At 43.6% G+C, this 72,089-nt stretch overlaps 1 protein-coding gene across 1 annotated transcript; it reads right to left on the reverse strand.

Annotated features, from left to right (window-relative positions):
• Positions 1-8,837: 8,837 nt before the first annotated feature.
• tmem38a (transmembrane protein 38A) lies at positions 8,838-59,089 on the reverse strand. The gene is made up of 6 exons (XM_041203809.1): positions 58,633-59,089; positions 27,297-27,453; positions 19,613-19,797; positions 19,182-19,269; positions 18,447-18,564; positions 8,838-10,073 (listed from the first exon to the last, which is right to left on the reverse strand). The coding sequence occupies exons 1-6, from the start codon at positions 58,754-58,756 to the stop codon at positions 9,843-9,845; spliced, it is 903 nt and encodes a 300-aa protein (XP_041059743.1). The 5' UTR covers positions 58,757-59,089; the 3' UTR covers positions 8,838-9,842.
• Between the last annotated feature and the right edge of the window lie 13,000 nt (positions 59,090-72,089).

Below are 72,089 nucleotides of genomic sequence, written 5' to 3' on the forward strand. Positions count from 1 at the left end.
TTCCTGTCCATTAATCAATCCACTATCCACGCTAATATATTACCTCCAACTCCATGAGCCCTTATCTTGAATATTAACCATTTGTGTGGCACCTTATTGACTACCTTTTACAAATCTAAGGATACTACGTCTACTTTATTTAGCTCCCCTTTATCTAGCTAGGAGTTGTCTCCATGCTTGCTTCTACACAGAGCTCTGACCAACATTAGACTGACCCCTAACAAAAACAAAAATAAAAATCCTGGAAAAACTCAGCAGGTCTGACAGCATCTGCGGAGAGGAATACAGTTAATGTTTCAAGTCCGTATGACTCTTCAACAGAACTAACGAAAAACAGAAGAGAGGTGAAATGTAAACCGGTTTCAGGAGGGGTGGGACAAGTAGAGCTGGATAGAGGGCCAGTGATAGGTGGAGATCGCCAAATGATGTCATAGACAAAAGGACAAAGAGGTGTTGACGATGGTGATATTAGCTAAGAAATGTGCTAATAGGTGACATTAAGGGTAGAAAGCAGAACAAGCAAGGTACAGATAGCCCTAGTGGGGGTGGGGTGGGGGGAAGGGATGGAAATAGGCTAAAAGGTAGAGATAAAACAATGGAGGGAAATACATTTAAAAATAATGGAAATAGGTGGGAAAAGAAAAATCTATATAAATTATTGGAAAAAAGGGGGATCGGAAAGGGGGTGGGGATGGAGGAGAGAGTTCATGATCTAAAGTTGTTGAACTCGATATTCAGTCCGGAAGGCTGTAAAGTGCCTAGTCGGAAGATGAGGTGCTGTTCCTCCAGTTTGCGTTGAGCTTCACTGGAACATTGAAGCATGCAGGACGGACATGTGAGCATGAGAGCAGGATGGAGTGTTGAAATGCCAAACGACAGGGAGGTCTGGGTCATGCTTGCAGACAGACCAAAGGTGTTCTGCAAAGCGGTCACCCAGTCTGCGTTTGGTCTCTCCAATGTAGAGGAAACCGCATTGGGAGCAGCGAATGCAGTAAACTAAATTGAGGGAAGTGCAAGCGAAATGCTGCTTCACGTGAAAGGAGTGTTTGGGTCCTTGGACGGTGAGGAGAGGGGATGTAAAGGGGCAGGTGTTGCACCTTCTGCGATTGCATGGGAAGATGCCGTGGGAGCGGGGTAGAGGTGTAGGGGGTGATGGAGGAGTGGACCAGGGTGTCCCGGAGGGAAGGGTCCCTGCGGAATGCCGGCAGGGGGTGAAAGGAATATATGTTTGGTGGTGGCATCATACTGGAGTTGGCGGAAATGGTGGAGGATGATCCTTTGAATGCGGAGGCTGGTGGGGTGATAAGTGAGGACAAGGGGGACCCTATCATGGTTCTGGGAGGGAGAAGAAGGTGTGAGGGCAGATGCGTGGGAGATGGGCCCGACATGGTTGAGGGCCCTGTCAACCACTGTGGGTGGAAAACCTCGGTTAAGGAAGAAGGAAGATATGTCAGAGGAACTGTTTTTGAAAGTGGCATCATCAGAACAGATGCGACAGAGGCAAAGGAACTGAGAGAATGGGATGGAGTCTTTACAGGAAGCAGGGTGTGAGGAGCTGTAGTCAAGGGAGCTGTGGGAGCCGGTAGGCTTGTAATGAATATTGGTGGACAGTCTATCACCAGAAATTGAGACAGAGAGGTCAAGGAAGGGAAGGGAAGTGTCAGAGATGGACCACGTGAAAATGATGGAGGGGTGGAAATTGGGAGCAAAATTAATAAATTTTTCCAGGTCAAGATGAGAGCATGAAGCAGCATCGAAGCAGTCATCGATGTACCGGAGAAAGAATTGTGGGAGGGGGCCAAGGTAGGACTGGAACAAGGAATGTTCGACATAACCCATAAAGAGACAGGCATAACTGGGGCCCATGCGGGTGCCCCTGGCCACACCTTTTATTTGGAGGAAGTGAGAGAAGTTTAAGGAGAAATTGTTCAGTGTGAGAACAAGTTCAGCCAAACGGAGGAGAGTAGTGGTGGATGGGGATTGTTTGGGCCTCTGTTCGAGGAAGAAGCAGAGAGCCCTCAGACCATCCCGGTGGGGGATGGAGGTGTAGAGAGATTGGACGTCGATGTGAAGAGGAGGCGGTTGGGGCCAGGGAACTGGAAATTGTTGATATGATGTAGGGTGTCAGAGGAATCGTGGCTGTAGGTGGGAAGGGATTGAACAAGGGGAGAGAAAATGGAGTCAAGATAGCAAGAAATGTGTTCCGTGGGGCAGGAACAGGCTGACACCATCAGTCTGTCGGGTCGGTCCTGTTTGTGGATTTTGGGTAGGAGGTAGGAGCGGGCCATCTGAGGTTAGGAGGCTATGAGGTTGGAAGCTGTGGAAGAAAGATCTCCAGAGGATGTGAGGTCAGTAACAGTCCTGGAAACAGTGGTTTGATGTTCAATGGTGGGGTCATGGCCCAGGGGAGGTAGGAGGAAGTGTCTGCGAGTTGACGCTCAGCATCTGCGACGTAGCGGTCAGTGCTCCAGACGACAACAGCACCACCCTTGTCAGCAGGTTTGATGACAATGTCAGGGTTGGACCTGAGAGAACGGAGTGCAACAAGTTCAGAGAGAGACAGGTTAGAGTCGGTGAGAAGAGCAGAGAAATTGTGACGACTGATGTCATGCCAACAGTTCTTAATGAAAAGCTCAAGAGAAAGTAATAATCCAGAGGGAGGGGTGCAGGTGGAGGGAGAATATTGGATCTGGTAAAATGATCCATTGAACGGGGAGAGGACTCCTGCCCAAAGATGTGAGCATGGAAGAAGAGTTCAGCATCGTGCCGAGCCTGAAATTCATGGAGATGAGGGCATAAGGGAATGAAACTGAGTCCTTTGCTGAGCACTGAACATTCAGAATCAAAGAGGGGGAGGTCAGGGGGGATGGTGAATACATGGCCGGGGCTGGGATTGGAAGACAGGATGGTGACAGACGGACGGGAAGGGGTGGAGGGTCCTGGCTGGGCATTGGTGTCGCTTTGGTGCTGCTTCATGCTCTCATCTGGACCTGGAAAAATTTATTAATCTTGCTCCCAATTTCCACCCCTCCATCATTTTCACACGGTCCATCTCTGACACTTCCCTTCCCTTCCTTGACCTCACTGTCTCAATTTCTGGTGATAGACTATCCACCAATATTCAATACAAGCCTACCGACTCGCACAGCTACCTTGACTACAGCTCCTCACACCCTGCTTCCTGTAAGGACTCCATCCCATTCTCTCAGTTCCTTTGCCTCCGTCGCATCTGTTCTGATGATGCCACTTTCAAAAACAGTTCCTCTGACATGTCTTGCTTCTTCCAACGGAGGTTTTCCACCCACGGTGGTTGACAGGGCCCTCAACCGTGTCCGGCCCATCTCCTGCGCATCCGCCCTCACACCTTCTTCTCCCTCCCAGAACCATGATAGGGTCCCCTTTGTCCTCACTTATCACCCCACCAGCCTCCGCATTCAAAGGATCATCCTCGACCATTTCCGCCAACTCCAGCATGATGCCAGCACCAAACACATCTCCCCTTCACCCCCCCCGGCGGCATTCCGCAGGGCTCGTTCCCTCCGGGACACTCTGGTCCACTCCTCCATCACCCCCTACACCTCAGCCCTCTCCCACAGCACCTACCCATGCAACTGCAGAAGGTTCAACACCTGCCCCTTTACTTCCCCTCTCCTCACCATCCAAGGACCCAAACACTCCTTTCAGGTGAAGCAGCATTTTGCTTGCACTTCCCTCAATTTTGTCTACTGAATTCGCTGTTCCCAATGCAGTTTCCTCTACATTGGAGAGACCAAACGCAGACTGGGTGACTGCTTTGCGGAACACCTTCGGTCTGTCTGCAAGCATGACCCAGACCTCCCTGTCGCTTGCCATTTCAACATTCCACCCTGTTCTCCTGCTCACATGTCCATCCTTGGCGTGCTTCAATGTTCCAGTGAAGCTCAATGCAAACTGGAGGAACAGCACCTCATCTTCCGACTAGGCACTTTACAGCCTTCCGGACTGACTATTGAGTTCAACAACTTTAGATCATGAACTCTCTCCTCCATCCCCACCCCCTTTCCGATCCCCCTTTTTTTCAATAATTTATATAGATTTTTCTTTTCCCACCTATTTCCATTATTTTTAAATGTATTTCCATCCATTGTTTTATCTCTATCTTTTAGCCTATTTCCATCCCTTCACCCACCCCACCCACCCCCACTAGGACTTGCTCGTCCTGCTTTCTACCCTTAACTATTAGCACATTTCTTAGCTAATATCACCACTGTCAACACTTCTTTGTCCTTTTGTCTATGACATCTTTTGGCAATCTCCACCTATCATTGGCCCTCTATCCAGCTCTACTTGTCCCACCACCACCACCAACCCCACCACCCCCACCCCAAACCAGTTTATATTTCACCTCTCTTCTATTTTTCCTTATTTCTGTTGAAGAGTCATACGGACTCGAAACGTTAATTGCATTCCTCTCCGCAGTTGCTGTCAGACCTGCTGAGTTTTTCCAGGTTTTTTTATTTTTGTTTTTGTTTTGGATTTCCAGCTTCCACAGTTTTTTGCTTTTATCTTAGACTGAACCCTAGGTGTGGGATAAGTGTTCTTTTACATCACTGTGCGGGCAGCACTGTACTCAGTCCCACGTTAACCCTATATGTGCCAGACCCTTATACGACAGAAAACAACCTCAACAGGTTCAGGAGTAAATGTTCCATTCCTGACACAGAATGGCTGGAACCAGAATGTTGCAAGCACGCCACTCACTGACTTATTCCAAGCCTTACCTCACATTATTTTGTGAGGTAAAAAGATTGAAATAACTTATATAAGCCCCCAGTCTAGCTTGTGCCTGCAGGTGGGAACTCACCCAAGGTACAGCTAGAAAGTCTTGAGAGATTGCATCTCTTAAAGAGCTGCCATACAAATTTAAAGGATTAAACCCACAAAAAAAAATATCTTGTTATGGGTGAAAATGTATTTTAAATACTTGCCACCCCAAGGGGAATAAAGAAGTGGTAGGCAAAAACAAAGGGAAGCATATCACTGCATCTGTTGGCAGGGTGCAGCAGAGCACCAACCCGAGATGGCTGATAACACTGTGATTTTATGAGGTGGATGAGTGGAGAATTGTCCTGATAGATACACTAAAGGACGCTTCTCAGAGGACAGCAGTGAACCATGAGGAGGTTTATAGTCAGGCTCAAAACTGTTTTTGCAAGCACTGGGCCCAAATGTGCAAGAATTGATGGCTCACAGGAAGAAATCTGCAATGTTACTCAGCACTATCATGTACCAGGCCAATGACCCCATAAGATGTTGTTGTAGAATCATATAGCAAACAAAGAGGCTATTTGGCCAATCATGCCCTTGGTGACTTTTTAGAAGAGCTATCCAATTAGTCCTATTTCCATGCTCTTTCCCCATAGCCATGCGTTTTTTTTCATTTCAAGTATTTTTTCAATTCCCCTTTAAAAGTTACCATTCCGTTTCCACCACACTTTTCGGCAATGCCAGTGGAAATGGCTTCTCCTTATTACTCTATTAAAAACCCTTCTTAATTTGAACCCCTCTATTAAATCTCCTCTCAGACTTCTTCATCTTGAGGAGCAGTGTCAGGTGAAACAGAGTACACAGGTAAGGAGAAGTATATTGTAGCAGAGGAAGAACAGGAACTTGCTGGTGAGAAGGCCATATTACATAACTCCCATCAATGATCCCTCTCTACTCTGAAAAATACAGCATTGCAGTGCATTTAAGTCATTGTGCCCTGCTATCTCTGCATTAGCCACATTCCCAATCCTGAGCCTCCGTGACGCAGGCATTTCATGAACATCACTTGTCCAGTGGTTGAACCAAGAGGCCATAACAATCAGTAACAGAAGGATAGATATTTCAGCATAGAATCAAGGTTGACATGCCATGTGCACAACTGGAAGCAGATTTCAATTAGATATGAAACGAAGGCCCCTCCTCCCTCTGAGGTGCAGGTAAAAGATCCCACAACTATTAATAAAACAGCAAGGCCCTGTGTTCAGGCCAATAATTTCCCCTCAAACATCACATTGCTGTTACTGGGATTTTGCTAAATGTATCCAATTGCTTGTAAAGCACTTTGGGATGGCCTGAAGTTGTGAAAGGCACTATATAAATGCAAGTCTTCCTTTTTCTTAAGTAAAGAACTACGAGTCACATTCATTCACCTTCTCAGTCAGAAAATGGTGCAGAGGAGGGAACAGTTGAAAAATTGATTGGAGTGGGGAAAACCTAAAAGGAAAATATAGGTCTCAACCTTCTGGTTGATGGAAATGCTGGGTCTGGGGTAATGGGTTGTCAGGTCAGGGGTGGTGGATAGTCAGGTTAGGGATGGGCAATTGGTTCGGGAGGGTGGGTTGTCGGGTTGGTGGATTGAGCAGTCAGGTTGGAGGGGTAGGTAGTCGGGTTGGGGAGATAGGCAGTCCAGTCGAGGGGGTGGCTAGTTGGGTTGGGGGTGATTGGGAGTGTGGGGGCTAAGTGTGGGGAGTGGTGGGTTTGGTTACGCTGTTTCTCTCTGAGTTACATCAGGGATTAAACAGGGTAACAATTTTAGGGTAAGTATCCGGGTAAGTAGTGCATTTGGAGCCCAAGTCTGTGACCTGAGATCAGTGTCGGAGACATTCTTAGAGGGTCTCAGGCAGCACAAATCAGCCCATCCGAAGTTTAAACATCCTGGGCAATTACAGTGCATGTGCATGCATCAGGACTTCCAATGGGTCCTGAAGTGCAACAGCGGTGGACACCTCAATATTTACCGCTATTGGCATTGAAAGTTCTGGCCCATGATGTCTCAAAGCACCAAAGTAGAAGAATTTATCAAGAAGGAAGTGTACAATTAAACACATGTTCTGCAGTTTTGTTGGATTTCTTGGCGGGGCAAGAAGAAACAAGGCTACAACTTTCCTCAGCAAGTGCAGTGAAGAAACAGGCTTGCTTCATAAGCTGAATGGCCATTTTTTGTTCCATTCTTTCTTAGGGTGATATTTAGTCTGCTAGCTGAGTGGTTACAGTAAGCTGCCATATTGTAGATGAGAAACTCATATTGTGAATTCATGTCCCTCCAGGATAAAATGTATGTATTGACTTCAATAAATGTTGTGATTTGTGGGCTGACAAAAAAGTTACCACGAAAGATATCATATTGCTGTAAAAACCCAACTGGTTCACTGCTGTTCTTCAGAGGGGGAACCTGGTCTGGGCTACACATGACTCCAGTCCCACACTTAATGGTTGATTCTAAATGTCATCAGAGCTCTCAGGGGTGGGCAATAATGACTGGCTTAATAATGTTGCCCATGTTACGAGAAATAAAAAAATACTTTATTAACTCACAGAGCCAAATTTTTGTGGATGAGGCAGATTTTTGTTCGAGTCAGGAAACTTCCCAACCCAGCAACCCATCTCTTTTAAAAGGGCCCCCGCCCAGCATACTTTTGTTCCAGGAGCAGGATGGAGTTGGGCCAGCCCCCTATGGAGGCAGACTCAAGGTGACAATGGAGGCGGTCAGATTATTGAACCTTAAAAATAGTCTAAGTTCCTGTTTTATTCCATTGATTGAGAGGCAATCTGCTTTGTAATGGAAAGGGAAATGTAGCTGCAGCTTAAAAATAAGGCCATCTGATTTCTCAATGTCAATGGACTTCATTGTTGACATTTCCCAGAATGTACACCTCTGTGTACTGGGCATCACCCCAGTTTTAATGATAAATGTCAGACCCACAAAACCATACCCCCTCCCCCAACCTACATTCCTCCTCCATGCCCTGATACTCCATGACCCCCATGTATCCTCCATAGCCACTCATCCAGTATCCATTGCGGGAAGACCTCAAGATATCTTTGAAATGGACATAAAAAAATAAACTTTTAACAATCTAATAGAGCTGAGACACATTCTACAGAAAAAAACCTCTCATCCCAAACAAAAATGTAAATCCCCTCAAGTGGGAAATTTGTTATAAAACAAACACTTATCCAATCACAATTTAAAGGCAGTTAATCCTTTAATACCCTCTTCAAACTGTAAATCAAAATGTGAACAAAGCCTCCCTCCCGCTACCAGCCCCCCACCACCCCTCCTTTGAGATAAGCGGTTCTGGACATTTTAAACTCAGCCAAGCATTCATAGTAACCCCAGTTATAAAAATAAATTCTGGGAAATGTCAACAATGAAGTCCATTGTCATTGAGAAATCAGGTGGCCTTATTTTTAAGCTGCAGCTACATTTCCCTTTCCATTACAAAGCAGATTGCCTCTCAATCAATGGAATAAAACAGGAACTTAGACTATTTTTAAGGTTCAATAACAGCCATTTTTTCAAAATTCAGTCTTAACTAGATGGGAGAGTTTCCCAGCAGATTTTAAAAAGTTTTGAATGCATTATAGCACTTTCTCCACTGGAAAAAAAGCACTGTAAAGCATGTCAACACTTACACAATGATAGTCAATGTAATAGTCAATATACCTTTGCAGGACAGAGCCCTATAATCTCTGCAGTAAAAACACGTATAACTTGCAACTCCTCTGTGGTGCTCTGAACCACATCTCCTACCACAACGGGCCCGATTCCATGAAAATAGCAGGGTGTCTGAAACGCCCAGCTCCACAATAGAATAGGCAAGGGCACAATTGCTGAGATCAGGCTTACCACTTGCACCCTTATCCCAGGGCCTTAAAAACAAGGGTGGGAATTTCAGAGGCGTGTCCCACCTGCCATTTTTAAATCCTCCTTCCATTCCAAAACAGATGGAGGCATGAAAATCCTGGCCGTAATGTTTGATAAGCAGTAATCATTGTTGTGGAAAACATAGCAGATGAAGGGCATTCAATACATTTCAATAGACATAAAGTCTCTTAATCTTTATTATATTACATCATTTTCATTTGGAAGACCACAAATATAACAGAGTTCCTTACATTGTATTTTTTGGCAACAATGGAATACTTCCTACATTCACCTGATAAAGGTTGTAGTGTGCGTGTGTAAAGAATGAGGAGACCATAACAGAAGGAGAATGAGTTTCTCTTTTAAAAAGGCACATTGACCTACTTTTACCCTGAATTTTCCTGATGTGGCATTTCTAGCAAATATCTGTGGTACAAATACAGCTATAGCATTTTATACCATAGATATTCATGGACTAAGGGTTAACGAATGCACAAATGGCATTCCTCTGTCTACTGTGCCGCAGCTCCACTGTCAAAACTGGAATCACTTTTAGTGACTGTGTTTCCACTGTGAATCCAGAATGAAAACGATGCAGGTGCTCTAATTATCAGCAGAGAACATTCCATTTCAGCACTAGCTAATAATTATAGCACTTCCATTTTTTTGGCTGTTCAGTCCAAGATCTATGAGGTAACAATGCTGGGAAATAGAATTTACGTTCACTTTTGCAGTGACAAAATAATGCTCTCTCTGATCTAGTACAGTGTTGGCTAGATGTGAATAAGGCATTTCCCCTTACATACTTCCAACAGTACATCCCAACAATTTTAAAAAAGAATCTGGATGACTATTTCCATATACTTCACATTCTATACCTGAATGACCTCTCAGAGACACTGATTAATCATTACCATATTAATGCTGTCTGTCTTTTCTAGATGGAACTTGAGACTAGGAAACACATCTCTGGGAAGGATAGGCTAACTACTGTTTGTTCACATTTTTCTTTCCATTTAATGAGACAGACAAGCTCAAACGCAAACCCTAGTAGACTGTATGAGTACAATTATGTCGATTTTCCTCATAGTAACAGTTTCCAGATCACATTAAGTCCCAGAAATTGCACTTTCAGCACGCATTGATAACTGTGGTGGGAGTGTTTCACTTATTCAGTCTTTTTGCATTTCTTCTTCCTTGTCCCTTCATTAAGTTCCTCCTTTGTCTTGGCTGTGTATGGAGACAGATTGCAAGGGGTGCTGCTCTGCATATTGTCACGAGAACAGACACGATCATGATCATCGTAGATACTGCAGGCATTCCCAAAGACAATGGGGCAAATAAAGGCTTCAATTGGAGCGAAAGGTGACCCATGGGAATGTGTCGCTGTCATGAATATCTACAATGGCAGAATGTAAAATGTCAATAGCTAGTGATATTCATTTACTTGTAACATAATTTTTCTGACATTATTTTAATCATTTGTAATTATAATTAAATGAAGAACAGGAATAGATAATTTAGGCTCTCAAGCATGTTTCATTATTCAGTTAGATCATGGTTGATCTATACCTCAATTCCATTTACCTGCCTTTGATCCTTATCTCTTAGTTAAGAAAAATCTTTTGGTTGACCCAGCATCCACAGCCCTATCAGGATAGAATTCCAGATTTTCAATGCCTTTTGTGTTCTAAATGGCTTAGAATGCACCCCCTTATCCTGGATTCCTAAACCAGAATTGTCATTCTTGAAGCTGAAGTGGATTACCTTATACTTCCCCATATTGAACTCCATCTGCTATGTCTATGGGCAGAAACATCCCAGATTTGCACTAAGTGCGGTAGCAGGTAAGAAAAAGGATGTTTCACACACTGGCCACAATGGTGGGTTTTTTGGCTGTATCGACCCACTCCCAGCCTCATTAATAATGCATTCCCGGGAAGCACAGTGGATTGCTGGCGGGGCGGCCTCTGATTCACCCGCTGTGCCTTCAGGCCTTCAGTAACCCAGTCACCATATTTAAAGGGCACCCTGCACAGAGCTAGCATTCTCTAAGTGATCTGAAGCTGCTGCAAAGTCATAGCTGCCAAAGGGAGGAAACATGCTGCCCCCAAATTTACCGACACCGCCCTCAGACCTACAGGATGGAGTGGAGGTCTGCCGCAAAGTCCTCTACTCCTGCCCTGGGAGAAGACCAGCAAGCAAGGTGACAAATCCAGCATGGGAAGCAATGGCAGAGGTGGTCAGCACCAAACCCCTGCAAAAGAGGACAGCCATCTCGTGCCAAAAGAGGATGAATGATCTCCATTTCGGCAGGGCAATTCACTCTTATCACTCTCAAATCACACACACACAAACCCATCACACATCCACAGGGATCTCACTCACTGTCAGTTCAAGGGAAATTATCATTCACTCTCTCACACACACCTTCATCTGCCCTGCGGATTGTGTCCTCATCATGTTCATGGCACCACTCACCTCCCACACATGCCAGTCATCCTTTTCATCTGGCTTGGCAGGCGTTCTGCTTACACTCTCTCCATCATGCAGGACAAGCTGGCACACAACAAACAGGAGAAATTGCAGACTGGTGGAGGAATGCCTGACATCAAGGTCCTCACAGACTTTGAAAGAGAGTCATTCAGCTGCCCGATCTGGACCATTCCTGTGCTTACAGTAAGGTCGGCAGTGCTTAACCAAATGAGGATCCAGCAGTGCAACATCCATCAGACAACCATGTTGTGAGTCACTTCCCCTGTTCCACAATCCCCTGCCATGCACGAATTATCTCTCCTTGTTTTCACAGGCACATCTGGGAGGCAGCTGAGGGGGCCCATGAGCCTGGTCCTCGACTCAAGCCTCGAAGACCCCTCGGGAGAAGAACCTGATGACGCCCCGATTGAAGAACATCACAGCGTTCACCCACACCCTCCACCCACATCCTCACCCACACCTTCCACCAGCACAGACACACACCTGGGTGGGACCAAGTTCTAGAGTATCCTTGGGGTCACAATCTGGTGGGCATATCACCCTGTCTGATCCAAAGCAGGCAGCAGCAAGGACTTCCCAGGTTTCCAGCACTCAAAGGACTGCTGGAGGCCAGAAATCTGCTGAATCCAAGTCAGATGAGGAGCCTCTGGACACGGTCATACTTCAGTTGCTGGAGCTGCAAAGGCAAACTCGGGAACATCAGGGAGGGATGTCCACTGCACTCCTCAGATTGCAAGGCACAATTGTCCGCCTTCAGTCTGAGGTGATAGCGCTGGCATGCCACCGCACTGAGGTCAAAACTTGTAGGATGGCGGCCACCATGGGGACCTTGGTCCAGGACACTTGTCCTGCACTGTTGCGCTGGCTGAACTCCATCACTGATGCCATAGTTGGCCTCCAGCAGTGTCAACATGAGAGGGCTGCAGGGCAGCTCCATCTGCCCCTTCTGGTCAAGGAGTCAACCTGGGGCACCCATAGGGAGGAGCATCAGCTGGTGCACACCCCAGGCCATCCACCCAGGTGACTGCGGGAGTGTCCGACTCATCCAAATCCCCTCCTGTGACCCAAGCAGGCCGGGGCCCTCTAGGTCTCGGCCCTCCAGAGGACGCCCATCAAGGTCATCACAGACAGGGCATAGCAGTCAGCAGGCTGCCTTCACCCCCGCTGTGGATGTTGGGGAGCACCAAGACAAAATGGCAAGGTTAGGAAGGTTAAGAAGATGTAGTTGCATAGTCTGGGCACGGGTATTAATCACTTGTACATAATATTCACTATTGTAAATAAACTCCCAAGACTGTCTCCTTACCTATGGCTCTTTGTTATGATAAGCAGTGTTTGTGTCACTCAGATGTGAAACCTTGGTTCCTGCACAAGATAAAGGCAGGTGTCTAAGTCCAGGGCCTCTTTTCCATGTAGTTCCACTTCAGACTAAAGTGGTGGTCTGGCTTGACACTTACTTGACACATTAGTGATGCCTGAACCTCGATGGTGCTTGGCATTGCTGCTAGAATGTCGTGGGCAGGCATCAGAGAGTTCCATCATTCTCTCTGAGCGCTCTCAGCATCTTTGAGGTGGGGCTGGCCCCCCCATCTCCTCAGCACCTATGACTGGTGACGCCGTGCTCCTGAAGGGGTCAGGTGCTGAAGGCTGACAAAGAATTAGGTGAATTTAAAGTTTTACAGCTGCATCTCCATGATATGACCCTGATCACAAAAGTGCAAGTGAGCTGCCCTCAGCCAGACAGGAGTCAGACATTCACAGATGCAATGTAAAGATTTATGGAGTGTCCTCACTGCATGTCATCTTCATCCTCCTGGAATCTAGCGACTATTAGGGCCTCTGCTGCATCTCCATGACATGTGCCTGAGTACTGAGGGTATGTGCCCTGCCATCAGCCACACAGGAGTCAAACGTTCACAGATGCAAGGTGAGGATGTCAGGACTGTCCTCACTGCATCTAGTCATCATCTTCCACAAATCTTGCGGCTATGAAGGCTTTCCAATCTTCTGTCTGCCTCAAGAAGCCTTCTGGTTTATTATCATCATCATCATCATCATCATCATCCATTGCCTGGGGAATTGGAGCCAGGAAGGCATTCTGTTGGGCCTGCAGAGGAAAGAGGAGAGAGGATGAAGGCCTTCCAAACGGACCTGCCTCATCTGACCAGTGCGATGGCCTCATTGTGGGCATCCTCACCTTTGAGGGCCTCATTATCCTCATCCCCTCAATGTCCTCCTCATCAGAGGATACGTGCAGCTCCCCCATCTCCTCAGCCAGGTCATCCCCCCATTGAAGCACCAAGTTGTGGAATGCGCAGCAAGCGACAATGATGCACGACACCCTCTGGGGTCTGTATTGCAGTCCTCCACTAAACCTGTCAAGGCATCAGAACCTCATTTTCAAGATGCCTATCATTTGGTCCACCAAAGTCCAGGTCGCGGCATGAGCCTTGGTCTGTTGTTCTGCAGCAGTCTGCAGTTGCCTCACCGGCATCATCCGCCATGTCCTCCACAGGTAGCCCTTGTCCCCAAGGAGCCAACCCTGCAGCTTCTCTGGACCCTGGAAGATGTCAGGGATCTGAGACCTGCTAAGGATGTAGGAATCGTGGATGGTCCCTGGGAATCGTGCACAGACCTGTAGGATACGTTTGTGGTGGTCGCACACCAGCTGAACGTTCAGAGAGTGGAAGCCCTGCGGCTGACATAGTTGACTGCTTTTTGCCATGGAAATCTAAACACCACATGAGTGGAGTCGATGGCATCCTGCAGAGATCTGCGCAAATCCCAGCGCTCTTGTTTCCTGGCTTTCCTGATTCTGGCGAAATGCACAAAATTCTGTGCTTTCACGAAGATGGCATCCATGACTTCCTGGATACACTTGTGCTTGGAGGCTTGCAAAATCCCACACAGGTCACCAGTGGAGCCCTGGAAGGAGCCACTGACGTAAGAATTGAGAGCCACAGTCACATTCATGGCCACAGACGGTGGATGCCCTCCATGTCCTCGTGGCGCAAGATCCTACAGCAGGTGGCATATGTGATTAACCAGTCTTTGCCAACACTGCTTCTCAGTCATCTGCACGAATGACAGGCGCTGTCTAGCTAGGTGCCTCCAAGTGACAGCTCGTTGTGGATCTTCAACCGCATGCACAGGAGGCCCTGCCGCACCTTCATCTTGATGGAGGTGCTCATTCCTTTGTCGAGCCAGGTCCCTCCTCCACTCCTTCTTCTTCTCTGGTCTCTGTAAGCCATGAGGCAAACCGCTAAATCATCAAGCTTCATGATCCTGATGTTCTCCTCCTGCAGGATCAAAGAGAGAAACACTTGGGTTAGCATATACATCCTAAGAACCTCTTTTGGTTAAGTCTAAAGGCCCCTTCACGCATGCAGGAGAGTGCTGGACACCACTTGGAAGGCCATAGAAACATAGAAAATAGGAGCAGGAGTAGGCCATTTGGCCCTTCGAGCCTGCTCTGCCATTCATTATGACAATGGCTGATCATCCAACTCAATACCCTGCTCCTGCTTTCTCCCCATAGCCTTTGATCCCTTTCACCCCAAGAACTATATCTAACTCCTTCTTGAAAGCATATAATGTTTTGGCCTCAACTACTTTCTGTGGTAGTGAATTCCACAGGCTCACCACTCTCTAGGTGAAGAAATTTCTCCTCATCTCAGTCCTAAATGGTCTACCCCGTATCCTCAGACAGTGACCCCTGGTTCTGGACCCACCATCGGGAACACCTTTCCTGCATCTACCCTGTCTAGTCCTGTTAGAATTTTATAGGTTTCTATGAGATCCCCCCTCATTCTTCTGAACTCCAGTGAATATAATCCTAACCAACTCAATCTCTCCTCAAATGTCAGTTCCGCCATCCCAGGAATCAGTCTGGTAAACATTCGCTGCACTCCCTCTATAGCAAGAACATTCTTCCTCAGATAAGGCCAAAACTGCACACAATATTCCAGGTGTAGTGCGCTCATTGGCTATCCAAAACCCCACCCACTTCTGATTGGTGGCAGCTTCGGCTATGGACTGAATGCTGTGCTCTCAACTCAGGTGCAGGCATTTTCCTAACCTGCACTGCAAGGCTACGTTATTAGCTTGAGCCATAATGGATACTGGTCCAAACCTTCATAAACACATTGCAAAGGGCTGTGAGTGCCGCCACCAGTGATTGCGCAATGGCCACCTTTTACAAGGGGATTGTACAACTTGCCCAGTCAACCAATTGTTCTGCTGCTCCCTGAAATGCACATTAATTTACATTTCCTGCCTAAGGGGTGAAAATTTCTTGAGCATTTGGTGGGATTTTCATGCTTTTGCGTTGTTTGAATGGGCAAAAAGCTTCAGAGGCCCAACTCCAAGCATGTCAATGGAGCTACAGCTGAACAGTCTCAGCTGCGGAAGAATGCTCATTTTTGACAAGCTTTTCCAAGTGCGGGGCTGCTTCCATCACCTCCCCTCCCCCCGCCGCCCAGGCATGTGCTTCCGTGTTTCCTTCAGTCTGTCTGTGCTGCCTTGCTCCCCACGCCTCCAGCATGTGCTTGAGTATTTCCTTCTCTGCTGCCTTGCACCCCAAGTGAATGCGCGGTGCCTCTTTCTTGATATCTTACCTCCAAGTTCCCCTTGAAGTTCAGGTCGCCAAGTGCACATCTTTTAAAGGCAGTCATGAAGCATGCCATGGGTGGTAAATTTGACGTGGGGTGATGATTCCAATTTATAAATAGATGTAAATAAATTAAAATGACCTTCCCGACATGCGGTGGCGGGAAACGTGGCCTGTTATTGACAGGTGGAGCAGACAATCGCAAACTGGTTTCGCGACAGCATAAAATCGATTTTTGACCTTCTTGCCATAAGTCCCTCTGCCCGCCATGACGCCCAATGCTAATGGGACTGGAAAATTCCAGCCTCATCTTTTTCTAACTTCCTGCTCCCATCTACAGCATTTACTGTGCCCTCTTAGCGTCATCTGCAAACTTGGATGTACAACTCTTTATTTCTGTGTAATATATATATATATAATATATATGGTGAAAAGCTCAGTTTAATTTAGTTGTCTCTGGATATATTTTAACATGTGTTATTTCTAACATTGACTTATAAACTGTTTGAAAGAGTTCTTTTATTTTAAAATGAGGAATCAGTTGCAGTTTCATAGGAGGCATAAAGAACCCGAAGGGCTGCATTTAATGAGAATACCCTTTTACATCAACAATCCAAGTCTTACGTAAAAACCACCTCTTCTCTAAATTATATTCAAAAATGTGTTATCCCCATCAGATAAGCAACAAGATACACAATCACCAAATTAATGGCATAGCCGTAGCATTATGAATTAGTGTTACAGTAGCATTAAGGATAGTTAAATCAATCAGTAGAACAGTGGAATGTGTCAGTATAACTGGTAGAATCAGCATGGTAGTAAGGATTAATATCTCTAAAAATCTTAATGGTATGGGGATTAGAATGTCTGCAGTGCAGTGGTGATATGGACAGATTATCTGAACATGATCACTTTGCTGTTTGTGTGACCTTGCTATGCTCAATGGCTACTGTGCTTCCTACATTTAAAGACTACATTTCAATAAGAATTTAATTGGTTGTAAAGCCCTTTGGAACATCCTGAGGTCATAAAAGGTATTATATAAATGCAAGTTTTTATTTTTTTGGTCAGTCAGTGATAGCATGGGTTGGTACTACTGACAGTCTTTTGTCTTTGGTATTCTAAGTGCTTTGTTCCATTGGTATCTTTTGCATTGCGTTTAGTCTGAATTTTTGCTGTCCAAAGCCTTAATGGTTGCTCACTCTAAAGGACAGCATTAAGTATGACCAGGCCCTGTATTCATACAATTCAAGATGGATTGGAACATCCCTGCAACCTCTATCCCTCCCTTTGCTTCATATTATTACTGGGAGTGCATCCACTAGTAATAAAGTGAAAAAACCATAGATAGGTGAGGTGAGAGTGATTGCCCTTGACATCAAGAAAGCAACTTGACTAAGTGTGGACTAAGGAACACGAGTAAAATTGAAGTCAATGGAAAACACTGTCCACTTGCTGCAGTCATACCGAGGAAGGTGATGGTTGTTGCAGCTCCCAGATACCACTGCTAGAATTCCTCAGGACAGTGTAATAGGCCCAAACACCTTTAGCTGCTCCATTAATCACCTTCCCTCCATCATAAAGCCTGAAGTGGGGATATTCACTAGCAATTACACAATACTCAGTCCCATTTGTAACTCCTCAGATAATGAAGCAAGACCTGGACAACATTCAAGTTTAGGTTAATAAGTGGCAACTAACATTCGCGCTACACAAGTGCCAAGCAATGACCATTTCCAACAAAAGGGAATCTCAACATCTCCTGTTGATACTCAAAGGTATGACCATTGATGGATCCCCCAACATCACTGCTGGGTTACCATTGACCAGAAACTTAAATGGACCAGGTACATAAATACTGTTGCGACGAGAGGCTGTGAACTGTGCAGTGAGTAACTCACCTCCTGACTCCCAAAGCCTGTCCACATCTACAAGGCACAAGTCAGAAGTGTGACGGAACACTCTCCACTTGCCTGGCTGAGTGTAGCTCCAGTAACACTCAAGAAGCTCAACACCATCCAGGACAAAGCAGTCCACTTATCTGGCACCCCATCTACCATTTTAAACATTCAATCTCTCCACCACTGACATACAGTGGGTGCAATGTGTACCATCTACGAGATGCATTGCAGCAAATCAACAAGACTTCTTCAACAGCACTTCCGAAGCTGCAACCTCTACCACCTATCAGGACAAGGGCAGCAGGTTACTGGGAGTACCACCACCTGCAAATTCACCTCCAAGTCACACACCTTCCTGATTTTGAAATATATCGCCATTCCTATGCTGTTGTTGGGCAAAGTCCTGGAATTCCCTACCTACTAGCACTTTAGATAAACCTACACCACACAGCCTATAGCAGTTAAGAAGGCAGTTCACCAGCAACTTGTCAGGGGCAATTCGGAGTGGGTAATAAATGTTGGCTTTGACAGCAGCTTTCACATCCCATGAATGAATTTTTAAAAAATCATGTCCTAATAGACAACGTTTAAAAACAACAAAATAAAGACTAGAAGTTTTGAATAACAATCAACATTGACTTTCAGTATTTCAACCTATCATGGACTTTTAGGTTGGAAGGGCATTCCCCACTTACCAAGGCAAGGCTTGGCACGACGCATTCCTGAATCCTATTTTTATTTTAGTGAATTGAAAAGATGTATTTACCTTTGTAACAACCATGAAGATAGTGAACAGGAAGACGATGTTGTGTTTGGATATGGGAAGCCAGCGAGCCTGCTGTAGGGTGAAGATAACTGCTCCAACCAAACTAGCTTTTGTCGGGCTGCGAGAAGTCATAATAAAATTGTACAGTTAGCTTCACCATCTGTGCAATATTTACAGTTTCATTTTAGTGAATATTTTGAGAGATTTTTTGCGCTCTTAATTTCTGTGTCTAAATCATTTTAATAGCTGAAAACGACAATAGATTGTCTGCTCTCAGGTTCCACCAGAAGGTTTGTGACTTCAAATCATCAGCAATGCTGTTCATGACTCTTCTGTGCCCTTGTGGGGAGAACCTGGTCTCTGCTTAGTGTCCTTTTCACCACCAACACCCCATCCCCCAAAACCCCTCCACCACTGCTCCCATCCCTCCCACCTTTCCACATCAGCATGGCTGAGACCTGAAGAACAAGACTGAATCTGCATATGTCACTGTCATCAAAGATTCAAACATTAATTCCTCCACCCTAGAAATAACTGGGGGAAGGCAGAAGGGAAAGTAGTTTTGAGTGGCAGAATGAAGCAGGCTTCTATGAATTGGCAGCCCATTTTATATTCCTTTTCATATTCTTTCCCAAAATTGGGCAGGTTGCAAAACAGGCTGTCAATTCCCTTTGGCTCATTTGCACTACTGCCCAGGATGAATTTTATCCCCTGTGTGCTGCTATTTTCACTTACAAGGTCATGTTGAGAAACTCATTTGTTTCTGGCTTCCAGACTCCACGAATTAGCTGTTCAAAGTTGGAGATCAATGCAACTCCAGCACCTGTGGGAAACAAAATAACAATGACCACCACCAATTAGTGGTCCAAGAAGATCTGGGTTTTTTTCCTGCATTGACTGTATAGCTAGCTTTATCTCTATACAGATTGCAATTTTCCATATCACAAAGTTTTACATTCTTTGAAACCAATACCAAAACCCATTTCAGGTTCAACTGCAAAAAAATAAATTTTGCTTGAGGAGAAGGCAGCTGGAAGGTAGGTAGCTCTCACAAGATTTCCAATTACTCGCACAGTAAGGGCAGGACTGGTTAACACAAAATGAACATTTAGCACTGTAATACCAAGTGTAACAAATCAAAAATTAATAGCTTAAAGGTCACTTACCTTTGGCCCATCCAACCAAAGCCATGATGATCCATCCATGGTGGTAGGCGTGGTGTGCATGGACAACACCCATACTAATTTTGCGGACCCGCACCACCTCTTTCATAGCAGTAAGGACCAACTTCACAGGCATGAAGGCCACACATTTGTAGAAAAGGTTCAGCGGGCAGTAAAAGATTAGGTACCTAGGTTGAAATCATGGGTTTATTTGAGTCAATAATGAATTTTCATATACTTTCAATATTAGCAACTAAAACTTATTTAATGGGTGCTATATAAAACCAACATAAGTGTCATCAAATATGTTTTTAATGTGGTTTACTTTGAAGATTTATTTTGCCCATAGTGCCCTGGAACAGTAGGCACAGTTTCAAGCTGCATCATGCCTCTGCTGGGTTCTGAAATTCATTAAGCGACTAAGATGATCTAAATGGAGGAAGCTTAAAATAGAGGGAAAAAGTCCAAAAGGTAAGGGAATTAACTTTTACAAAAATTGCCATCACTAAAAATTTCAATTGTTTTGCAATTCTCTTTTGCTTTTCCCAGATCTTGGTAAGCCATGACCGTCATTACTACAAATCCATTGTGTTTACACATCATAGCCATTGAAAATGAAAGAAAGTGTAGAATGCAACTGTAAATTGTTTTAGCTGAATTGTAAGATTCATCTCTCAAATTACTGTACAATTGTTCTCCTTAGAGAAGGTTAATGGACGATTTAATAAAGGTGTTAGAAATTCTGTAGGACTTTGATCGAGTAAATAAGGAGAAACTGTTTCCACTGGCAAGATGGTCAGTGTCCAGAGGACACAGATTAAAGTTAGTTGGTAAAAGAACTGGGGGAGTGGCATGAGGAGAATTTTTTTAGGAAGCAAATTGTTGTGACCTACCTGATAGGTTGGCGGAAACAAATTCAACTGTAACTTTCAAAAGAGAATTGGATGTATACTTGAAAAGTCAAACATTTCAGGACTGTGGGGAAAGAGCAGGGGAGTGAGACTAATTGGATAGCTTTTTCAAAGAGCTGGCACAAGCATGATGGGCTGAATGACCAGTGTTGTAAGATTATTTGCACAAATGGGTCTGAAGTTAAGAGTTAGAGAACAGTTGGGAGTGTGAGGCATTCTATTGTCCTTCCCAGAATAAATTAGCATTTTAGTTTAGATAAAAGATACAATCCCTCCACATACAAATATAGATTCTGTGACAGGTCCTGCAGTTAAACAAAACAGGCTTTTTTTCTGTGTGGTCCTGAAGTACACAATTTTCTGGTCATCCTAAGCTAACATGTAATAAATATTAATTTGTTAATTAGTGTAACTGCATGTGTAATATATTAATATATAATTAATTAATATATATAGCCTATTGCTCCTAATTTGTATGTTCATATATATATATGTAAACAGTTATGTTTATGCTCCATTTCGTTTAGTAACTGATTAATTAAGAGCTAGAATGCACTGCTTGAGCATATTGTGGAGGCAGATTCAATTGATTCAGAGAAAAGATTTGCAGGGATTTTGGGAAAAGACAGGGAATTGGCACTAATTGATTTGCAGAGCGCAGACATGGACACAATGGATGAAATGGGCTCCTTCTGTGCTGTAACCATACAATGATTCTGTGTAGTGTGTGGTTGTCAATGAGCAATACGAATCCAGAAAGTCCAGATTCTGTTTTATGTTGCATTGACAACACAATCATAAGCCTCAGCATTTTGAATTTGGAAAGGGAAATCAACCACACCTCTAATCTTCCTATTATAGAAATGGACTCACACTACCCTATATTTACTTGCACAATAGTGTAATCACGGGAGGTGGGGTGTAATATAGTACCTCCTTGTGACCTATCACACATCTATCTTTTGCACATGTACTTCTCCAATTTCTCAGAAGGTGGATCAAAGAAACACTTGGTAAGTTGAAGCTTAATACAATGTTAAGCTGCTTTATTTGACAATGAGTGAAGACAATGAATGTTGTGATCAGATTCTTTTAAATCCATTGATATAACTTGTAATTATGCAATAATAGAAAATCTAATGAATACATTATGCTTTCCCACATTTCATAGATTACTTAGAATTTTACAGCACAGAAACAGGCCATTCGGCCCAACAGGTCTATGCCAGTGTTTATGCTCCACACAGGCCTCCTTCCATCCTACTTCATCACACTTTATCAATAGATCCTTCTATTCCTTTCTTCCTCGAGCTACTTTTTAAATCTCTCATTTCAGTAGGTCCTCAACTTAAACACTCATTTTTAACTACACAGCATTGTATCTTTCTAACGTCTTTTTGTTGGGTCTTAATGCTCCACAGCATTCTTATTAAAAACTAGAGCAATTAGCCCAGGCTTGTCCAACCTTTTCACTTGGGGGGGGGCCGTATTTCCATTTACTTCTCACTCAAGGGGCAAATGAGCAAATTTTGGAACGGTAAAGTTTGGCACAACATTAATTTCAAAATAAAGTTGAGGTATGAAGAGAAGAAACAACTTGCTGAGCAAAAATAAAGCAATGTCAAAGCAATAAATTGATCATCATTGAAGAAGAGTAGTGAACAAATATCACCATTAGAGTGTGAAAGGGACAAAGTCTGTTTGTCTGGCTCACTCCCAATCTCTTAATACAAAGTCTGTTTGTCTGGCTCACTCCCAATCTCTTAATGCGCACACCCTCAGCCACCATGTGAGTGGGTGTGATTGTGTGTTGGTGTTTGGGGGTGAGGGTGAGTGAGTTAGACACACACAATCCCACACTCACTCACCCTCTCTCTCTCCCACACTCTCTCCCCTCCACACTCACTTGCACTCTCTCTCCCTTCACACTCTCTCTCTCTCACTCTCTCTCCCTCACTCTCTCCCCAACACTCACTCACTCTCTCTCTCCCTCACTCTCCTCCCCCACACTCACTCATTCTCTCTCCTCCACATTCACTTATTCTCTTTCTCCACACTCACTCACTCTCTCTCCCCAACATTCACTCAGTCACTCTCTCTCTTCCCCCACACTCACTCTCTGTCTCCCCACACACACACTATCTCTCCCCCCCAGACGCACTCTCTCTCTTTTCCTTGCTCTCTCTCCCTTACTCTCACTCTCCCCCCACAATCAATCACACTCTCTCCCCCATATTCACTCACTCTCTCTCCCTCACTTACTCACTCTCTCTCTCTCTCTACCACACTCACTCTCTCTCCCCCTCATTCACTCACTCTCTCTCCCCCTCACTCACTCCCCCCACACTCACTCTCTCTCTCCCTGAACTCACTCTCTCTCCTCAGCACTCACTCACTCTCTCTCTCTCACCCCTACACTCACTCTCTCTCTCCACCGCACACTCACTCTCTCTCCCCCTCACTCACTCTCTCTCTCTGAACTCACTCTCTCTCTCTCCACCACACATACTCACTCTCCTTCCCTCCCCCACACTCACTCACTCTCTTTCCCTCCCCCACACTCTCTCTCTCTCCCCCCACCCCTGCACTCATTCACTGTCTCCCTCCCCCACACTCACTCTCTTTCCCACACCACCGGGCAGGGATTCTGTTCATCCGCACCATGCACCCAGCCCCAGTCCCCCACCTGCTAACACCGTCACATCCAGGCTTTTCCAGCCCGGGAGCAAGTCTCACTTCCCCTACCCAGCCTGGCAGTGAGTCTCTCTCTCCCCAACTCAAGTCGTCAGGGAGTATCTCCCTCCCCCACCTAGCATGGCACAGAGGCCTCTCTCTCTCTCCCCATCTCGCTCTGTGTCGCTTCCTCCCCCCGACTCCAAACCTCTTTTTCCAGAGCACACTACTCGCTGCTGCCAGAGTTGTTGCACTTTCAATTTATTATCTAAATGGTGAGAAATTGCAGAGCTCTGAGATTCAGAGGGATCTGGGTGTCCAAGTACATGAACCACAAAAGGCTAGTATACAGGTACATCAAGTGATTAGGAAAGCTAATAGCATGTTATCGTTTATTGCGAGGGGAATTGAATACAAAAGTAGGGAGGTTATGCTTCGGTTCTACAGGACATTGGTGAGACCACATCTGGAAAACTGTGGACAGTTTTGGTCTCATTTTTTAAGGAAGGATGTAAATGCATTAGAAGCAATTCAGAGAAGGTTTACTAAACTAATAGACTAAACTAATAATAAACAGGAATGGGCAGGTTATCCTAGGAGGAAGGATTGGACAGGCTAGGCTTGTATCCACTGGAGTTTAGAAGAGTAAGATGCAATTTGATTGAAACATACAAGATCCTGAGGCATCTTGACAGAGTGGATGTGGAGGGGGTGTTTTCTCTTGGAGGAGAATCTGGAACTAGGGGTCACTGTTAAAAAATAAGGGGTCGCCTATTTAAGACAGAGATGAGAAGAATTTTTTTTTCTCAGAGGGTAGTGAGTCTTTGGAACTCCCTTTCTCAAAAGGCAGAGGAAGCAGAGTCCTTGCATGTTTTCAAGGCAGAGGTAGATATATTCTTGATGAACAAAGGGATGAAGGGTTACCAGGGGCAGGCGGGAGGTTACAGTCAGATCAGCCATGATCTACTGAATAGCGGAGCAGGCTCGAAGGGCTGAGCGGCCTACTCCTGCTCCTAGTTTGAATGTTCATATGCTTCTCTCCCACATTTGCTGTTGATAGGCTCACCCCTGAGTTTCTTTCAGAATCTTCCACTGCACTTATCAGCATTTTGAAAACTACAACCAAGGGCCACAATGGGGGGGCTTCGTGGGCCACATCCAGCCTGCAGACTGCACATTGGACAAGCCTAAACTAGTCGGTTTCAATTACCTCCCCTCTGTCTATATTTGTCTCTGTGTTTTACTTGCCATTTACTCCACACCATTGGGTGGCCATGCGTTCAATGAAGAGTGAAGAAGGGCATGCCAGGAGCAGCACCAGGCGTACCTAAAAATGAGGCATCAGCCTGGTGAAGCTACAACATAGGACTACTCGCATGCCGAACAGCATAAGCAGCAAGTAATAGACAGAGCTAAGCAATTACACAACCAACGGATCAGATCCCAGCTCTGCAGTTCTGCCACATCCAGTCATGAATGGTGGTGGAAAATTAAACAACTCAGTGAAGGAGGAGGCTCCATAAATATCCCTATCCTAAATTATGATAGAGCCCAGTGCTTTAATGGAAAAGATAAGGCTGAAACATTCACAACAAGCTTCAGCCAGAAGTGCCAAGTGGATTGTCCATCTCAGCCTCCTCTGGAGGTCCCTAGCATCACAGATGCTAAAGGTCAGCCAATTCAATTCACTCCACATGATATCAAGAAACAACAGAAGGCACTTGGTACTACAAAGGCTATAGGTGGATCCTGACAATATTCCAACAATAGTACTGAAGACTTTTACTACAGAACTTGCTGCTTCCCTAGCCAAGCTGTTCCAGTACAGCTACAACACAGGCATCTACCCGGCAATGTGAAAAATTGCCCAGGTATGTCCTGTACGCAAAAAGCAGGACAAATCCAACCTGGTCAATTACCGCCCCATCAGTCTACTCTCGATCATCAGTAACGTAATGGAAGGGGGTCATCAACAATGCTATCAAGTGGCACTTGCTTAGCAATAACCTTCTCATTGATGCTCAGTTTGGGTTCTGCCAGGATGATTCAGCTTCTGACCTCATTACAGCCTTGATTCAAACATGGACCAAAGAGCTGAACTCCACAGGTGAGGTGAGAGTGACTGCCCTTGACATCAAGGCCGCATTTGACCGAGTGTGGCATCAAGGAGCCCCAGCAAAACTGGAGTCAATGGGAATCAGGGAGAAAATTCTCCACTGGTTGGAATCATACCTAGCACAAAGGAAGATGATTGTGACTGTTGAAGATCAATCATCTCAGTTCCAGAACATCACTGCAGGAGTGCCTCAGGGTAGTGTCCTGGGCCCAACCATCTTCAGCTGCTTCATCAATGACTTTATTGCCATCATTAGGCCAGAAGTGGGGATGTTCACTGATGATTGAGGTTACCATTGACCAGAAATTGAGCTGAACTAGCCATATAAATACGGTGGATACAAGAGCAGGTCAGAGGCTAGGAACCCTATTGCGAGTAACTCACCTCCTGACTCCCCAAAGCCTGTTCACCATCTACAAGGCACAAATCAGGAGTGTGATGGAACACTCTCCACTTGCCTGGATGAGTGCAGCTCCAACAACACTCGAAGCTTGACACTATCCAGGACAAAGCAGGCCGCTTGACTGCCACCACATCCACAAACATTCACTCTCCCCACTACCGACACACAGTGGCAGCAGTGTGTACCATCTACAAGATGTACTGCAGAAACTCACCAAGCTTCCTTAGACAGCACCTTCCAAACCCACGACCACTACCATCTAGAAGGACAAGAGCAGCAGATAGATGAGAATACTACCACCTGGAAGTTCCCCGACAAGCCACTCACCATCCTGACTTGGAAATATATCTCCGTTCCTCCATTGTCGCTGGGTCAAAATCCTCCCTAATAGCACTGTGGGTCTAACTACACCCCATGGACTGCAGCGGTTCAAGAAGGCAGCTCACCATCACCTTCTCAATGGCAGTTAGGGATGGGCAATAAATGCTGGCCCAGCCAGCAACGCCCACATCCCATAAATTAATTTTTAAAAATGTTGCCTAGGTCCCAAGCTCTGGAATACCCTCCAACATGTCTCCAGTTCTCAACCTCGCTTTCATTCTTTAAGACACTCCTTAAAGCTCTTGGTCATCTGACCTAGCATCTCCTTAAGTGATGCAGTGTCTTATTTGGTTTGAAAATACTCCTATGAAGCACCTTGTGATGGTTTCATTTCATTAAAGGCACTATATAAATATAAGCTGTTGTTGTCGTTTACTTGGTGAGTGCCCAGGCCAGCAACTCTACAATACAATGGTTGTGAGCTGTTTATCATTTGTCAAGACAAGCAACAAATTGTTAACTCATTGGCATCTTAATGACCTATTATTGCATATCCATCTTTCTGTGAAAAGATAATCAAAAGATTCCAAAATGTGATTGGAATTCATCTTAACATACAAAATGACAGACAATGATGCAGCCTTACCTATACAGTTGTGGTGCCTTACACATACACTCCCCACCTCACGTCAAGCCACATAAAAACCCATGTCAATTACAGAGTAGAAAAGAATCTTTTCCAACTAGCCCAGGAAACCATTCTGGCCCTGACTGATGTTACACGGTACCTACATTTGTACCAGGTGACCTCCATCCCAGCTAGAAACATGCCCAGCTCTCACTTGAAGAAATTTAACAATCAACATTCATCACACAAACCAACAAACTTGTTTTACAAGTTCACTATTCCTCTGCCCATTAACCTTGATCAGATTATCCCTAAATTTATGTTTCTGTAGATACCCAACTCTTTGAACTGATCTGAATAACTATGATGATTTAAATTGGAAATTAATCATGCGGCTCTCCTCTATGCCCACCCTCAATATCACCTAGTAGGGCACAGTATTTTAACTGGGGTCCAAACAAGGTCTTGTATAAGTGAAAAACAGTATGATTAGTTTTAAGGTGAATTATGCTATAAATATACCCTTGTATCTTCATGGTCTCATCTGACCACTACCTTGGAGCTTGTCACATCCATAACAAAAAGTGAATTTAACAATGTAAATTCTCTGAATAACAAAATCTATGTCCACTCACCAAACTGCAGTTGCCAGCAAGATGTGAGAAGTGTTGTTAAAATAATGGAGGGGGGATTCTCCAAGCAGTACATCAGCCATTATATAACTGGCAAAGCAATAAAGCATTGCACACATCCATGAGGCAATTGGATTACGACGGGACACATCCACTGATCCTGGAAAAATAAACAAAGCAATTAGCCATTTCTACTAGTTGTTATCCTTTTATAACTGTCATTGAAGATGAGCTGCCTTCCCCTTGGACTCCACCACACTAACTACCTTTTGCAGCCAAAAGGGACTGAAAATCTGTTCCCTTCTTGCGATGCCATCCTGAAATTGCTGGCACAAGAGTTAAAAAAGACTTGCATTTATATAGTATCTTTCACAATCTCAGGACATCCCAAAGTGCTCCACAGCGAATTAAATACTTTTGAAATGCAGTCACTGTTGTCATACAGCCAATTTGTGTACAGCAAGCAGTCACAAACAGCAAAATGATAATGACCAGATAATCTTTTTATGATGAAATTGGTTGAGAGATAGATATAGACATCAGAGAGAATTCCCTGCTCCTCTTCAAAATAGTGGCCTAGGTTCTTTTATGTCGGCCTGAGAGGGCCACGGCTAAACATCTCGTTCAATTTCCTGAATTGTCAGCCTAGATTTTGTGCTCAAGCCTCTGGAGCGGGGCATGAACTATCAGCCTTTGATTCGGAAACAAGAGTGCAACCACTGAGCCACTGGTAATGACTATTAGCTATGACCGTCTATTCCCCATTCCCTCCATTCAGGGCCGAAAATCATAGCTGAGATTGGAAGTTTAGAAGAGGACGACCAATGTAATGCTATATTTCACTTCTTTGTGGAGTTGGGCGCAAGCCCTTTGGCTCCAAAACACTGTGCCGACACAGTCACATTTATCCCCCTTCCCTAACTCACTTCACAGTCAAGTTAGTTCCAAGAATCATTGTTCAGTTTCGGAGCCACAAGTTAGCCATATGTCCCTATCAGTCCCACATCTTCCTGAATCGCTTCATTCCACATGCTAACAATCTGGTTCTCATGAGTTGGTTTGAGTGCTGGGACCATAGCACCTTACCACGCAGAAGGAGGCCATTTGGCCTCATACCTTTGTCAGCTCTTTGAAACTGAATGTAGTCCAACACCCCAACTTTTTCCAATAATCCTTCAAATTAGTCCTCTTCAACTACATGTCAAACTGCCTAGTTTCTCCTGATTTTCAATATCAAAACCTCTGGTAATTTTTAAATCTGTAGGTTGGAGAGGTTGGGACTGTTCTCCTTGGAGAGGACAAGGCTAAGAAGAGATTTGGTAGAGGTGTTCAAAATCATGAGGGCACTGGATAGAATAGATGGGGAGAAACTGTTCCAGCTCGTCAAAGGTTCGAGAACAAGAGGGCACAGATTTAAAGCGATTTGTAAAAGAGGCAAATGTGATGTGAGAAAAAGCTTTTTCACACAGCGAGTGGTTTGGGTCTGGAATGCACTGCCTAGAAGTGCGGTGGAGGCAGGTTCAATTGAGGTATTCAAGAGGGCATTAGATGATTATTTGAATAGAATCAATGTGCAAGGTACGGGGAAAAAGCAGCAGAATGGCACTAAGTCAATGATGCTCATTTGGAGAGCCAGTGCAAACACGATGGGCTGGGTGGCCTCCTTCTGCGCCGTCACAATTCTGTGGTTCTGTATTAGGTTTCTCTGCTCTAAGGAGAACAATCCCAGCTTCTCTAATCTCATCATATAACTGAATTGCCACATCCCTGGTTACATCCTGGGTTCTCTGTACCTCGGATCTTGGCAGCATTTCTAAAGTGTGATACCCAAAATTGTACACAGTAATCCACCAGAGATTTGTAAAGGTTTTTATATTCAAAGCCCTATTTACAAAGCTAGTCATCCCATATGTTTCTTGACTGCCTTATCAACACACTGTCCCACCTTCAAAGATTTGGGAATCTGCGTATTCCTCATTATAGTAGCATTTAGACTTAACTGCCTCTCCATGTTGTTTTTCCCAAAGTATGTTTCAAATAATTGTTTATTTGTATTAAATTGCATCAGCAATGTTTCCGTCTATTTCATTAGTCTGTCTGTCCTCCTGAAGTCTGCTTCTATCATTGCCAAGTTTTGTATCGTCTGCAGACTTTGAAATGATACTGTCAAACCCAAGACCAGGTCATTTATATAATAACAAAAACAGCAATGGTCTTAATGGACCACTGGAAGATCCCATTGCACATTTCTCTCCAGTCAACAAAACATCTGTTCACCACAATACTCTGTCTCTTATCCCATATTAAATTATATACCCAAGTTACAGCTGTCCATTTAATACCAAGTGCTTTAATACCATGTGCTTCTACTTTCCAAATAAGTCTGTCATGAGATACTTTATCAAATGCCTTTTCAAACTCTACATATACATCTACTGCACTACCTCATCAACTATGTAAGAAAGAGTAGTGTTATAGAATTGTAAGGAATAGCGGTATATAGGATCAGAAGTTCATTCAGGAAAAATCTTCAGCAGTCTGCCTGAGCTAAACAGAATAGTCTTAATCATGTCAAATAATGTTTTTCACAAGGGCCTGTTATGTGGCCAAGGACACCAACCCAGAAACAGACCCTTGTGTAGGCATAGCTGGGCCTGATGAGAGAGAAGCCTAAAGATCCACATATCTTAACAAATGGTAAGGTAAAATGTCCATACAAGAGTTAAGTAAAAGGTTGATCTTATAGGGCCAGAGCCTAGGTTTGGAGAGGTCCATTTGAATATCTATTCCCCAGTAACTGGACAACTCAATGAATAAATGTAATTGAATGATTGACACGAGAGATCCACTGGACCCTGAAATAAGGGTTATAAATGGGCAGTCAAGAAGAAAAGCAGGGCAGATGAAGGAGAACTCCTCGAAGTGGATCCATGCTAACTTCGGTTTAACACTTCAGCCGATTTGAGAGACGACCGAAGAAGAAATCATTACCGTAGGCTGTAAATGTCAAACTGTTCTGCCTCATCATCCATCTATCTGATTTGGGCCAGCAAACTTTCTCATCTGTTATGAGTCTATGTCTATGTCTATCTTCATTACGTGTTGTATTTAAAGTGTTGTTCCTCAATAAACCGCCTAAGTCTCCTCGACTCTTTTGCGTAAGCTGTGACTCTTGATTAAGTCTCACAATCATATCAAAAATGGGGTCACAGAAGTAGGAGACATTCTCGCCTTGGTTTTTGAGAACTGTAAACTCAATTAACCCTGTGTGATCACCACTAAGACTGCATACGAAAGAGAGGGCATTTTAAATAAATGAAACCAGAATTACAATGACAATAGCATTTCACAGGGAACAGTTCATAGATATCCTAACAGAGAAAACAGACACGCTTGAGGTGATGAACATCCTAAGAGTTTTAGAAGAGTGCAATGGGGATTACAATTACATTCTCTCTGAGGATTACAGACTCTCTGAGGACATGCAGAAATGCAACCTTAAGCTAAGAAAAAGCAGAGATAAGTTGCTCTATGGGGCACACTTTGCCTCACTGTTAAAACAAAGTAAGTTATGTATGGAACCAAAATGAGCTGCTGCGACCACAGTTCAAAAGAAGAAAGAAAATAAACTTAAAGTTGAAATCATCATTGAAGCTGAAAGCCGGGCTCTGCATCAAGAAAAATGAAACATGAAAATTACTGAAAGTAAGAAGTCACCATGTTTCTTTTGTCAGAAGTCTCTTTAAAAATTGAGTGATTTTTTTGCTTTGATTCTCGCGCCACCCACCTTCTGGGAAAGAGCTCGAAGTCATTTAACTCTTTGTAGTCTTGTCTTTAATGTTAGCAGTATATAGGCAGGTTTTATTTTAAGTTCATTACTTGCCGGCTCCAAGCATGCATATACATGTATGTATTTTGGTGGGAAACTAGAGTCATATTTTTGGTTTGAACCAGTTGAAACTCTAAATTTTCTCTTGGCCCAAGATTTAGAAGTATCACAAAATGTTTGGCGCTTTTGAGTTCATAACCCATTACAGAAATCTGTATTTCTAAATTGCCTGAAAGTGTGAATGTGATTGTTGATTGTGTTTATTTGAACTTGAGATTATGCACCCAGAATTGGAATAAAGGTAACAATTTAATTTAAAGATGCAGTAGTGGATTTATTAATAAAAAAATTACTTGTATAACAATGAAAGCCACCAAAGAATTTGTTTTTATGAATGATGAGCTTCACCTTAAAGTGACCTTTAGTGGGATGCTTGGTAGAATTCAATTTAAACTTTTCAAAACACTTTGCTTTAACTGGATGAGAGATTTTAAAAAAGCTGCCATTGCTTTGTCCAGTTTAAATTGAAGATGTGTGGTCTCAGTGACTGTTTCCAAATATTTGTGGTGGTTTACAAAAGAAGGGTACCAAGATTTGGGGGAAAATTATTAAAATAGTTTGTTCTTTTTCAATTGGATATTTTTTAATTTATGTATTGTGGTGCAATTGCATGCAACTCAAAATGTTTCACTCCCCCATCTTGCAAATAAGCACACCGACATGAACTATTTCCGCAAACAGCTGATTTTTTTTAACTCACCATGCAACAGCTTTTGTTTTAGTGAAGGTAAATTTATATACTGGGTTTTATTCATTTTTACGTTTCTAAGTTGACAGAAGGAAATTATAATTAGACAAATTAACCCCTTGGGCTCTTAACATTCTTTGTTTATTCTTACAGGTGATAATTGTTTTCTGTCCACATGGCACAGCAAAAGATCCAGCAGTTTTAGGAACTTAAGAACTAATCTGCAGACATCAAGGGCAGGATTTCTAGGTCGCACTAGGGGTGGGGAACAGAGGCAGTTGAGGGGATGAAATAACTGGCACCAGCCAATATGACTTCCCACCGCTGTTCCCAGCGTAGGCAAGTTTCACCAGTCCTGGGAACCTGCTTGATCCATAAATAACAGTAATTAAGGTAGCTGAAGAGCTCATTAAGAGTTAGTTGAGGGCCATGTTCAAATTTTGATGAGGGTGCATGGGTTGCACACTGGGTTTGGGGAAGATCAGGTGCATGGAGGCAGACACAGCCGGGAGCATGTCATGGCTGAACCAGGGAATTAGATAGGTTCAATGAAAGAGAGAATGGCAGAGGGGCACTCAGCCATTGGCGCACAGGTCTGCACAGGTTGTGGGAGAGTGGTCAGTAAGCGCTTGGGCTGTACAGGGGTTTGTCAACTTACTGGAATCAAGGAAGCTTAAGAAGAGGGGCCAAGGCTTACAAACGTAATTGGGAGGCCACCTGAATACAAGAAAGGTAGCAGCTGGCTATGAGAGTGTGACCCTCGGATTTTGGTGAGATGAGAGATGCCCTGGCTGCACAGAGAGGTGGTTGGGCCCAGTGCAAGGCTTGCAGTCTCGTCAGAATGCTATTAATGTCAGGGAACATCTGATTCATGCTCCTTTCAGCTGAATGCCTCTAACTCAGGAGGAAAGGCATAGTATAAAACCCACTTTGAGCTGCCTGTTGAGAACACTTCCATTGAAGATGCAGTGGTGATGAGGAGCAAAACCCTTCATAGGAAGGGGTGAGCCCCATGCATCAGAGGGCATGGGAGTGGGATGAGGGGCAGGAAGACAACAGAGGCCATATCTTCAGCATAGGATCTGCTGCTGAAGACAGAGCTACCTTACAATGACCAAGAACCAGCGTCAGAGGAGACTGTAGCTCTCCAGACAGACGTTCACAGAGAGCATAGAAGACATCACACCTCACAGCATTGCTTTCCGTTCCCTGCCAGTAGCCATAAAAGTCACTTTGGCCTTGAATTTCTTTGCTCTGCCTCCTTCCAAGGGTCAGCTGCAGACTTTGATGGCATCTCACAAAACTGATACCCTATTTGCGAGAGCTGGACAATACATTCAATTTCAGACAGACAATGCCTCGCAGGCACAGAGGGCAATGAGTTTTATCCCCATCATTGGATTCCCCCAGATGGAGGGCATCATTGATTGCACCAGCTGAGCAATCAGTGAGATTTGTCAACAAGAAGGGCTTCCACTCTTTCAGTGCTCAGCCAGTCTGCAACCACAAGAGCTTCCTGCATTTGTTCACTTCCCTGGAGCTTCATATCTCCTTCATCCTCTGCCAATTCAGGCCGCCACAGCTCTTCACTCTACTCCTTAAATCCCATGAATGAATTCTATGGGACAAGGGATATCCCTTGAAGAGATGGCTACTCATCCGTCTACAAAAGACAAAGAAGCATTACAACTCAAGCCAATTGCTCACTAGGACTACCATAGAGCAAACCATTGGTCTTCTGAAAATGCTTGGACCAGTCGGGTTGTGACCTGCAGTATACTGCTGCAAGGGTCTCACTCAATATGGTTGTCTGCTACGCTCTCCATAGCATGGCCCTCCAGAGAGGTGTGGACCTTGAAGAGGGAGGGGTTCTGGAGGGACACAGCTCATCAGAATAGGAGGTGGAGGAGAAAGAAGCAGAACACAGAGATGCCCTGGCTGCACAGAGAGGTGGATGGGCCCAGTGCAAGGCTTGCTGGTCTCGTCAGAATGCTATTAATGTCAGGGAACATCTGATTCATGCTCATTTCAGCTGAATGCCTCTAACTCAGGAGGAAAGGCATAGTATAAAACTCACTTTGAGCTGCCTGTTGAGAACACTTCCATTGAAGATGCAGCCTGGAATAGCTCAACTCCTACTGCCATTAAAATATGCACATTTGTCGTGAGCCATCAGTCACTTTCGTGGACCCCTACTCTTCTTCACCACTTCATCCCTCTTTTCTTGTCCCACCATTAATAAAAGGAAGCTGATATGTCTGGTTCCAAGTGCAAATATTTGTATGGTGCTCAAAAGTCAAGAAGTGTTTAGTTACAAGTAATGGACACCCCAGTGACTCACTCAGTTCCCTGCCCAATACGGAGGCCTCTGTTCTTGGTAAGCCTTGTGGCCTCAGAGGAGGTAGAGGCAGCCTGCTCACTTGTCTCTGCTTGTGGCTGAGATGCCACATGGCAGACCTCCCCACTGTGGAGGTGCCAATGGGGGCACCTCCAGAGGCTGCTACACCAGTGCCTTTGCAGGTGGAGCCTCTGTCTCTGAGCCCTGCTACACAGATGCTCCCTCAGTCAGAAAGATCAAAAAAGCAGCTGATGATGTTGGTGCCCTGTGAGGGGTGGCTCCCTCATCTTCCTTGGTGATAGCCTCAGCCCTTGGCTGGTGGTCTGGATGACTGGAAGGGGCCACTAGATTGGGCACACTCTCAACCCCTCAAACCATTTCTGAGCTATCAGTTTCACTGACCAGATGATGCTACATTGGGTGCTCATCACCCAGTGCCACCCTATCTAATCATGTGCAAGGACCCATCAAAGTGTATCTGCGCTGGTGGAAGGGGAGCTTGTATGGTTCAACAGTGCTTGGCCTGAGCTCTGCTCTGGCATCACTTGGCCAGAATCAGTCTTAGCACTTCAATGTCTGAACCTGTGGGAGACACAAGAGATCATGAGAACTAGCCTTTGAGAGCAGAAACCTTTGCAGTGCTGAGATTTCCCAATGCCTTCGACATGTTGTTGGACGGGCTAGGGTTCAATGCACCCCCTCAATGTAAACATTCCAGTTTCTGTTCACCCTCTCCTCCAGTAGCGTCCATCTAATTTTCCCTGACTTGCTCTTCATCAGCGATCCTGATGATTTCCATGGTTCCCTCTTCCACTGAGGTGATAGCATGCAGGTAGGGAACCCCTCCTCTGGTCTGGGCTCTTGGGTCATTTTCAGCCCATTTCTCCTGCAAGGGCAAAAAAGAGAGAGGAGGCACTGCTGGCCTCTATGGCCAATACCAACAGCTCATATACATAAGACACAGCACCATGACTCTGAGCCTTGCTGAGTGGTCACAAGTGTCCTGTGCACAAAATCCTCCTGTGTTCAGAAGCAGCATGCACCCTCAGGCTCCTCAGTTGGTGTGTTTGCTGCAGGATGAATAACCAGAGACCAGTCCTGAGAGTTGAGCATTGAACTTAGCTTGCCTGAGCGAATCAGATCATTGAACCTTTTTTTGGCACTGGACCTAGTTTCTGCACATCACACTCTGTATGCTCACGTTCCGGTCGACCTCAATCCAGGTCTGCTTTGTCTGGGAAAGTGGCCTTCTCTTGCCAACCTGAAGGAAGAGGACCTCGCTCCTCTCCATCAATGCCTCAAGGAGGATTCCAGGTCAGCATCTGCAAAATGAGCAGTAGCCATGACTTGGGTTCTATACCTCTGCCTCTCCTGCTCCATGTTCAACAAATAAATCTGTGAAATAGCAATTAGTAATGGTTGCCATGATCTATTCAAATAAAGACTATTCTCTTTCAGTCCTGCCTCCATTCCTGCCCTGCAGCCAATTAACAGATCACCCTCATGAAAATCAAGGGCTCTAAGTGCTTCCCCATGGGGACAGGATTGGGATCCAGAAACAGTCACAATGTCCATTTGCCACCCTCAGGATGAAAATCCTGCTCCAAATGCCACAACATAATGATAATTATAGACTAATGGTTTTGTGTCACACAGACTTGGCCTCAATCCATTCAGGTATTTTTTTTTCTAGACAAAATGCTTGAGAAGGGAGATATGGAAGCCACCTCCAAAATAACTGCAAGCACTTTTTCCTCTAATGTAAAACCACTGAGCCTGGGATTCACTGTTTCTGAGATTGGAATCACTAAAAATAAATTGCTATGTGTTGCTATTTCAAGCACTCAGGGAGGGAAAATTTACCTGAAGTTTAAGGGAATAATCAATTTTTCACTTAAAAGGAATTGGTGGAACTAGGTGGGGTTCTTATGTATCATGGCCTTGATGCTTGCAGTGCCTGAATGTGAGAGGACACTGATGTTGATGCATCTGTCCTTCCACCACTGCCTGCGGAAGAATGGGAAGACAGATGCACCAACATCAGTGTCCTCTCACAAGTAGGCACCACAAGCATCGAGGCTATGATCATTCGCCATCAGCTCAGTTGGGTTGGTCATATAATTCGAATGTCAGGTAGAAGCTCCCAAAGCAGGTCTTCATCTTCCAACTCAGTTCGACACACCAAAGGAAAGTGCTTCAAGGATGTGCTGAAAGCCAACATGAAGAAATACAGCATTGACATTAACTCCTGGGAGATCATGGCTTTGGACCAAACCAGATGGTGGTAGAGTCTGTGGGAAGGATCCCAGCATTTTGAGATGCAACAACAACAAAATGAAGAAGAAAAGCAAAGCAGCGAAAAAAACACACCATGCCCCGAACTGATAATACACAACCAGACATCCCACATGACAACAAATGCCCTATATTCTATAAAGGCTGCAGATCCCAAATTGGCCTCATCAGCCATCTTCCAACTCATGGAAGACAATCATCCTCACTAGTGTGGGATAGCCAATAATAATAAATTTTCAAGTAATAAAGTTTCTTTTGAGGAGAAATAAAATTGAACATTGACAAAAGCCCAAGCTACTGAATTTGGGATAATTTTCAAATGATCAAAATGTCAGGTTCAACATAATTGTTATTTTTAGGACAGAAAACGTCATCCAAAATAAAAAAAAACAAAATTTGTAACTGGGACCACATGGAAATGTTTAACTTATATTTTGTATTGGACAGTAAAGTTCCTCCAGGGTTCATGAATGAGATAGAATGATAATTAATGTGATGCCCAACTGAGGATAGAGGGTAGGTACAGGAAGAACACAGCACCAAATGAGAATTAGGATAATTGGAACTTATTAACCTGGTAACCAAGTACAATTCTAGTGAAAGTCTGGAAAGTGTTGATTAGAAAAGTAATTTTGATAGCTTTCTCTTGAAGATTTCTGAATCCTTGCCAATGAACATTTTAAGAAAACTGCATTTGATATCCTGGCCATTACCCAAGGCATCGGGACCATGCAAGGGAGATAAGAAAAGATCTCAGGTGAGATACCCCTCCAATCTTTTGCATCAAATGGCACATGTGGCATTATATTGAGATAGCACTCTGTGTACAGATGTGATTTGTTAGATGTAAAACAAATAACGTGCAGTTATGCATGGTGAATCTGCACTGAAGTATAGGCCTCAGACATGCTTGTCCACTTGACAACAGCATAACATAAAATAGTTAATATGGCCAGTAGGGTGGCCACTGGCTGGAATTTTCCATCCCCGTTGGGGACAGGCATCATGAACAATATGGCGAGAAGGCCAAAATTCAATTTTACGTTGTTGTGAAACCAGTTTGTGATCATCTGCTCCCTGTCAATGGCGGGTTGCCTTTCCTGCAATCCAATTTTGGGAGCATTATTTTAATGCATTTGCATCTATTTATAAGCCCTGCTCACTGGAATAATCCCCCCATGCTGAATCATCCGGGCCACGCCTACGTGTTTCACAACTGTCCATAAGCAACATGCACCTGGCAAGCTGCACTTCACTTGGGACTTAGAGATTTGTTTGCCTACCTTTCTTCGGTCAGCACTCACAGTCATTAGCGCCAGGTTTCACAGGCAGCGCCCTATCACTTTTAGGGGGGGTTCACGGACAGGTGTCTACCTACTGGACCAGCTTTAAGGCAGGGGTGGCTTTTCAACAGTTGCAGGGCTAGGGCCTGCTTGGGGAAGGGGGAGAAGTAGCTTCAGGCAAGGGAAGAGGCTGCAGGCTGAGGGCTGTACTCAAAAAGGGGTGTATCCCAGAGTGTGCGCGGGGGCACATGTTGCTCTGCACAAGTGGCCTCAAGGTGGTGAGGGCTGAGGAGGCAGTCTCCAGAGGAGATGATGATGTGAGGGTTTGTGTGAGAGAGTGAATGATGATGTCCCTTGAGCTGGCTATAAGTAAGATGCCAGTGAATCTGTGATGGCCTTGTGAGTGTGTGGGTTTTGAGTGATGAGATGGTTGCCTTATGCTGCACATAAGAGGTCAGCCATCCATTTTCTACACTGGATGACTGACCTCTTGTGTGCAGCATTGGCACTGACCACCTCTGCCACTGCCTCCCAAGCCAGAATGGTGAGACTGATGGGCATCCTACAGCCAGAGCTGGGGTAGAGGACATCGCAGCAGGCTCCATGGTGTTCAGAAGGCATCCCAGGGATTTTTCACTAAATCAGGGGATTGCACTCTTCTTGGCTTTTGGAGCCAGGTCTTCACCAGTGCCCTCCTGGGCTGCAAGCATTGAGAAGTGTGCACACAGCTGCAGTCACTAGCCCTCAATTTTCTTAATCCTGATTCCATATTCTCCTTTAATTTTACTCCTTTTGACAGCTACCAGTGTGTTTAATTCTCTCCTGATTATGTTAAAGTTGATTTTTCTGTGGCATATGTACCAATGCCTTGATGATTTAAAATGTTGGGCGCAATTGTCCCAGATTTGCACGAAGTGCAGTAACAGGCGAGGAAAAAGGATGTTTTACCTGTTGATTGCAATGGCGGCTTTTAGCGCCTTATTGTCCCATTCCACATCATTAATTATGTAGACACAGGAAACACGCCATCTCGCTGGTAACAGTGTGGCAGGCAAATCGGACACCAGTAAAAGTGTCACTTCTCAACAAAGTGCTTGTGACTCCTTGACCCTTTTGGGTAATCTGCGACCCTTGATCAAATCTTAAAACACTTTTGGTTACTCTATCATAGAACACATTCAGGTTAGTCAAACATGATTTACCATTAACAAATCCATGTAGGCTGTCCCTTATTAATCTATGCTACCCCCAGTGAGAATTAACTGTATCCTTAACAATGGTCTCTAGTAGTTTGCCCACCAGTGACTGCTTGCTCTGTGGTTACCAGGTTTTTCCCTCTGCCCTTTTTGACCAGGGGTATAACATTTGCAAACCTCCTGTCCTCTGCCACTCCTATAACCAGGGAGATTGTGGTCAGAGCTTCGATCTCCATCATTGGTTCTGACATTACAACAGTGACCACACTTCCAAAGTACTTCATTGATTGTAAACCACTTTGGGAGAGGTTGGAAAAGGTGCTGTATGAATGCAAGTCTTTCTTTCTCTCTTCCTTCAGAAAGGTTATGATTTCAAGCCTATCATTCTACATGTGGCAAGTCTCACCAGATCTCCTAGAGAGCAAGAAGTTCTGAGCAGAAACAAATCCTTTATGTTAGTATTGGTGGGATTCTAGGAATAGGATACCTGCCACGTCTTAGTCCAGGAACAGCATGTGACACTTTGGCTGGGAAACTTGTAAAGAAGCGATTTGATAACTTATAAGAAAATTATTGATTTGACTTTTGAGGTTAGAGGTAATCGCACATGGATGAATGATCAGAATTAAATAAAAATTATAAAGCATCAATAACTCATGTAAAATCTGAGACAAAGCTGTAAGTGAAAGCAGTTTTAAATTTCACTTCATAATCGTTGGGTTCATTTGGGTAGTAATATAGTCAGTGCAATTATGTTATTTCTGTATACTGCAGGCTTTTGCATATCTGAAGGGGATTGCAAGTGATACAAAACTTGTGATGCTGTGAATGCAATTTAATGTAGTCAAACGTGAAAGCCTAATTATATCACTGCTTATTTGGAATCATTTACACTTCCCCATCGACACGTCCAACACCATTCAAAGGAGCCCATGTATTTTCTCATCTTGAAGATTGAAACTATTTAACTGCTCCCCTCTTAACACCCTGCCCTGAACTCTTCCCAGCAATCCCATATCCAGCTTTACTCCGTTTCTTCCTTTCCCCAACCATCATTAGCATCTGACTCAGGTCTTCACCAGGCTGATTTACATGAGCTTTACCTCTTGTGCACTTGTTCCCCACTCAGCCCAACAATTATCACATAGCTACCCTCCCTCAGCTTAATGTCTGCCGACTCTCAGTCACCTCACTTCAGACTGTGTCCTCCCTCAGCCCAGTGATTACCATTATTCATAACCAGCAATCTGTTTCTGATGGTGCCCTAGTTAAAGTCATGAATTGTATTTTCCGTAACTGCAACCAGAGTGCAACATTTCACCCTCATCCCCCTTGGCCTTTCCATTGTGTTTGACACTTTATCCTCCTACACATCTGTGACCTTTCTCTGTGTCATAGCCCTAGTTTGTTACTTCCCCTACCTGTTCCAACACATTTCTTAGAGTGGCTTCTTCTCCTGTTCCCACAGATATTCAGGGGACCCTGAGGCCTCTACCTTTGGTCCTTTCTTTTCCTCATTTACATCATGCTCCTTGGCAACCTCATGGAGTCAATTTTCACATATATGCTGACCAGCCTTGACTCCTCAACCACTATTGTGCTGTCTAACTGGTGATATGAATTTGAGGCCTGCAAAAGAGGAAATTGCTTCAACTCGACAGCCAGAAAACTGAAACCTTCCTGTTTGGCTCATACATCTTAGTCTTCAATTCCTTCCCTCTCTCTTTGGCAATTTCCTCAGTTTTAATCAAACATTCCAAAGCCTCAGTGTCCTGTTTTATCCTCAACTGTTAGACTGCCTATCTTAGACACTACCAACATTGTCTGTTTCTGCCTCAGCAACGTTGCCTATTTTTACACATTTGTTTTCTGAAGTGTCAATTATTGCAGCACTCGCTCTTACAAACCTCCCGAATTCTGGCCTTCACAAATTGCAACATACCCATAACCTGCCATCTGCACCTTAACCAACACTAAATTCCCAGTCTGCTCACCTATTGTCCCTTCCCTCACCAACACTCATTGACTCTCTGTCCCCTAATATACTGATTTCAAAATCTTTGTCCTCATCTACAAGTCTCTCTTTGCCATGTGCCTCCATAGCTCTTCAAATTCACCAACTAATTTAAACCCACACTTCCATGAGGGACTAAGACCTCACCCTATATATCTATTTTATGAAATATACAGAGATATACTCATTGCTATCTCTAAAAATCTCAATCTGGGACAAATACCTAAAATGGCTGAATCTATGTCTGCTTGTGACTCCGAACAAAGGAAGCTACCTGGCAGTATATCAGGGAAGCTTGCACAACATTATTCCTGAAGAGCCACGAACGACCCCCTGTGGACTGCACAGACAAAATTCAAAGAGAGCTTTACAAAGGCCATCTGCATTTCATAATCCAGGCTGGTTAGACAAGGGGCCCCGCAACCTTCCTTTCAATTCTTAATGGTCACACATTTAACAATCTTGAGGGACAAGGTGAGGTACACAAATCCGTTATCAAAGACAGTGTGGAGAGGTGGGAGTCATGTGATACGGGCCTCTGGTTTGTGGAACCAGTGATTTGCCTTATTGAACTGCAAAGTCTCAATCTGTTTTTTTACCATCTGAATAGCAGTCTCATAGACAAGGAGATCTGGTCCAGGGTGACACCCAGCTCCATCTATCCTGCTTCTGCTGGAAATTCTGTATCATTGCCTACAAGACTGATATATCCCTGCATGCCTACCTCATTGTGTGAAGTCAATACCACCAGAAAAGTGAATTATCCTGCATCGCTTTACAGCCCGCCGAACTCTGTGAAGGAATACCTCATTGGACTTTGATTCTGAACTCTGGAACCCACTTGAAACAATATTTATTTTCTCTGTGGTCTCTGCACTGTAAATCTTTCTTTTCTCTATCCCTCTTTTACTGTATGAATGCAAAGGAAGCAATGCTGTGACCTGCATCTCGTGTTTGAGTGTTTGAAAATAAACTAACCCTTTGAGTTCATCCTATCTCAAGTTTGCTGTGGGGTTATTAATAGAAAATTGGATTGCACCAAAACTGAGGGGTTCAAAATACGCCACCACTTGTATAGAGGGAAACAAATCAAAACGCCTTTCTGTTTACAAATGGGTGGTAAGAGAAATTAATGCTGTTTAAAGTAAACCCCTTCCTGTCTGTAACACTTCCCTCTTCCAACTGGCTGATTTTGCATTCCCCATGTTTAGCTCCAGACCTATTTTGGCCCCAACATCTGGAATGCTCATTATGCTTCCTTTGTTCCTCCTTAAAAGCCTCCTCAAAATATATTTCTTCAATCTTCCCTTCACAGGTGCCAGTCTTCAGCCAATTCGATTCACTCTATGTGATATAAGGAAATGGCTGAAGGCATGGGATACCGCAAAGGCTATGGGCCCTTACAATATTCCAGCAATAGTACTGAAGACTTTTGCTCCAGAACTTGCCGCGCCCCTAGCCAAGCTGTTCAGTATAGCTACAACACTGGCATCTACCCGGCAATGTGGAAAATTGACTAGGGATTCCCTGTACACAAAAAGCTGGACAGATATAACATGGCCAATTACTGCCCCATCAGTCTACTCTCAATCATCAATAAAGTGATGGAAGGGGTCATCAATAGTTCTATCAAGTGGCACTTGCTTAACAATAACCTGCTCACTGACGTTTATTTTGGGTTCCGTCAGGGTCACTCAGCTCCTGACCTCATTACACCCTTGGTTCAACATGAACAAAAGAGCTGAGATGAGAGTGACTGCCCTTGACATCAAGGCAGCATTTGACCAAGTGTCACACCAAGAAGCCCTAGCAAAACTGGAGTCAATGGGAATCGAGGGGGGGGAACTCTCCGCTAGTTGGAGTCATATCTAGCACAAAGGAAAGTGGTTATGGTTGCTGGAGGTCAATCATCTCAGTTTCAGGACAGCATTGCAAGAGTTCCTCAGGGCAGCATCCTACGCCCAACCATCTTCAGCTGATTCCTTCCATCATAAGGCCAGAAGTGGGGATGTTCACTGATGATTGCACCATTCACAACTCCTCAGATACTGAAACAGTTCATGTGCAAATTCAGCAAGACCTGGACAATTTCCAGGCTTGGGCTGACAAGAGGAAACTAACATTCACACCACATTAGTGCCAGGCAATGACCATCTCCAACAAGAGAGAATCTAACCATTGCCCCTTGACATTCAATGGCATCACCATCAACATCCTGGGGGTTATCATTGACCAGAAACTGAACTGGACTAGCCATATAAATACTGTGGCTGGTCAGAGGCTAGGAATCCTGTGACAAATAACTCATCTCCTGACTCCCCACCTACAAGGCATAAGTCAGGAGTGCGATGGAATACCCTCCACTTGCCTGGATGAGTATAGCTCCAGCAACACTCAAGAAGCATGACACATAACAAGACAAAGCAGCCCACTTGATTGGGACCCTATCCGCAAACATTCACTCCTGCCACAGCTGATGCACAGTGACAGCAGTATGTACCATATACAAGATGCACTGCAGGAACTCATCAAACCACCTTAGACAGCACATTTCAAACCCACAACCACTACCATCTAGAAGGACAAGTACAGCAGACACATGGGAGCTCTAACACCTGAAAGCCAATCACCATCCTGATGTGGAAATATATCACTGTTCTTTCACTGTCGCTGGGTCAAAATTCTGGAACTCCCTCCCTAACAGCACTGTAGGTGTACCTATGCCACTGGAACTGCAGCAGTTCAAGAAGGCAGCTCACCACCACGTTCTCAAGGGCAATTAATGCTGGCCTTGCCAGTGTCACCCGCATCCCATGAATGAATTTTTTAAAAATTCACCCAGTCACACAGGATTGGTTAATAACCTTAAGCACAGGTTAATTATGGATCACAATTCTTGTGAGAAATATGGTAAATGTGACAGTGTAACATCAGAGTTCGTTTGAGGGTGCAGGGGAATATGCCATACCCCTTATTGCAAAACTGTGCCATGCCACACTCTTCACTGCAGCATTCTCTGAAGTGCCACATCCCTCATGAGAACACTTAGATACACAGATAATTTATATTATGGCTTCCACACAAATTTCTTATACCTCAGTTATATTGAGCAATGTAGTACATCAGTATTGTACCGAGCATGAGTGATTTCAGAGTGCAGCATATCAAAGAGTTATGCAAAGAGGGGTGAGGTATCAGAATTATAACGAGGGATATGATACATCATATAAAGGCCTATTGTACATCAGAATATTAGTGCAAGGCATGTCATTTATCAGTGTTATGTCGTAATTGGTGTGGAAGAAAGACAGGCATTTATATGCCTAGTTATTTTTGACAGATTAAAAGTATTTCGAATGCTTTATAGAGAAGAGTTATACTGGTTTGGTATATCAGAATGCTGGGTGAGGCATATACTGTATTGAGTAGTGTGATATAGTGCATTAGTGTGTCATTAGTGTGTCATTGGGAGAATAAAAAGGCTGCTGTACTTTAAGCAGAAGCTTCCAACAAAAATAACTTGTTGGTAGTTATGCTTCCAAGTAACTCGGATTCTGAAGAAATGATTGCAGAATCATTAATTATGTCATAGAAAAATGATAAAATAACGGATAGACATGAGAACTTGGGTTCAGGTCTCCCATTATATGCTATAGAAGCTAGAGTTGAAAAGGTGACAGAATGAAGTTCCATTTGTCCAACGTAGTGTTTCCAAATTGGTCTACAATAAAACAAAATTGTTTTATAGGATTCTATTTGATGTTGTATCATTCACAAAGCTGTACTGAACTCCCATTTAATATACAAATATTCATTATTATTTGAATGTTAACATTATTTTTTAAATCTTTGCCCAACACATGAAAAACTTGTTAGGTATTTCCTTCTAAGGGTTAGATCTCCATCACAGTCTTGTTACTAATAAAAAAATTTATTATTGATTTAATTCTAATGGATCTCAATGTACTCAAAGCTGAGGAGTTAATCTTCCAGAGCAGCTGCTCTCAGTTTGGTCCAGTATAGAATGATGAGGCTGCAGTTCATGTGTAAGAGATATTAGGATTCTCAAAATATCGTGACATGATCACTTCCAACCCCCTCGACCTGAACGCTCCCTGCCTCCAACAGGCTATCACCTGCTATAAACATTTACCCAACTCGTCATCATGTCAGACTGAATATACAAATCATAAGCAACACACACCTAGTTTATATGAGGACCAAAAATTGAGATGCTATGCAATGAGGCAGAGTTTGTCATGTAAAATAGCTTCTGAAGTCCTCAAATGCATCCAATTTGCAGACTGAGATATATGGATATATACTGTTTAACAGATTTAATAGTTTGAGATAATGGTGGAGATTTTTAACCTAAATGGGCAGTAAGAATCAATTGACTTCAATGGAGAATAAAATTGTATGGGTGTAAAATCAGTGTTAAAACCTAATCCCATCAGCTTCTGAATGGGCCCAAGTCAAAATACAAGGTTTGTTATAAAGAATCTAACTGTCTAACACTTTCAGTGCGCCTGCTCTGTATGTTTTGGCTAAATAGAGCCCATTTGAAAGAAGGCGGCTCAGTTCGTAAGAAGGCAAAAGTTTAAAATGTTTTATTTTTACTGAATTTATAAATTTGGTTTGAATGCTCATTGATGTATGAATTTATACCACAATGGAAGGGAGGGGGTTGATTCAGCATTGAATCAATCACTTTGAGTGCGACCAGTATTAGGTGGAAACCAGAGTAGGGCAAGGGCGGCAGGTACCTGCCTGAGGCGCATTACTGATAAATTTGGATATTTATGAAAAGGCATCAGCTTTTATTGTTACATTTCTAGTTCTAACTCAATATTACCAGATATTTTAAAATCACTTCCACTGGGTATCAGACCTGGTATTTTAACCTCTTTGTTACTAGTCTTGTACCATAACCACAGTTTTGAAGAAGTAATATTGGACTCAAAATGTTAATTCTATTTCTCTCTCTCCACAGATGCTGCCAGACCAGCTGAGTTTTTCTGTTTTTATACCATAATCACTAGACTGTCATACTTATGGCTGTTCCTATTGTAGATAAGCAGAGGGAGGGGCAATTTTTCATTGGAAGTCAGTTTGAATTTAGGTTTGGGTTTGAATTCACCACAGTTTCAAAAAAAAGGATCAGTATCATTCTTACATGTGGTTTCAAAGTCATGACAAAATTTATCAGAGAAATATTTTCCTTGCTTTGTTCTGATGAAAGATCTTGTTTCTGTCTTCACAGATGCAGTCTGACTTCCTAAGTAACTCTTTCAAGTATAAACACATTTCCATCTGTTTCAGATGAAGTTACATTGTTTCATAGTTTGCCATTGTGAGATTTGAACTCTTGATGTTGGGGTTACAAACCCAATACCATATCCACTTGGCTATTTAGGCCAAGCCTTAACTGCCTAACTACTTCCAGCATTTTCTATTTGTATATAATTGTTTGTCTTGATTTGTTTTCATTAAAGATCACATGGTACAAAAAAAATGGGCTGGAAGCCCATTTAGCCCATTTTTTCCACAGACAGTGCACAACGAGCTCTATCATAGGCTCTTCTGAGGGAGGCTAAATAATAACCGATAAACTTTCAAAAAGGCAAAACTGAAATTTCTCCATCATTTTTAAAAATAAGAGTAGGAACTACAAGATATAACACTTATTTAGACCTTATTGATGGCCATTCACAGATGGTATACTCTTGGTTAAAAAGAATTCACATAACTGTAAACATAATAGCTTTTGACAGGAACCTATTCCATTAGTAGAGAAACAATTTTCTTCATTGGTAATTGGCAAAAGAAACAATGGCAACATGAGGAAAATCATTTTTACGCAGCCAGTGGTTAGGATCTGGACTGCACTTCCTGAGAGTGGTGAAGGCAGGTTCAATTGAGGCATTTAAGAGGAAATTGGATTATTATATGAAAAAAAGAATGTGCAGAGCCATGGAGAGAAGGTGGGGTGAATTGTTCCTTCAGAGAACCAGCACAGACATGATGGGCTGAATAGCCACCTTCTGTAGTGTAACCATTCTATGATTATCAAACTGAAGAGTCTTCTTTTAATATGAAAGGGCTTGAAGCCTCTGGACTTTGGATAGAACCTCCATAAGTGGCTTTCCATATTGTGGCTTTCTCCAGAACCAGAGTATTTTCACATCTAACATTCTTCATTTCTAAATCTATACTTTTCTAACTACACTATATAGTTTACATAACACAATATCTACTGTCCAAGTTGCCAGCAGGCAAAGAGAGACACATATACATAAGGTGCAGTTTTAATCCTGCTGGCCTGTTCCGAAACCATTTGCAACACACTCCATTTTAATTGCTGAATTTGGCTTTTAAGATCTCAATAAACACACTGCAATGCTCAGGACACTGCTTCCCAATGTTGCCACAGTTGCATTAACTGGAACTTGTTTCATCATAACCACTTCTTCAATCACAAGGGCTTTCTTTCACTGAATGTTCAGCTGGTGTGTGACCATCACAAATGCATCCTGCAGGTCTACGCACAGTTCCCAGGTAATGTCCATGACTCCTATATTCTCAATAGGCTTCAGATCGCTGACATCTTCCAGGGTACACAGAGGCTGGAGGGTTGGCTCCTTGGGGACAAGAGCTACCGGCAGAAGACATGGCTGATGACACCCTGCGGTGGCCTCAGAGTGCAGCAGAGCGAAGGTACAACGAGACTCATGCTGCAACTCGCACCTTGGTGGAGCAAACCATCGGGATGCTGAAAATGAGGTTCCAATGCCTGGACCGGTCTGGCGGAGCCCTGCAATACAGTCCGCAGAGGGTGTCACGCATCATCGTCACCTGCTGTGCTCTTTACAACCAGGCACTGCAAAAGGGAGAGGAGCTGGAGCAACTGGATGTCTCCTCCAATGAGAGGGTATCGATGGGGATGAGGGTGAAGAGGACCTCGAAGGCGAGGATGACGGCGATGAGGCCATTGCACTGGTCAGATAAGGCAGGCGCGTTCGAATGACCCTCATTGCTTCTAGATTTGTGGAGGATGATGATGACATGCAGTGAGGAGACATCATAGATCCTCTCATTGCATCTGTGAATGTTTGACTCCAGTCTGGCTGATGGCATTGCACATTCCCTCTGTGATAAGGCTCCTGTCATGGAGACGCAGCAGATGCCCTGATTGTCACTAGATTCCAGGAGGATGATGATGTTATGTAATAAGGACACTCCACAGATCTTCACATAGCGTCTGTGAATGTCTGACTCCTATCTGGCTGAGGGCAGCTCATTTGCACTCTGTGATCAGGGTCATATCATGGCGACGTAGTCGTGAAACTTTAAATGCACCTGATCCTTGGTCAGCCTTCAGCACCTGACCCCATCAGGGGCACAGCGTCACTGGTCACAGGTGCAGAAGAGATGGGGGGGGCCAGCCCCACCTTAAAGGTGCTGAGTGCACTCAGAGAGAATGACGGAACTCTGTGACGCCTGCCCACGACATTCTGGCAGCAATGACAAACATCATCGAGGTGCAGGCATCAGTAATGTGTCCAATGACTGTGAAGCCGGACCATAACTTTAATCTGAGGTTTACACGCTGCTCAGGGAAGAGGCCCTGGATGAGACACCTGCCTTTATCTCGTGCAGGAACCAAGGTTTCACGTCAAAGTGACAAGAACACTGCTCATCACAACAAGGAGCCATAGGCAAAGAGATATTCTTGGCAGTTTATTGACAATAGTAAACATTATGTACAAGTGATTAACACCCAGGCCCATGCTGTGGAATTACATCTTCTTAACCTTCCTAACACTGCCGCTACATCTTGGTGCTCCTCCAATCTCCACAGCAGAGGTGGAGGCAGCCTGCTGACTGCTATGCCCTGTCTGTGATGATCTTGATGGTTGACTTCTGGAGGACCAAGACCTGCTTTTGGGGTCCTGCTGTGCAACAGTGGCACCGTCCTCAGGCTGTGGAGCTGGAGCTGCTTGGAATCATAGGAAGAGGGGATTTGGAAGAGTTTGACACTCCCAGAGTCACCTGGGTGGGTGGCCTGGGATGTGCACGTGCTGATCCTCCTCACTATGGGCGCCAGTCAGTCCCTAGCTGACTCATTGAGGAGAAGGGGGAGCTGGAGTGAGATCGAGCTGCCTCACACCCCTCTCACACTGACACTGTTGGAGGCCAACTATGATGTCAGCGACGGAGTTCAGCCCGCGCAGCAGTGTGGATCAAGGTCTCCATCCTACCAGTGTCGACATTGGTGCATTGGTATGCGAATGCTGTCGCCTCAGACTGAAGGCAGATGGACTCCTCCATCGTGCCTTGCAATCTGAGGAGTGCAGCAGACATCCTTTCCTGATGTTCCTGAGCTTGCCTTTGCAGCTCCAGCGACTGAGGTCTAACCGAGTCCAGAGGCTCCTCATCTGACTCGGACTCAGCAGATTTGACCTCCAGGAGTCCTCCAACTGCCAGAAACCTGGGAAATCCCAGCCAGCGCCTGTTGTGGATCAGACAGTGCGATGTGCTCACCAGATTGTGACCCAGTGGCTACTCTAAAGCTAAGTCCCACCGAAGTGTCTGTCTCTGCGCTGGTGGAGGGAGTTGGTAAGTGCTGTAATGGGTCTTCAATTGGGATTTCAGCAGATTCCTCTTCTAAGGTTTCTTTGGGGCTTGAGTTGAGAATTTGGGTCATGGACTCCCCCAGATGTTTCCCAGATATGCCTGCAAAAGCAAGGAGAGATAATTAGTGCATGGCAGTGGCCTGTGAAACAGGACACATCACTCACAGCATGGTTGTCTGGTGGATGTTGCACTGCTGGATCCTCACTTGGCTGAGCACCGCTGACCTCTTTGTCAGCATAGGAACAGTCCAGATCTTCACTGGCCAGCTGGATGACTCTATTTTCAAAGTCTGTTAGCATCTTGATGTCGGGCATTCCTCCACCAGTCTGTGACCTCTCCCCCTTGTTGTGTTGCAGCTTGTCCTGCATGAATACAGAAGGAGATAGCGTAGGCAGGACGCCTGCCGGGTCAAATGATAAGTATGCCTGGCATGTGTGGGTGTCGAGTAGTCCCATGGACGGGATGAGGACAATGAAGGGGTGTGTGTGAGAGAGTGAATGGTGATGTCCCTTGAATTGGCAGTGAGTGAGAACCCTTTGGATGTGTGATGGGTTTGTGAGTGTGTGAGCTGGAAGCATTGAGAGGTGTGCAAGTGGCGGGTCAGTGGAAGAAAGTGGCGAGGTGACAGCATGGCGGGTGAATCGAAGGCTGCCTGTCATTGAAACAGCGTGTTTCCCGGGAATGTATGATTAATGAGGCGGGATTGGGGCGATATGGCGTGAAAAGCCGCCATTGTGACCAGCAGGTAAAATGTGCTTTTTCCCGCCCACTACCTCACAGTGCAAACCTGGGCCGATTCCTTCCATTGTGGTTGATACTAAAAACTCCCCAATCAGCAAACTAGAAAGGCAAAGGAATGATTTGACTTCAAATCCTAGAAGGTACAGCACAGAAGGAGGCCATTCAACCCCTTGTGTGTATGTTGGCTCTTTGGAAGGGCTATCTAATTAGTCCTATCTCCTGCTGTTTCAACACAGCCCTGCAATTTCCTCCTTTTAAAGTATAAACAAGCTGCTTTTTACTGGTTTTTTTTTGGACTTTGCCGTGTTTCCAAGTGTCCACAAGTGAATGTACACAAAGGAAAGTAGGAAAACAATGACATTCTGATACTTTGGTAGGCACCAAGCTAGTATTTTCACATTGTCTGGAACAGCTGCAGCCACATGTGCCATCTACGGCCATGAAGACTGCTTGTCAGTGATATCAGATTGTTTTCAGGGAGGATGCTGAATGTTCTGTTTCATGCAATAAAGTTCTCTTTTTAAGATCAATACCACCTCTTACTGGACTATTAATGAAACACTGTGAAGTAGGGGACAAAGGAGGGGAGAGTGAGCAATAGACACCCACTTGTTCTCCCATGTAACATCAGAAAATGAGGATCCAGGATAACTTGCTCTTTTCAAAGGCCATATACAATCTGCTGGTTTCTACCTAGCCATTTTATCTCTTCTGTGGCGATTCTGCAAAAAAATTGATCCCCAAAACTCTTAGAGTATCTATCCATCTACACTTCCACTGTTCAACCATGACCAACTTCCTTCTAAACAATCTATTCTTTCCTGTCCCTGTGGAGATACTATTGCATTCACTGGAATATTTGTTCAGATCGGTCTATATTTGTACCTATGACCTTATAACCTACCTCAATTAGATATTTATCCATTTCTTTTTGAAAACAATCAACACAATATTTACTGCTTTCCTGTTCTGTATATCCACTAGATCACAATTGGTAATTACGGTTGAGGAAGGCCCATCTTATCCATTCATCAAGAAAGAACCACATAAAACTCTACCTTCCACTTCAGGCCTCAGTAGCCTCTGGCAAAACACCATTCATAAAGTTTTCAAGCATGCAACTGCAACACAAAAACTGACTTCCAAGTTCCCAGTAACCAGCAGTTTTGAAGTATAACACCCTCTTAAAGGAACAATTGAGAGACAACAATAAATGTGCAGGTGATCCTGATTATAAATTTTAGAATTAGGGGCAACTCGGTATCATAAGCTTGTCCTTTAAATAGTACTTAAATACAAAATTTAGCCTTGACTTTAGCCTTGCCTCTGAGTCAAAGATCATGGGTGGTACTTAACAGAGGCGACTGGGATCTCGCCTGCCAGTTGGAGAGACAGCGAGAGTCCCATGTCACCTTTTTTGGAGAAGGCCTGCTGTATTGAGTGGCAATCAGGCACTTAGCTGGGCAGTGACAGGATCAAGTACCCAGGGGTTGGGATCCTGCCCCTTGAGAGCTGCCAGTCAATCAGAGGCTGGCAGCTGTGCATTGTTCAGGGAAACAGTGGCTGCTGTCGGCAATGCACCCACCCAAGACCTAGGACTGACAAAGGATCCGGGCCACAGGTGAGCAGTGGCAGGATGGTGGTTGTGGAGGAATGGGGTAGAGGTGGTCCCAGAAAGAGTAGGATGTGGCTCTCAGCCAGCCTCGCCCTTCTCAATGCCAGACTCCTTGATCAAGCACTGAGTGCCTTTGAAAGAGGGACCCAGCCTCCCCAACCTTGGAAGCCCACAAGCAACTTCACCAGGGTTTGCTATTTGGGCTTCCAGTGTGGCAAGTCCCCACCCACCACTGGGTGAGTAGCAGGAGCAGCAAGATGAGGCCTTTAAGTGGGCATTAACTGCCCACTTAGGATCCTTAATTGGTAGTGGGGCAGAAAGACCAACCATGACCTTCCCATGCCTGACTTTTTAAAAGGCACCCGGACCTAATTGATCAACTGATCAACTGATTGAAGAAAGAAGATGATCCTCCAGTAACACTCTGAAGCTGAAAGATGGGCCTCCTCAAAGAGATTGATGCTGGAAGATCCACCTGATAGGTGCTTCCCCCACCCACTGCTGCATGGGTCGCTGGAGGCCTCCATCCCAAACTCTGGATGCAGCCCAGGCTTTCTTAAGGTAAGTGCTGACAACGCCACGTTGGTCCGGGCGTGTTCTGGATTGGCATAATTTCCTGCTGGTGGGGCAGACAATTGGGGGGTGGGGGCAGTTCTGGTTAGGCCATCATCTGCATCCCATCGGTTTCACACCGGTATCTGGTGGTACTTGTGACCTGTCATGGTGGACGAAAGCAGAAGATCTCCCTGTCATTTTACGCCAGCGTGAAACCGACTTTTGCAGTTCCCACCTCATTGTTCCCCACCCTCCCCCAAGTGAACGGGCTTTGTGGAGTCAGGAGGTGAGTTACTCGCCGCAGGATTCCTAGCCTCTGACCTGCTCTTGTAGCCACATTATTTATATGGCTAGTCCAGTTCAGTTTCTGGTCAATGGTAACCCCCAGGATGACACACCCGCCCTGCATCAATCAACATCATCACATCAGATTGACTGGACATTTACTTCTTTGCTGTTTTTGGGACCTTGCTGTGAAAATTGACTACTGTTTCTATTAAGAGTGTGTGAGAGATGCAATATAAAAACAATTCCTTTCCTATTTAAAAAACACAATTCACCTCTAAACATTTCCAAGCTGACTGGTCTCTGCATCATGGTGTTGCAGCTGCAACCTTCATTAGCTTAGCAATAATTAAAATGTTATGACCTCATCAATTTATCAACAAACTATGTTGCAGCATTATACTAGCTCACAATATTACTCTGCCCGTCCACCAAGTGCATTTGTGCACCCGCCTTCAGCCACCTCCTCCAACATGCTTCATCTGATGTAAAGCTCATACAATTAAAGAGGCTTGCTCATTGCAATGATTTCAAGCACGAAGTTAGGAGACTTTGAAAGCACTGACTCATTACTAGTTGTTCTTTGATTTAAGTTTGGGTCTGAGTGTTAGTGGATTCCATTTGCACAGAACAGCTGTGTAAATATCAGTGGAGGCTGGGGGCTGAAATTACATGCTTTCATAGGAATTGTGTTAATGCCTCAGCTACACCAGTTCAGTTCAACCTTTCATCTGACAGTGTTGAACATTATGGCCTGAATTTTTCGGTGATCGGGCGCATGTAATCGGCGGGCCCGGGAGTGGCTGGGAAACGGACCCCTGACCGCAATCGGCCCCCGACCGCGATTTCATGCTGGCTGGCAAATTAACGCACACTGAAAAGCTCAGCGCTGCCGGGGTGGGGGCAGAAAGAGGACAAGCAACGACATCACCACAAGCGCAGGTGAGCGCTGCAAGAGAGCTCCCTGAAGACAGACAGCTGCAGGGAGCTGCAGACCTGCAAATAATGAAATAAAGCTGTAAAAAGTTGCAAAAAAAATGCCCATGCATCACAATCAAGCACCTAAAAGCATACCTCATAAAAATGCCATCCACAGATATTTATTTTTATTTTATTTCCTAATGGAAATTTCATCCTGCTCTTGGATGATGTTTGATGAAAAATGTGAAGGCAGCCTGGCCGATTCGCCCGTCTGCCAACCATAAGGTTGGATGGGCCATGAAAAATCGCAGACAATTGCACTGTTAATGGACTTAATTGCTCGTATAATTGTCAGCAGGCATGCTTCCAACTCCTGCAAACGCCCGCCGAATGAAATATTGCACGAGTGTGCGATGAATTCGGGAGACTCGCCCGGCATCATCTCGCATGATTTTACGCCTGATCGGGTCAGGCGTGTACCCGCCCACGGAATGTAAAATTCTAAACCAAAAAATCTGTAAGAAAGCTAATATAGACCATGGTTCACATTGCATAGACTTTAAGCAATCAACATGGCTGGAATTTGGCTTGCACTGTGAACTGCACCATGATATTCTTATATACTCACTGTTCCTCAGTATGGGTTCTGCCAGGATCACTCAGCTCCTGACCTCATTTCAGCCTTGAGTTAAACATGGACAAAAGAGCTGAACTCCAGAGGTGAGGTGAGAGTGACTGCCCTTGACACCAAGGCAGCATTTAACCAAGTGTGACATCAAAGAGCCTTAGCAAAACTGGAGTCCATGGGAATCAGGGGGAAAACTCTTTGCCGGTTGGAGTTATACCTAGCACTAAGGAAGATGGTTATGGTTGGAGGTCAATCATCTCAGTTCCAGGACATCACTGTAGAAGTTCCTCATGGTAGTGTCCTAGGCCCAACCATCTTCAGTTGCTTCCACCATAAAGATGTGGGGATGTTCGCTGATGACTGTACAATGTTCAGCACCATTCGCAACTCCTCAGACACTGAAGCAGTCCATGTCCAAATGCAGCAAGACTGGAATAATATCCAGGCTTGGGCTGACAAGTGGCAAACAAAATTCACACCACACAAGTGCCAAGCAATGACCATCTCCAACCAGAGAGAATCTAACCATTGCCTCCTTGACATTCAATGGCATTACAATCGCTGAATCTCCAACTATCAACATCCTGGGGGTTACCATTGACCAGAAACTGAACTGGACTAGCCATAAAAATAATGTGACTACAAGAGCACATCAGAGGCTAGGAATCCTGCGGCGAGTAAGTCACCTCCTGACTCCACAAAGCCTGTCCACCATTTACAAGGCACAGGTCAGGAGTGTCATGGAATACTCTTCACTTGCCTGGATGAGTGCAGCTCCAACAACACTCAAGAAACTTAACACCACCCAGGACAAAGCAGCCCGCTTCATTGACACCCCATCCGCAAACATTCACTCTCGCCACCACCGACACACAGTAGCAGCAGTGTGTACCATCTACAAGATGCACTGCAAGAATTCACCAAAGCTCCTTGGGCAGCACCTTCCAAACCCACTACAACTACCATCTAGATGGACAAGGGCAACAGACACCTGGGGACACCACCACCTGGAATTTCCCCTCTAAGCCACTCACAATTCTAACTTGGAAATATATTGGTGTTCCTTCACTATCGCAAAATCCTGGAACTCCCTCTCTAACAGCACTGTGGGTGTACCTATTCCACATGGACTGCAGCAGTTCAAGAAGGCAGCTCACCACAACCTTCTGAAGGACAATTACCACCACCTTCTGAAGGACAATTAGGGATGGGCAATAAATGTTGGTCTACATTCGATGAATGAATGAGAAAAGAGCCCATGTCCTGTTTAAATGCTGATCCAGGTGGAAAGGAGGTTTCAGTGTGTATTATTTGGGTTATAGGAGGTCAGGCGTATTTGGAGCTGGAATCATGATCTCCACTGGTTAGAAACACAACGGGAGCTAAATTTGAAGGACAATTCCAAGGACAATGGACAAAGATTAAGACATACAAACAAGTGTTGACAGAAACTGAGACAATTGATCAGACTAATAAAGAGTGGCAACCAACTAAATACATTTTTCGGAAATTACAAACTGAGAAAAGATAAAAAGGAAAGTTTTACAGTGTGTGAGTTCACACTCAGCCTTTAAAATCACACAATGAGAGAAAAGAAATTCAAGAAGGCTGGGAAAAGAATGGATTGTTATACCAATATACTGCTATCTTTGAAGACCCTTTATAGATTCAGTATAGTTGTATATTCTTCATTGGAATACGTTCAAAGAAGCAAGAACTGAGGCTGATTAAGGCTAAAGGTTAAGTTGGCAAATGGGCATTAGAGAGAGGCAGTAGCCCTATGGCTTGCATAACAGGGAGAAAATGTAAGTTGTTGGACATAGGTAATGACTTGCATTTGAAGATGAGGTCATGTCAGTTGGTTAATGCTGCTTGCTGATTTTGACAGGTGTGGAGTTCTATCCCTCAAACAGACATTAAAGGAAGTGCTTTCCTTAAGGAAGACAGGAAAATGGGAAAGGAGACTTAGCTATGCTCACCCAGCCCTACCAGCCTGTTATAGAGCAGCAACAGCAGGACTTCATTGTCACCAACTCCATTATAGGTTGATAAGGATGTAGAGAATCATTCACCCCATCATGTCTGTGCTGGCTCTTTGAAAGAGCAGTTGTGCTTAGTCCCACATCCTTCCTTTTTGTTTGTAATGCTGTAAGTTCCTTATCCTCAAGTACCTGTCCAACTCCGTTTTAAAATTATTTAAGGAATCAGCTTCTGGATCAGCACGCAAGAAGGGCAGTGGCTGTCTTACTGGACTGTGTTATCCAGAGGCCTGGACTAACAATCTGGAGATATGAGTTCAAACCCTACAACGGCAACTGGGAAATTTAAATTCAGTTAATTAAATAAATCAGAATTAAAAACCTTGTATCAGTGTGGTGACTATTGCACAACTGGATTGTTCTAAAAACCTGGCTTCTATGAAGTCCAGACCCACAACAATGTGGTTGACTCCTAACTGCCCTCTGAAGTGGCCTAGCACTCAGTTGTCTCAAGAGTAATTAATAAATGCTGGCCTTGCCAGTGATGCCTACATCCCATGAATAATGAAAAAAATAAGTTTCTGAGTAAAAACATTTCTGCTCATCTCCCCTCTAGATTATTGTCCAAATTTTGAATCTATTAGCTTTGATCCACACGACACATAGATTTTTTCACTATTTACTTTCTCAAAATGCCCCATCGTCTTGAAAAACTGTATTGGGTCACCTCTTAACCTTCTCTGTACCCAGGAGAACATTCCTAACTTTTTCAATATCTCTTCATATTTGAAGTCCCTAATCACTGGTAACATCCTGGTAAACCTCCTCTCCATGCTTTCTACTCCCTTTGCATCTTTCCTGAAGTGTGGTGCCTAGAATTGTCTACAATAATCTAGCTGAGGCTTAACCAGTGATTTATAGAGTTCTAGCATGATCTATTAGCTTTCACATTCTGTTCCTCTATTTATAAACCCAAATAATCCATATGCCATTTTGATCACCTTATTAATTTGCTACTTCACCTTTAAGAATTTGTACACATGAACATCATGGTCTCTCTGCTCATCTATACTTTTTTAAATTATGCTATCCATAGTCTTTCTATATTAGTTCTCCAGAAATGCATCACTTTACACTTAAGAGGACAAAAAGAATTGTTGGTAAGTAAAGGAAGAAAAAAGCAAATGGTTTTACATATTTAAAGTAAAGGAAGGGAAGACTTGAACAGTACTGATGCTCATTTGTATAGCAGTACAATGAAATGACCATAGAGCCTCATTCCTCTACACAATGAGTGCCTAATCTCAGCTGTGCTGACATGGAAGACCAAGAAGGAAAATGAGATCCTACTACTCTTGCACCCTCTATTAGCACTGACTCTGACAATGATCTTGAAGTGGATTGGCCATCTCTCCTCTCATATCAGTGAAAGGAAGTTTAAAATTTCAACCTCTGACCAAAAATATTCAGCTGAGCATTAAGTTGTATTTTTTCTTCCAGATTCCAAAACTGTTTTTTTATTTTCCTTTCTTGGAAATTGTGTAGCTCTGTGATATCTGAAAAGTTAAGCTTCTTACGTCTATATTAAGAGTAGCTGTGTGCCTTCATTGCCCCTACTGGGAATTAGCAGGTACAATCCAGGCAGCTGCAACTATTCTTGGACATTTCTATTTATTCTCTCCTCTTCTGACACATCAGGAGATTCCTGGAGATTCTCAGCACCACCCCCCACCCCTCCACCCCCAAAAAAATGTCATAAATACCCCCATCTCATGATAATTTGATTGGGTTTTTTAAAACAAAAGTAAGATGAAGTAATATAAATTTAATTAAATTAATTTAAATATGTTGAAATGGCAAACCCCATCAATCACTGAGATGAACATGAAAGTAGAAAGTCATTGTAAATTGTTACATGGAGATAAATCCCATTCAGGAGGTGGAAAGGGACAGAGTGCAGTACTGGACTCGCTGCACCAACACAGCGTCCGACTGATGTCCTCTAATTCTGGGACGATCGCTCGTCTTCTGATGTCGTTCTGACCAGCAACAGTCTATATATATATAGGTACAGAGTCATGCGTTTAAGGCCCCTCGCTTTTAGATTCAAGTAAAACGCCCCTTGCATTATTAAAGGCTAAAACACAACAAATTCTACACATATTGTACTTCTGGTCACAGTGGCTGTGAACGGTGCAAACATCGAAAGATATCTCTCACCCTAGCAAAACAAAACAATGCCCTCAACACAGCAATGAAAGTGAAATACACAGACCTGGTTCGTATTTCAGGTAGAGAATGGACACGATGTAATAAGCCAAGTCAAAAAGCGGGAACATGGACATCTTTGAAAAATAAAGAGCGACTTCGCTCAGGTTCAGCACCGCCAGGATATCCATACTGAGGGAATTCGGCGTCTGCAGCTTCTGCGTGTGATTCCGATAGGTGCTTTGGCCAAGTGGTTCTGAGTCTTGTCTCCAGTTCCTTGGCTTTCTGATGTATCTTTCTCTCTCTCTCTCTCTGTCTCTCTATAATCTATCTGCCTTTCCCCAGCTGCGGTTGACAGCGTAACTGCCCCAACCAGTCCCCTGGGCTATCACAAATAACCCCCTGACGTCACCCACACAGCACACAATTGCACAGCTAACGTCTAATCCAAGCCAATCAGGGAGTAAGTACTACAGCCCAGCCAGAAATTAACAACACACAAAGCCCTAAAAAGGCAGCAGAGGAAGCAGTCATCCATGGACAGCCCAGTCAGAAGCAAGGCTTGATGAAATGAATCTGTCACCCTGCATCGTCACTGGCCTCTTGGAGTTGCCTGACCTGGAGGTGTCGTCAGGACTGGGTGGTACCGGGGTGAAGCAGAAAGCAGCAGCCCGGACCCCACACAAGCAGACTTAAATCCTTTAAACCTGAATCCAAAATGCACGTCTATAAATCAAAGGCAAAATACTGTAAGTGCTGGAAATCTGAAATAAAAACGGAAAATGCTGCAAATACTCAGCAGGTCAGGCAGCATCATTGGAGAGCGAAACAGAGTTAATATTTCAGACTAATGACCTTTCAGAACTCCCACTGTAAGATAACCCAGGGCGCATGATTATACTGAGACAGCCTTGAAATAACTATACCCGGAGGAGCCAAAAAACGTCAATACTCTAAACCACACACCCCACTCGCACACATCTGTAATGTACATGCACAGAAACACGAACACATACACTTCCAACTTCCGGAAACATGAACTCATCTACTAACTGACCTGTAGAACGTTTCCTGCATTTTCTGATTCTTGATTGTATTTAAAGCTCTTCTGCTTCTTTTAAATGAATCCCATAAATGAATTTTTAAAAGCAGAAAACGTAAAGAACTAGTATTTCTATAGCGCCTTTCATGTCCTCAGCGTAGTCCAAAGCATTTTACAGCCAATTAAGTAATTTTGAAGTACAGATACTGTTTAATGTAGGAAAGTGGGTGGCCAATTTGTACAAAGTAAGGTCACTTTAATAATAGTGAGATAAATAAGCTGAAAATCTGTTTTGATGCTATTGATTCTGGGATAAATATTGGCCAGGACGCCTAGCTGATGTGTTTGGAATAGATAGAAATTTGAGGAGGCTTTTAAGTCCATGAGCCTGCTCCACCATTCAATGAAATCATGGCTGATCTAAATCTTAACTCCATATAGCTGCCTTAGTTCCATATCTCTAAAACCCTTAGTTAACAAAATATATCTCTTAGTTTCAAAAATTTTAACTGACTCAACAGCAAGTTCCAGATTTCCACTACCCTTTGTGTGAAGAAGTGCTTCCTGACATCATGCTTGAATGATCCAGTTTACCCACCGGAGGAAATAATTTCTATCTACCTTACTAACCCCTTTGATAATTTCAAACATCTCAATTAGATCACATGAGCAAACGAACAAACAAATTAGGAGTAGACAATTCAGCCCCTTGAGCCTGGTCTGCCATTCAATAAGATCATGGCTGATCTTAATATAACCTCAACCCCACATTCTTGCCTTCTCCCAATAACCTTTCACCCCCTTGTTAATCAAGAATATATCTAGCTCTGCCTGCAAAATATTCAAAGACGCTGCTTCCACCAACTTACAACCCTCTGAAAAAAGAAATTTCTCCTCATCTCTGTCTTAAATGAGCGACCCCTTATTTTTAAACAGTGACCCCTAGTTCTAGATTCTCCCACAAGAGGAAACATTCTCTCCACATCCATACTGTCAAAGTCCCTCAGGACCTTAAAGTTTCAATTAAGTCACCTCTTACTCTTTTAAATTCCAGTGGATACAAGCCTAACCTGTCCAGTCTTTCCTCATAAGACAACCCACCCATTCGTGGTATTAGTCTAGTAAACCTTCTCTGAGCTGCTTCTAATGCATTTACATCTTTCTTTAATTAAGGAGACCAGTACTATACACAATATTCCAGATGTGATCTCACCAATGCTCTGTACTACTGAAGCATAACGTTCCTACTTTTGTAGGAATTCCCCTCACAATAAATGATAACATTCTATTAGCTTTCCTAATTACTTGCTATACTTGCATACTAACATTTTGTGATTTATGCACTAGGACACTCACATCCCTCTGAATCTCAGAGCTCTGCAACCTTTCACCATCTAGTTAATAAGCTTTTTTATTCTTCCTGCCAAAATGAACAATTTCACATTTACCCACATTATACTCCATTTGCCAGATCTTTGCCCACTCACCTAATCTATCAATGTCACTTTGTAGCCTCCTTATGTCCTCTCCACTATTTACTTTCTTTGTGTCATCAGCAAATTTAGTAACCATTCCTTTGGTCCCCTCATCCAAGTCATTTATATAAATTGTAAAACTTTGAGGCCCTAGCACTGATTCCTGCGGCACACCACTCCTGCCAACCAGTAAAAGACCCATTTATTCCAACTCTCTCCTTCCTGTTAGCCAGCCCATCACCAATCTTCTATCCATGCCAATATGTTACCCCCTACACCGTGAGCTTTTATTTTCTGTAATAAGCTTTGATGTGGCACTTTATCAAATGCTTGCTCGAAATCTAAATACAGTACATCCATTGGTTCTCCTTTATCCACAGCACATATGACTCCTTCAAAGAATTCCAATAAATTGGTTAAACATGATTTCCCTTTTACAAAACCATGTTGACTCTGCCTGATTGCTTCGATTTTTTCTAAGTGCCCTGCTATAATATTTTCCCTATGATAGATATTAAGCTATCTGGCCTATAGTTTCCTGCTTTCTGTCTCCCTTCCATTTTTGAATAAAGGAGTTATATTTGCTATTTTCCCATCTAATGAAACCTTCTCCAGATCTAGAGAATTTTGGAAAATTAAAATCAGTGCATCAATTATCTCACTAGCCACTTCTTTCAAGACTTTAGGGTGAAGTCCATGGGGACTTGTCAGCCCGTGGCCCCAACAATTTGCTCAATACTACTTCGCTGGTGATTGTGATTTTCCCGAGTTCCTCCCTCCCTTCCATTTCCTGATTTACAGCTATTTTTGTTACTTGTGTCCTCTTTAGTGAAGACCGAAGCAAAATACTTGTTTAATTCAATCCGATCTCCCGACTTTCCGTTATCAATTCCCCAGACGAAGTCTCTTTTGGACAAATGCTCACTCTGTTAACTCTTATTTAAATATCTATAGATACTCTTACTATCCATCTTTATGTTACTAGCTCGCTTTTGCTCATACTGTAATTTTTCCCTCCTTATTAATCTTTCTGTCATTCTTTGCTGTTCTTTATATTCTTTACAACCTTCTGACCTGCCACACGTCTTTGCCTAGTTATGTGCCTTTTCTTTAAGTTTGATCCTGTCTTTAACTTTTTTAGTCAACCACGGATTGTGGACTCTCCTCTTGGAATTTTTCTTTCTCATTGGAATGTGTATATTCTGTGTATTCTGAAATATTCCTTTAAATGTCTGCCACTGAACTTCTATAGACATATCCCCTCACCTCATTTGCCAGTTCACTTTAAGCTAGCTCTGCTTTCATGCCATCATACTTGCCCTTATTTAAGTTTAAAATACTAGTCTTGGATGCACTCGTTGCTCTCTCAAAATGAATGTAAAATTCAATCATATTATGATTGCTGCTACCGAAGGTTGCTTTCACTAGGAGGTTATCAATTAATCGTATCTCATTGCTCAATACCAGGTCTAGTATATCCTGCTCTCTGATTGGCTCCAGAATATGCTGTTTTAAGAAACTATCCTGAAAACATTCTATGAACTCCTCATTTATGCTACCTTTTCCCATCTGATTTTTCCAGTCTATATGTAGATTAAAATCCCCCTTGATTATTGCTGTACCTTTCTGGCAAGCTCCCATTATCTCTTCTTTTATACTCTGTCCTATTGTGTAGCTACAATTACTCCACTCCCACAAGTGCCTTATCATTCATCATCTCAACCCAAATCGCTTCTACATCCTGGTTTCCTGAATTTAAGTCATCCCTCTCTAACCTGCTAATACCATCCTTAATTATCAGAGGCACCCTCCAGCTTTTCCTAACTTCCTGTCCTTCCTAAATGTCACATACCTTTCAATATTCAGGTCCCAAACTATGTCATCCTGTAGCCATGTCTCTGTAATGGCTATCAGATCACCCTTTGGTCTTCCATACACAAGGGAATACAAGCTTAATCTACTTGATCCACCTTCATTGTTTATCCCTTTTGGCCCCAATATAATTCTCATGAATTTGTCTGCACCCTTTCCAATACAATATTACTAATGTATGGTGCCCAGAACTCGAAATGCGTTCTAATTAAAGTTTTTTTTATTCAAGAACGGGATGTGGGCATCACTGGCTGGGCAGCACTTATTGCCCATCCCTAATTGCCCTTCAGAAGGTGGTGGTGAGCTGCCTTCTTGAACCACTTTGGTCCACAGTCTGCATGTAGGTACACCAACAGTGCTGTTAGGGAGGGAGTTCCAGGATTTTGACCCAGTGACAGTGAAGGAATGGCAATCTATTTCCAAGTCAGGATGGTGAGTGGCTTGGAAGGGAACTTTCAGGTGGTGGTGTTCCCATGTATCTGCTGCCCTCGTTCTTCTACATGGTAGCATGCGTTTGGAAGGTGCTGTCTAAGGAGCCTTGGTGAGTTTCTGCAGTGCATCTTGTAGATGGTACACAATGCTGCCATTGTGCAACAGTGGTGGAAGCAGTTAATGTTTGCGGAAGGGGTGCTTTGTCCTGGATGGTGTCAATCTTCTTGAGTGTTGTTGGAGCTGCACTCATCCAGGCAAGCGGAGAGTATTCCATCACATTCCTGACTTGTGCCTTGGAAATAATGGACACACCTTGGGCAGTCAGGAGGTGAATTACCCGCCACAGGATTCCTAGCCTCTGACCTGCTTTTGTAGCCATAGTATTTATATGACTAGCCCAGTTCAGTTTCTGGTCAATGGTAATCGCAGGATGTTGATAGTGGGGATTTCAGCAATGGTAATACCATTGAATGTCATGGGGGGGATGGTTAGATTCTCTCTTGTTGGAGTTGGTCATTGCCTGGCACTTGTGTGGCACAAGTGTTACTTGCCACTTGTCAGCCCAATCCTGGATATTATTCATGTCTTGCTGCATCTGGACATGGACTGCTTCAGTATCTGAGGAGTCACAAATGATGCTGAACATTGTGCAATCATCAACGAACATCCCCACTTCTGATCTTATGATGGAAGGAAGGTCGTTGATGAAGAAGCTGAAGATGGTTGGGCCTTGGACACTACCCTGAAGAACTCCTGCAGTGATGTCCTGGAATGGCGATGATTGACCTCCAACAACTACAACCATCTTCCTTTGTGCTAGTTATGACTCCAACCAGAGGAGAATTTTCCCCCTAATTCCCAATTACTCCAGTTTTGCTAGGGCTTCTTGTTGCCACACTCGGGCAAATGCTACCTTGATGTCAAGAGCAATCACTCTCACCTCACCTCTGGAATTCAGCTCTTTTGTCCATGTTTGAACTAAGGCTGTAATGAGGTCAGGAGCTGAGTGACCCTGGTGGAACCCAAGCTGAGCATCAGTGAGCAGGTTATTGCTAAGCAAGTGCCACTTGATAGCACTGTTGATGATCCCTTCTATTACTTTACTGATGATTGAGAGTTTACTGGTGGGACAAGGACTGGCCAAGTTGGATTTGTCCTATTTTTGTGTACAGGACATACTTGGGCAATTTTGCACATTACCGGGTAAATGCCAGTGTTGTAGTTGTACTGGAAAAGCTTGGCTGGGGCATGGCACTTCTGAAGCACATGTTTTCAGTACAATTGCTGAAATATTGTCAGGGCCCATTGCCTTTGCAGAATCCAGTACCTTCAGCCATTTCTTGATATCACGTGGAGTGAATCAAATTGGCTGAAGTCTGGCACCTGTGATGCATGGTACATTCGGTGGAATCTGAGTTGGATCACTGACTCAGCACTTCTGGCTGAAGATAATTGCGAATGCTGCAGCCTTATCTTTTGCACTGATGTGCTGGGTTCCTCCATCAGTGAGGATGGGGATATTTGGAGAGCCTTCTCCTCCAGTGAGTTGTTTAATTGTCCACCATCATTTGCAACTGGATATGGCAGAGCTTAGATCTGATCCGTTGGTTGTGGAATTGCTTAGCTCTGTGTATCATTTGCTATTTATGCTGTTTGGTGCACAAGAAATCCTGTTTTGTAGCTTTGCTAGGTTGACAACTCATTTTTAGGTATGCATGGTGCTGCTCCTTGCATGCCCTCCTGTACCCTTCATTGAACCAGGGCTGTTCCCCTGACTTGGTGGTAATGGTAGAGTGGGGGATATGCTGGGCCATGAGGTTACAGATTGTGTTTGAGTACAATTCTGCTGCTGCTGAAGGTCCACAGCTTCTCATGGATGCCCAGTCTTGAGTTGCTAGACATGTTCAAAACCTATCCCATTTAGCATAGTGATAGTGCCACACAACACGATGGAAGGTATCCTCAAAGGAAAAACCAATAAAACTTGGGAAATGACTGGTACTGATATGAACTTGTCTTGTACTGGTATGAACTAGTCTTGTATACCTTAAAATGGAAGCCCAGGTTGGACCAGTCCCAGTTGTTTCCAAGTTTTACTGTTTTTTACTTCTGGGGAAGGTGGAACTTTGTCTCCACAATGTGTGATGGTCACACCTACTGATACTGTCAGGGACAGATGCAACTGTGGCAGGCAGGTTGGTGAGGATCAGGTCTAGTATGCTTTTCCCTCTTGTTGCTTCCCTCACCACCTAGCGCAGACCCAATCTAGCAGCTATGTCCTTTAAGACTCAGACAGCTTGGCCTGTGGTGGTGCTTCCAAGCCACTCTTGGTGATGGACATCTTAGTCCCCTACCCAGAGTACCTTCTGCAGCCTTGCCACCCTCAGTGCTTCCCGCAAGTGGTGTTCAACATGGAGGAATACTGATTCATCAGCTGAGGCCCGGAGAGTGGGGGGCAGGTAGGCAGTACCTGGGAGTCAGCAGGAAGTTTGCCCATGTTTGACCTGATGCCATGAAACTTCATGGGGGTCAGAGTCGATGTTGAGGACTCCCAGGGCAACTCTCTTCTGACTATCTCCCATTGTGCTGCCACTTCTGCTTGGTCTGTCCTGCCGGGACGGTGATGGTGGTGTCTGGAACATGATCTAAAAGGTATGATTCCATGAGTGTGACTATGTCAGGCTGTTGTTTGACTAGTTTGTGAGACAGCCCTCCCAATTTTGGTACAAGCCCCCAGATGTTAGTAAGGAGGACTTGCAGGGTCAACAGTGCTGACGTTGCCATTGTTGTTGTTGATGCAGGGTGGTCCGTCCAGTTTCATTCCTTTTTGTTGACTTTTTAGCTCTTTGATACAAATGATTGGCTTGCTAGGCCAGTTCAGAAGGCATTTAAAAGCACAATGAAAATCTGCAAATATAAGTTGTAACTATGCAGTGCAGAATTCCCAAAATTAGCAACAGTTGCAGTGAACTGGAACAGCCAAGCTCTTCACCACAGTCTGTTAAACCTGATAGCCCTTCAATGGCTGCAGATAACTGAATACCCTGCTAAAACTGAGTACTGGGAGCTGCAGAACATCATCTCAGGCTAACTCTGCCTCTAACTCACCTTCAATTGGGAAAATAGCTGAGCACCAGCCAACAGTCTTCCATCTAGAGAATAGAGAAAAACTTAACAATACAAAAACGAAAGCAAAATACTGTGGATGCTGAAAATCTGAAATAAAAGCAGATAATTATGTAAATACTCAGTAGGTCTGGCAGCAACTGTGGAGACAAAAACAGAGTTAATGTTTCAGGTGAAGGAACCTTTATCAAGAAAGGCCTCGAGTATTTCAAGCATTTTCTGTTATTATATTAGGGATTAACGTGACCTGTTTATCTGTCCATTGTGTTCCTCCTTGGGGTAAATCTGAATTCAAGCCACACATGTGAGATTCCTAAGCCACCTAATAGGAAAAGGTAGCTGAGTTGGCTCCATTATTGTCCTCTTGGAGTACCTGTAGTTAGGGCTAAAGAGTCTCATCTCTCTGAACAAAGTAACCAGCATAGGCTACCTGCTGGCCTTCCCAGTAGGGAATTGATGTTTGGGTAGGAACGCAATGGTAATCCACACTGCCCAAGCTTCCTGCCTTAGCCTCTCCTGTCCTTACTGTGCACACACCCATCTGATGCAATACCTCCGACAGCTGTCATTTGGAGATTCTAGTCTCCACTTGTCTGTATTATTTGGTGTGGGCTCCAACCATCTGAGGTGGGAATGTTACCACAACGCAAAAGCTTACATCCTACTCTACACCACCTCCCAACAATGTCCATATGATGCCCTATTTAACTTTCATATTTTATGTTACACAAGACAATAAAAGAGACAATGGCAAAAGAAAATACAAAAGGGTTAGAGAAAAATTTAGAAAACAAGCAAGAAAGCAACGAGAAACTACAAAATTAAGTACCAAGGAACATGAAAATAAATAGTAAAGACACATAAATAGTGTCATGGAAAGCTGATTACTGCCACAAATTATTTACGGGCATATTGACTTTTTAAGGAAGACCGTGTGTTTTTAAAGAAATACAAGCAAAGCCACTGAGCTGATAATGTAAAGTGACCAATTTCTGGAAAATTCCTATGTGGATTATACTGACCTGTGCTGAGAGAGCATGGAATGTCACACCTGAGAAGGTGTCATAGCCTTCTTCAAGCAGACACTTGAGAAAGGGAAATAAGAAAGATGCATAAGACTGAACTTTAATCTTCTGTGATTGCAGAGGCAAAAGACTGATTTTCACTTCTCAACAGTCACCCAAATATCCATCTCCTGTTGATTTATGTCTCAGAATGTGTAAATAGTTCTGAGATGGGTGCAAGATGATTATCTCCACACATGAAATATCCAGGAAAATGGGTTAAAAAGCTAGCTGCAGAGCAGTGCAGTGTGTGCTGGTGTGCTGTGAGAGTGACAGTACAAGAAGATCAACTAGTCACCCCTGCAGTTGCAGGCAAAATCTATCTTTCTCTCTCTGTTGCTGGAGGCAAGGCTTAGCAGAAGCCACAATCAAAAAGAAAATAGAGCAGCATCTTCAACTACCCTGAAGAACCAAGTGTCTTCAAATCAGCTGTGAAACTGCCAAAGTCATCTCTACTGGAATCACCCATCCTAATGGCCGCAACGTTATGCTATCTTCGCCTCAAGGACAAGCCAAAGACTGATTAGTACATTTTTTAACTTTTATTTGGACTCTTAATTTCTCATTTCTGACCTGTGTATATGTGTGTTGCATTTTAACTATTTTTCCCAGGTTTTGTTAACTAATAAACTTACTCTTTCTTTAACTCAAGAAAGCCTGCTTAAATTGGCTCCTTCTAAAAAATATATACATTTGGAATGGGAAAAGGTATCCCTGGCAAGGGGGAAGGGATCCCTTTTAAATTAAACTTGTTGAAAGCAATTGAAGGGGTTGAATAAAGAAGGGAAGCCAGCTCATTCCTCCTCACCCAGGAGCATAACAAAATTGGGATCCCATTAGTGAAATTAACAAATTTGGGGACCTTGTGCAGGAACTGATTGTAACGATAGCAAAAGAAACATCAAGATATGCTTATGGGTAATGATAGCAAAATGACATAAATACTAAATAATTACCCTTTATTTACCCAAGGAATTAACATGGTAGGCATGGTATTAATAAAAGAGATTTTTCTGGATGGCAAGCTGTAACTAGTGGGGTGCCACAGGGTTCGGTCCTTGGGCCCCAACTATTTACAAACTATATTAATGACAGGGATAGAAGGTACTATAGCTAAATTTGCAGATGACATCAAAATAGGTGGGAAAGTAAGTTGCAATGAAGAAATAAGAAATTTACAAATGGATATGGACAGGTTAGGTGAATGGGCCAAAACTTGGCAGATGGAGTTTTAAGTGGATAAGTGTGAGGTTATCCATTTTGGTCGGAAGAATAAAAAGGCGACTTACTATTTAAATGGAGAGAAACTTCAGAATGTTTCAGTGCAGAGGGATCTGATTGTCCTCGTGCGTGAATCGCTGAAAGCTATTATGCAGGTACAGCAGGTAATAAGGAAGGCAAATGGAATTTTGGCATTTATTGCTAAAGAAATAGAGTATAAAAATAGGGAAGTGTTGTTGCAACTGTACAAGGCATTGGTGAGACCACACCTGGAGTACTGTGCACAGTTTTGGTCCCCTTACTTGAGGAAGGATTTAGTTGCACTGGAGGCAATCCAGAGGAGGTTCACTAGATTGATTCCAGAGATGCGGGGCTTGTCTTATGAGGAGAGATTGAACAGTTTAGGCCAACACTCGCTAGAGTTTAGAAGGATGAGAGGAGATCTAATTGAGATATATAAGATGCTAAAGGGGATAGACAAAGTAGATGTGGAGCAGATGTTTAATCTTCTGCAGCATTCTAGAATGAGAGGCCATAATTTTAGGCTAAGGGGCGGTAGATTTAAATCAGAGATGAGGAGGAATTACTTTTCTCAAAGGGTCATGAATCTGTGGAATTCACTACCTCAGAGTGTAGTGGATGCTGGGATGCTGAATAAATTTAAGGAGGAGATAGACAGATTTTAATTAGTAATGGATTGAAAGGTTATGGGGAGAGGGCGGGAAATTGGAGTTGAGGCTGAAGTGAGATCAGCCATGATTGTATTGAATGGCAGGGCAGGCTCAAAGGGCTTAATTACCTACTCCTGCTCCTAGTTCTTATGTTATTTAAAAAATACAAAGCCATTTAAGTTAAAAAGAGGAAAGATAATTGATAAATTAACCAATTTAGCGAGGATAAACCACTGATCTAATGGAATACATCTATAAATATTAAAAGAAGTTAGGGAGGAGATAGCAGAGATACTATTATATATATATATTTAAAAATTAGAAAAGGGAATGGTGCCATAGAGGACTGGCAGAATTCTAAAGTGATCCTTATATTAAAAAGGGAGATAAAATAAGTCCAGGAAAGTATAGACCAATTAACTTAGCATGGATAGTGGGAAAGGTAATGGAACACTTACTCAAAATTGTAGTAGACAAACACTTAGAAAGCAAAAATATAATAATGAGTAGTCAGCGTGGATCCCAAAAGGGAAGGTTATGCCTGAACGACCTTATTGGATTCTTTGAAGAAGTAACAGTGAGGGTAAATTTGAGTAATCTAGTAGATTTAATACATTTAGATTTCCAAAAGACCTTCTATAAGTAAACTTTTAATAAGGTCAGAGTATTGTTATGATCTTGGTAGAGACGAGTAATATTTTTAGTTTTTCTTTTAGAATCCAAAAGCCCAGGTATTTACTAAAAGAATGCAGCCAGAAGGTTCACAGTTTAAATAAAATAATTTTACGATACAAAAACCAAAGAACATTAACTACAATAATGACTGTGAACTCGCTTTTGGAAAATGTGAAGGACATTGAATTTTGGACATTCTTCCTCCTGAGTTATTTTTACAAGTTTGTAATATTAATTCAAGGCTGTGAATATGCCATTCTTCAAGGAACCACAGGTCAAGATAGATGTCCAGTGGCAAACATGTGGAAAGGGAAGGGTTAACAAAGAACTGATGTTGCCAGGCTAAAGACTTGCTGATTGGTTGAAAACAACTGCCTAAAAGAAGTATTCTTTAAACATTTGATTCTTTGTCTCTCAGAGAGTGTATGTGGGTGCCTTAGAAGCAAGATTCAAGGAAAAGACTCTCCCTTTGACGCCTTTGTGTTATATGTGGTCTAGAGTGAGTTAAATTTTCCTCAGAAACATCTCATCTGGATTTATTTTGAAAGACTGAAAAGTAGTGATAAGTTAGAGTCCTCAAGGACAGTTTCACCAACAAATCCATTGAAGGAACTTCTAGATCTATTGTGACCAGAATTCTGTCAGATCAACAGCATTGAGATCTCTTTGAATTTTTTTCCTTTGAAAAGAAGTGTTTCCATACTCCAGCCTCTGCAGGGGACTGTGTTTGTTTTGTCCTATTTTGTGCTTCTGTGTGAGAGAATGCGGGTTTGAATATCTGTTTTTTAAAAAGCAGAACATTGTTATTTTTCTAAACTACAACTTGTATGTTAATCAGTTTATTAACTTGTTTTTCAAAAAGTAGTTTGTTTTATAATAAATCAGTACTTTTTGTGTTTACTGAAAGAAACTGGTTAGAGCATTTTTATGCTAGGAATAAAAGTATCAAAAGGTAATAATTGGCCAGTTTTGTAGGCGAATTAAACACTTAAACTATTGTTGTGACCTGTGGAGAAGTGGGGCCAGAATTAACTGCACACTCCTCCCATCTCTGTATGTAATGCTACATTATATCTTAAATAGTCAATTATGGTAAAGATAGTAAAATATAATGAACACAATTACTTATACTCCAAATCAAATGTCATAATTCCATTTTCCTCCTAAACTCATTAGACTCACACCCCAAAGCTCTCAAGTCAATTACTTATCAACAATTAGAAGAATAACCACTTGGTCTAATTACTGCAACAATGATTCGTACAGGAACTGAGATCTCTTTGGTCTTTTGTTTACTTCCAGCAAGGTTGTCCCTTCAAATCTCTTCCAACCCTTCCTAAGGTTGCAGACTCCCCGCTCAACATCGTGCATCTGGTGTCTTAAGCATAGCTACCTCGAGTCAGAACTCTCCTGGTTCGCATATTCTTTAATTATGTATCTGAAACTCTTTCTCTCTCTCGTCAGCTTGGCTACACCAGAAATTCAAGTCACGGTTAGCAGAGTCCTTCAGTTAACAAGTGTTTTATCTCTTTTAGCCAACACCCAGAAATTCAAACAAGTCTTGCTGAAAGAGATGTTTCCTTCACTCTGGTTTATTCTAAACTCCCAAAGTAAACTGTTTTATCAGAGAACCATCCTTTAGGAACCTATTCACTCCTTGACCATTTTCTTTATATTGTTCATCTCTCAGGCAACCTGGTAACATGATCATTCATTGGAACCCAGCTTTTCCTTTTTACCAGAAATCAGAGCCTAGTTATTAAAGAGACCAGCACCCCACATCAAATATAGATTTTTTCACCCCAAAGCACATAGGCCATTACAATATGCAGAGTCAGCAGACAAGTAACAGAATAGATAACAACCTGGCTACAAACCAGAAAACAGTGGCCTGAATTTTCCGGCTGAACCGCTGGTGGCGGATCCCACACGCCAGCACTGAAAAT

Source organism: Carcharodon carcharias, chromosome 14 (assembly GCF_017639515.1).
Source record: "Carcharodon carcharias isolate sCarCar2 chromosome 14, sCarCar2.pri, whole genome shotgun sequence".
NCBI classification, from domain to species: domain Eukaryota; kingdom Metazoa; phylum Chordata; class Chondrichthyes; order Lamniformes; family Lamnidae; genus Carcharodon; species Carcharodon carcharias.

What these genes read in the sequence shown, in the direction of transcription:
- tmem38a (XM_041203809.1), bottom strand. Translation starts at nt 58,756, where the DNA reads ATGGATATCCTGGCGGTGCTGAACCTGAGCGAAGTCGCTCTTTATTTT. An exon ending in TTTGGTTGGATGGGCCAAAG is followed by an intron (nt 19,270 to 19,612) that starts GTAAGTGACCTT and finishes TGTTTCCCACAG; the next exon opens with GTGCTGGAGTTGCATTGATC. An exon ending in TCTTCATGGTTGTTACAAAG is followed by an intron (nt 10,074 to 18,446) that starts GTAAATACATCT and finishes CTGCCATTGTAG; the next exon opens with ATATTCATGACAGCGACACA.